Source organism: Papio anubis, chromosome 7 (genome assembly GCF_008728515.1).
Source record: "Papio anubis isolate 15944 chromosome 7, Panubis1.0, whole genome shotgun sequence".
NCBI lineage: Eukaryota > Metazoa > Chordata > Mammalia > Primates > Cercopithecidae > Papio > Papio anubis.
In genome coordinates, this window is record NC_044982.1 from 9,207,068 (window position 1) to 9,279,156 (window position 72,089).

The 72,089-nt window shown below is 42.0% G+C and overlaps 1 long non-coding RNA gene across 1 annotated transcript; it reads right to left on the bottom strand.

Annotated features, from left to right (window-relative positions):
- Positions 1-9,367: 9,367 nt before the first annotated feature.
- LOC110743831 lies at positions 9,368-28,673 on the bottom strand. Its single transcript, XR_004184784.1, has 3 exons — positions 28,589-28,673; positions 21,672-21,742; positions 9,368-20,417 (listed from the first exon to the last, which is right to left on the bottom strand). It is a non-coding gene; the product is annotated as an uncharacterized LOC110743831 (long non-coding RNA).
- Between the last annotated feature and the right edge of the window lie 43,416 nt (positions 28,674-72,089).

The window sequence follows — 72,089 nt, forward strand, 5'->3', positions numbered from 1 at the left end:
AACGAAGTTTCAATGGTGTACTGTGTTGAAATTGCAACAACACCAACAGCATCCTCACAATTACTACCATCTACAGAGGGTTTCCTATGCACTGGACACTGTGTCCTGTGCAGCCTTTGCAATTAAGTTTTTATAAGGCTCACAACAACTGTTAGCAACCTCATTTTTTCACATGGGGAAACCAAGACTCAGAGATGATAAATAACTTGCCCAAGATCACACACGTGCGCTATGGCTGAGTCAAGACCCAAGCCCCATGATTGTAACTCCTGCTGTGCCGTCATTGTGCCCTGTGCTTCTGAAGGAGGTGGAAGCAACCAGAAAGCAAGGGTGAACCACACCCAGGGCATCCAGGAGGCATCCCGGAGGCAGGTATATGTGTGTGCGTGAGTGTGCAGGTATGTGATATGAGAACTTCAATGAGATAGAAAACCATGATGATTCAGAGCACAGACTCTGCCTTACTCTGCTACTTACTATCTGTGCATTTTTCAGCAAATTTCCTGTACTGTAAAATGTGCATAGTAATAGTAACTCTCTATTGCAAGAATGAAACAAGCTAACACATCTAAAGAATTTAGAATAGTGCCTCGCCCATAGTAATCACTATTCATATTAATATTATTATCACTATTATTATCTTGGCTATTACCTTCTAGTGGTGGAAGAGAGGCATTAATAATATTTTGCCTTGGTGGGGCACAGTGGTTCATGCCTGTAAACCCAGTATTTTGGGAGGACGAGGCAGGAGGATCACTTAAGCCCAAGAGTTCTAGACCAGCCTTGGCAACATAGCAAGATTCTGTCTCTTCAAAATATATTTAAAAAATTATCTGAGTGCAGTGGCTCGTGTCTCTAGTCCTAGCTACTCAAGAGGCTAAGGCAGAAGAATTGCTTCAGCCCAAGAATTTGAGACTGTGGTGAGCTGTGACCACACCACTGCACTCCATCTTGGATGATTGAGTAAGGCACTGTCTTCAATAATAATAATAATAATGATAATGATAATGATACTTTGCCCAAATTAGGATTGTCTTGGCTATATGGGGACTTCTTTGACTCCATATGCAATTTAAAATGGTTTTTTCAAATTATGTGAAGAATGTCAATGGTAGTTTGATGGGAATAGCATTGAATCTATAATTTACTTTAGGCAGTGTGGCCTTTTTTACAATATTGGTTCAGAATAAAAAAATCAATGTGCAAAAATCACAAGCTTTCCTTTATACCAACAAAAGGCTAGCAGAGAGCCAAATCATGAATGAACTCCCATTCACAAATGCTACAAAGAGAATAAAATACTTGGGAATGCAGCTAACAAAGGATGTGAAGGACCTCTTCAAGGATAACTATAAACCACTGCTCAGGGAAATAAGAGAGGACACAAACAAATGGAAAGACATTCCATCCTCATAGATAGGAAGAATCACAAACCCTTTGATAAAGGAGAAAACTGAGGGTCTCAGGAATCCTCTTGCATGTCCTGCCATACACCTAGGAATAAGAGAGTTGAGACTTCAGTTGCCTCAGCTCTTGCATCTCCCCTTCCCACCACTGCCTCCCTTGACATGGAGAGAGCCTGGGTAATCCCTAAAGCTGCAAAGAAAGAAGACCAGGCCTCTGACCTAGAACTGGCATGGTGGGAGAGAAGCAGCACTGGGCCTGTTTTCAGAGGGCTGGAGTCCATGCCTGGCTCTGGCCCTCATTATGGGAAGGGAAGTAACATTCATGGAGCCCCCACTGAGCTGGGCACCCAGCGTAAGTTATCTCAAAATCATTAAAACATGCCGGTGACCCAGTTTTCATTATGCTCATCGGGGAGACAAAGGAGCCTGAGGGTCAGAGAGGTGACCGCCATTTCCGAAGGTGCTAGCAAACCTGGGGCACAGCAGCAGTTTCAAAGCAGGCTCCCTGATGCCACGCCAGGGCTTTCCCTGCTGGCCTCAGCTACTTGATTGGAGGAAGTCTATGAGCTTGTCTGGCCCCTGCTATTCCCCCAGGCTCTGGAGTCCATTTCAAAACCCCTAAAGTCACTTGGCCTTTAGCTTTCCTGCAAAGGGCAGTGTCCCCAGAGTCATATCAGCCCTGCGGTGCCTGTCCCAATTAGAAATAACAGCCTCCAGGCCAGGTTTGAGCCTGTGCCTTCAGGGTGGGAGGCAGGCCTCATAGCCACCCTTCCAATCCAAAGCAGCTGTCCCCTCTCAGGGCTGTGTCACAGCTTAATTGACTATGGTTTGAGAGCATCGCCTTTATTACCTCTAACAGCCCCATAGCCACTGATTGCCCGCACTGATGGCTAATTTAATTTCTGTCAATACAGCACTGAGTGGCTTTAAAAGAACCATTATCCACAAGGGCGGTGCTTCAGGGGGATGTTAGTGGGATCGCCAAACAGAGCAGGCTTTCATTTTTAGGTCGAGCATGCTTAATGCTGCAGGACCTCAGAAGTGATGAGTCCAGTCTCTCAATGTGCAGCTGGGACAGCTGAAGCCTGGAGAGGTCCAGGGCTTTGTCTCCAAGGTCTCACAAGAGGGGATGACCTCTCCTACTGTGATGGGCGGCTCTGTGACAATCTGATATCCTTCCCCATTTTTCTTTCACTTTGTATCCAGAAGGACCCGCATCACCCACTTCTGCCCTTGTGGTCCAGACAGAAGGAGTGGCTTGTACCTCGTTGAGTTCACTGTGGACTTTCCCCTCTGAATATTTGCGCCTCCCTCTCCTCCTGCTAGGAAAGTCCTTTCCAGCCCTGTCAACCTGAACAATGGATCTCTTGATCCTTCAAGAACACAGTTTATCTGCTCTGGGAAGCAGTTCATTTATTTTATTCATTCTATCAACCAATCGTTTTTTATTTGTTGAAACCTTGTCATCTGTCAGACACTGTGATAAGTGCTGGAAATTAAATAGTGAGCAAAACCAGACACAGTTCCTTTCCTCATGGAGCTTAAAATCCACAAGGAAAGATAGATGCTAACCAAAATAATAGCACACAACTGTAAAAAGACTTCTGAAGCAGAAAGAGTTACCTAGGTGTACCTACTGAACCCACATCAGGCAGACTGATCTGGCTGGGAGAGTCAGAGACTCCTGCTTCCCTTCTTGCATGACTACCTGTACCCACGGCATTTATCGCTTTGCACTATAATAATTCTGCCCATAGGCAAGTCCCTTGAGTATCTTAGCAACTAATCCAGAACTTGGGATTCAAAATATGGTTATGAAATGAATAGTACCTTTCTTTCCTTTCTTTATTAAAACATTGTCCAAATTAACAGGAATAATACTCAATACCTGCAGTGATTGAGACTTGTATACTATAACTACCAGAAAATCATTTTTCAAATAGCAACATCCTCCACTGAAAACTGTCAAGGCTAGTAATTGATTCATCATCCATATATCCGCCCGTCCTTTCATTCATCCATTCTCCCATCCATTCATTTCTTCACCCATCCTTCTGCCTACTGATTTATTTAGATACCCAACTATCTATCTATCTATCTATCTATCTATCTATCTATCTATCTATCTATCTATTCACCCATTCTCCCATTCTCCCATCTATTCTCTCACGCATTCATTTATCAAGTTATCCATCCATCCGTCTATCTGTTCACTCATCCACCCACCCATCCATCTGAATAGTAAGCGTTGTTGATCCTCTGCTATACACCAGGCATGTAATAGATGCTAGGGAATGTAAAGAGAAATCATAAATGGCTTGTCCCTGGCTAACTCTTTCTTGTCCTCAAGTCTGCCTTAGATCCCTCACTCAGGAGTCTTCCCTTATTCCCAAGGCAAGGTTAGATCTCATCTATCCCCATTTCTATTCCTCTAACCATCACTGGAAGGGCCCCGTTTCCTACACTCGGTTAATCATATTTAGCACAGTGTTATGTTTGCTAAAATATGTTCATCCTTCTATAAAGCTGTAAGCTTCTGCATCTTGTTGTCTTTATTTCATCATGGTAAGGGCTCCATCAGTATTCTGTAATCCCTGAACGAATAACCAAAGGATAAACATGAATACATTGCATGGCCTTTACCTCAAGGGAGTGAGATTAATAGGCAGAAGCAACACCTGTACAGGTAATGACAGGGTGAGGAAGCCATGTTAGAAGTGTATACAGACTTTGAGACTTGGAATCTGTACCGGAGAGAAAAATCCTGGTTCACACTGATAAGTAGTTGCAAATGGTAACAAGTTGTTTGGGGTTTCAGTAACTCACCTAATATACTTAAGATCCTTTTTTTTCCTTAGAAAACACCAGCGCAATTATTTATGATACTTTTTAATCAAATGGACTTCTTAAAAGAAGTGAGGCATTTTTGTTTCAAATTTGAGTCACTAAAGATATTTAACACCCCAAGTTTTGATAGTTGCTAAAACACTGTATATGATATTGTCATGATGGCCTCTTGATATCCCAAGGCTGACCTTTCAGTGAGTCATGCATTGCACCCTCGTGTCTCAGCCTCACCCCAGTCAGTGCAGGTGAGGAGGAAGGAGCAGCCCACGAGAGATTCAGATAGCAGAATTCTGAAGGATTTTGTGGCCGAATGAACATCAGGCAAGAAAAGGCCTTCCAGGGATACCAACAAAATGTTTTATAAAGTTTGATGACACACACCTCTTCTCTAAAAATTTCATTTCTTGGCAAATACAGTTTCAAGACTAGATATGAAAGCCAACTTATGTAAAAATTCTCTATTATAAGGTGGAGGTTGAGGCAATGGGGTGAGTGAAACAAAAAGAATTGGTTTCAGGAATGAAGTTCGGTTGGTTCAAGACTTTGTGAGTTTGGGATGCCCATGAGACCATCCAATAGTTTGCTGGAGTCAGTCATAAATGAAAGGTGGGTCTGGAGCTCACGTGAGAAGCGAGAGGTAGAGGCAGGGATTTGGCAGTCTCTGGCTTGAAGGTGAAAGCTGAGGTCATGGAAGTGGATAAGGTCAACAAGGGAAAGTTTGTTGTGAAACAAAATAGTCAAGGACAGAGTAGCAGGGGCGTGCCTCTGACATGCAACTATTCACTAATTGTCCACCAACCATTCCTCATCTACTCTGTCTTCCCTGTTCACAGAACTCCAATGTTTGGTTCAGTGAGTAGAACAGTCTGTTAGTTTCCCAGTCTGCTATAGCACAAAGTTGGTGGCTTAAAATAACAGGAATTTATTCTCACAGTTCTAGAGGCCTTAAGTCCAAAATCAAGGCATTGACTGGGCTACACTCCTTCCACAGGCTCTGGGTGAAGGTCCTTCCTTGCACCTCCTGGCTTCAGGGGCCTCCTGGAAATCCTTGGCTTGCTACTATGTTGCTACAATCTCTGCCACCATCTTCACATGGTCTCCAACCTGATGTCTCTTCTCTGTGTCTATTTGTGTCTCAAACATCCTTTTCTTTTTTCTTATAAAAACAACAGTCGGCCAGGGGTGGTGGCTCATGCCTGTAATCCCAGCACTTTGGGAGGCTGAGGCGGGAAGATCACGAGGTCAGGAGATCAAGACCACTCTGGCTAACACGGTGACACCCTGTCTCTACTAAAAATACAAAAAAAAAAAAAGTAGCCAGGCGTGGTGGTGGGCATCTGTAGTCCCAGCTACTCGGGAGGCTGAGGCAGGAGAACGGCATAAACCCAGGAGGCAGAAGTTGCAGTGAGCCGAGATCGCGCCACTGCACTCCAACCTGGGTGACAGAGTGAGACTCTGTCTATAAATAAATAAATAAATAAATAAATAAATAATCAGTCATTAGATTTAAAGTGTGTCTAAATTCGGGATAATTCATCTTGAGGTCCATAACTTAGTTACATCTACAAAGATCCTATCTCCTTTTAAGATCACATTGATACCTACCCCACAGGTAGAAGGTTAAGATGTGGACATAGCTCTTGGGGGGACAAAATTCAACCTATTACACATAGTGGCACTTTGATTTCTAAAAAGATGAACCCTTCTTCCAGCCCCAGGGAATGCATCTTGATTGATTCTTATCATGGCAATCCCATTTCCATTTGCTAGGCCTCTCTTACATGTGGAGGTGAGCAGATTGACCTGTGACACAGTTCTATCCAACAAGACACAAGAGAAGTTCTGCTGGGGCTTCTGGGAAAACCATAGAAAGGTATGGTTTTTGCACCTGTACTTCCTTCCTGCTTTGGATGCTGCTGTGAGGACATGAGGTTTAAGGTGGCAGCCATTTTATAGTCAAGAGGTAGATAGCATAAGAATAGAAGCCAGCCCACTAAGGAGTACAAAATGGCATCACTGAACTGCAAAGCAATGCCAGCCTCTGCTCACCTTCAGACATCTTCTTCCTCCTCTTTGTTTAAGTCATTGAGAGTTGGACATTCTGTTACTGAATGCATTCTTAGCTGATATGAAACACTGACTTAAGGGGCAGACAGAGAATAAGGAGCCAGTAAAATAAGCAAAGAGGCTGCCCCAGGAAAAAGGAGGAGAAGGTGGTGTTCCAGAAGCCAGAGAAAGAGAGCATATGAAGGAGGAGGATGTCAAATGCTCCTTTGGGAGGTAAATTAAGATGATGAGTGAAAGAGGTGAGTGAGTATATGTTGATTATTGAGATGGCAAGGTGAGCTAGTGGTGCCTTAGGCATGGCTAATTGGAGTTGCCAGTGAGAACCCTTCAATCAGCAATTCAGGGAAGCTGCATGTGTTGGAGAGAATGGGCTTACCCCAGTGAAGCAAGTTCCTAGAGAAAGATGAAGGGTCTGTATCAGCAGCACAAGGACAAAACTTCGGCATGGAAAGTAGGAATAGACCCCTTACTCAGAGACAAGGGAGAGAACATAAGGAGAGATGCAGAGTGAAAACGATACCTGACCAAGGAGAAAATTGGAGGAGGTAATAGATGAGAGGTAAAAGCATTGTTGGGGGAGAAGAGTCTGATAAATGATTAAGGAATATGATTTAGCTCAGTTGAGCTGCTATGTATGAAAATAAGGATACCATGAAAGGAAACCAAGTTTGATTGCTGCTTGAGGAGATAAGGCAGTTCTCCATGCTCTTTGTTTTCCAACAAACAGGTGGCAAGTGGAATCTTCTGCCCTCTTCCTACCAACTTCTTTTCTGCAATTGGCAGTATTCATATCTTCTCTATAGAGAAAGAGAAATTACCTAGAAGCTGATCTCTGTTATGACATATATCCTTATAGAAGAGGAAGGGAGGAAAACTCACCAGTGATAGAGAGACCAGAGAAATACTCTCTCTTTCCTTGTAAGTGAAGACGGATGACTTAACAGAGTATCAGCCATGGTCTTATGTCTGTGCATGCAAACCTGCCATTCAGCAAGGCAGAAACTTCTTTGGATAACTGTTATGGAAAATAAAACTGCTAGTAATGTGACTTCTGCCGTCATTGCAGTAATATATGGGTGAATGTTTGCAAGGAAGGAAATACCACCTGGAAAAATCTCTTGGCTGGTTATGTATTAGTAGTGTCTCTGGCTTAGGTGAACAATGAGTGCCTTTTATTTATGTCTGTGTACACGTGTGCATATATGTTTAATATTTTAGAGGGGGACTTGCCATTTTGAGATAGTAATCCAGTTTTTCATTTCAGAGTGAGGTAACCAGAGAAGCCACAGTGACCTGCAGTTTTATGACAACTTTCTACCTATTTCTCCTTCACCTAGAAGAGGCCCCACATCTAACAAATCAACCTGCAGGTAGGGGGTGGACACCAGTATGGCAGGAAGAAAATCTACAGCCAGTTCAGTCACCAGAAAAGTAATTTTCCATGTCATGCATCAGCCCTTCTTCATCCTTCATTGGGAAATATCTTGCAAAGGAAAGATGAGACAAGTGACCTTAACAGAGGAAGTATTAAAATGTGGCTGAGGAGGAAGAAAGGAGAAAAACGACAGTTCACGCAGATCTATGTCTCAGTTTGTTTTTGATGTCTTCAGACAACATCTCCTTTAGGTCCCTAAAAAGCCATTCAAACTGCAGGCCACCTTTCATGCCCACTGTGAGGTTTCTTGCGGCTTCTTGAACTGAATTTTGTCTAACGCAATAAATTCCCCTGTCCACCCTGAAAGTAGAATTCCTGCCACACGTTCAGCCAGTTTGAGCCTCGTTCATCCAATGTAAATTCCTAAATACTTGAAAAGTTTCTTAGAATCTTCTTGCTTGGACCTTGATGAGAAAACGAGTGGGAAGCAGAGCTAGCCTGTTTGTCTCTTGTGAATTCTGGACCAGGCACAGTACTGGCAGTTGGAGAGATGGAGTGGTGAACAGCAATAGAGCAGCCAGGAAAACCTGGGGGGTCAGAATGACAGATTCACAAGAGGTGAGGCAAGTGGGGCCCCAGGTGAGGGTCCAGCACTAAGGTATATGTTCCAAGGGAACTCTGATGGAAGGAGGGACTTGGGAGCAGTGCGTCCAGTCAAGCTATTTGGAGAATAACTTGATTAATTACAGAGATGGGGGAATGGGACAACAATGATTTTTGGCAAGAACACGCGTATACTTCCATTATGTAATTTTACAGAGATTTCACTTACATTTGTTGAACAATAAGACAGTCCAGTTCTAAAACTATCAGAATCATATGAGATCAAGTATTGACTCTCAGAAAATGATGCCATGATCTTTATTATATATAATAGTTATTAAAATTGTTATATATAATTTAACTGGCTCCAGAAATAATTTCAATCAGTTTATTTTAAAAGCCACAGATAGAAGAGGACCAGAAATAAAGTTGGTAATACAGAGAACAAAGAATTGAACTAAAAATCTAGAATAGGTGTATTAGTCTGTTCTCACTCTAGTTATTTTTTTTTTATGGAATCTCATTCTGTCACTCAGGCTGGAATGCAGTGGGGTGATCTCAGCTCACTGCAACCTCTGCCTCCCAGGTTCAAGCAATTCTTCCGCCTCAGCCTCCTGAGTAGCTGGGACTACAGGCTCACACCAACATGTCTGGCTAATTTTTGTATTTTTAATAGAGATGGGGTTTTACCATATTGGCCAGATTGGTCTTGAACTCCTGATCTCATGATCTACCCTCCTCAGCTTCCCAAACTGTTGAGATTACAGGCATAAGCCACTACGCCCAGCCTATTCTCACTTTGGCCATAAAAACATACTCAAGACTGGGTAATTTATAAAGGAAAGAGGTTTAATTGATTCACAGTTCCACATGGCTGGGGAGGTCTCTCAATCATGGCAGAAGGTGAAAGAGAAGCAAAGTCACATCTTCCATGGTGGCAGGCAAGAGAGTGTGTGCAGGGGAACTACTATTTATGAAACCATCAGATCTCACAAGACTTATTCACTATCATGAAAACAGCATGGGAAAGACTCACTTCTATGATTCAATTACCTCCTACTGGGCCCCTCCCATGACATGTGGGAATTACAGGAGCTACAATTCAAGATAAGATTTAAGTGGGGACACAGCCAAGCCATATCAACAAGTATGATTATGGTGGTGATGTTCTCAATTTAATTAAGTGGAAATTTCCTAGCAATTGAAGCAAAAAGAGAAGCAGAATAAGTCACAAAGTCTCATGATCTGACAAAAGTTTCAGCAAAGCATTTAACAGGACAGGAATTTTTTTTTCCTGGCACTAAACTCTTAGAAGAATTTATTGTAGGAACTTTTATGCACTAGGCAAGTCAATGAATACTATCTTCAACAGAAGTTTTACCAAAAAATGCAGAAATACATCTTCTCATCTTTGTTTTATATGATCCTGTAGTAAAAGCCTTGTTGAAAATGTGGCAAGAAAACATAGCTCTTTAAAGGCATTTCTGTGAGGACACGAACTCAGATGACAGTGGCTCCAGGTTGGCAGTACCACATGGTGTACACCTTTAACTATCCACCAGACTGAACTGCAGTTACTGGAATATTCACCCCTCTTTTCCTGACATGTCAAGGTCTGGAGGGTAGCATTTGTTTTTTGTTTTTCTTTTTACTTATATTCATATCCCAGTGTCCAGCACTGTGCCTGGTCCACAGTAAGCATTTGATATCAGCTGTTGCACAGAGGATTTAAGTGAATGTATTGATAGTGCTTAGCTTGGTGTGTCTCTCAAGCAGGCGCTGAGCAAATGAGGCCTCACACCAAGGTTCTCACCTGCCAGCTTGTGTCAGCACCACCTAGTGACTTTCTTACACAAAAAACATGATCAGCTTGGGGTTCTGAGTAGAAGAATATCACCTTCTACACAACCTTCCTTTTGCAAAGCCTCGTGGCTCCTGCTGCCTAGATCCCCAGCATCCCCAGTGTCCTGCCTAGGACTTCCTCCCTAGATACCTAGATCTGCAGCATCTTTCCAGAAAAGTGGTTATTCAGCCTTTGCATCATTCCTGTGACCTCTCCCACAGGCTTCCAGCACATGGCTCTTTTGTTGCATTCACCAGGGTCAATTCTGCAGCTGCTGACAGGTTGTCTGACCAGAAAGTGTCTGAAGGGCTAGTGCTCATGCCAGACAGGAAGCAAGTGACTTTCTGTGGCTCTATTGTACATGAGACTTCCCAGGATTGCTAGTGAATTACTGTGCCTCTCTATAGGGGATGCCAGGTAGGATGTGTTGGACTCAGCTCATACGGTCCTCCAGAGCAGGCTGTGCACTTCTCTTTTACCGACTCTGCCTTCAGTGACTTCACCTGGTAGTTTGAGATCAGCCATAGTGAAAGTATTTACACCACAGAAATTGGCAAACTCTGTACTTCAGGTTTGGTGGATTTTTCTTCCTCCACAAAGAGCCAGTTGTTAAACATTTACCAGCACACCACTGATAGGCAAAGAAGCAGAGAAGAAAGAGTAATGGGGAAATGGTCTCTGAGCCTTCCCCATCCAGTTCACCTTAGATAAGCCCAGATTATTCTTTTCACTCAAAAGTTTCCCCTGCCCTCCCAGTGACTAACAAAGGGGCCAGCAAACATTTTCTTAAAGGGCAGGGTGGCAAATATTTTAGGCTTTGCTGGACACAGTCTGTGTTACAACTGCTCAGTGCTGCTGTTGTATTGTGACAACAGCCATAGACAATATGTAAATTAATGGGCATGTCTGTGTTTCAATAAAACTTTATTTATAAAACCAGGTGGCAAGCCAGATTTGTGCCCCAAGCTATAGTCTGCAGACACCTGATCAAATACATGAATCCAAACACCAGCATTGCAATCCAGGACCACTGGTATTAATTCCTACGCTTGCCAGTGTCATTTTTTTTACATCTCCTCTACCTTCCCGAGGAGCAGAGTGGGTTCTTCCTAAACTCACCTCTCTAATTTGATAACTGTGTGCTTTTCACCTCTCAGGTCTTTCCACAGGAATATCTGCTCCTGAGACCCCCACCCTGTTCTTAGGTTCATCTTAAAACCTGCTGACCTGCATTGCCCTTGCATTTACCGTACTTCATTATCTCCAAATATACAGACTCTCCCTCATTTCATTGAACTCTGCCCCCCAACCAGAAGCACAATAGATGTATTTTTTTTCTGTTTTTTGGTTATATAAAGGGCCTCCTTGACCTCAGGGCTGCTGTTGCGCTGTTGACATCATCTCCACATCCTCTGGGCTCAGCCCAACACAGTCCGGCACACTGGTAGGTGCTTAGGAGTAACTAGAAACACAAATTAAGATTATTTTATTATTTATTATTTTATTATTGTCCATAAGTTTTCCTAAATGTGATATCACAGTGAGCTGTGCCACAAAACTATCCTTGACATCATTTCCCTGAACTGTCTGTGCAGCCCCTAGACATGACATCTGCCTGCTTTGAGCTTCATTTATTTTTAGCCACTAAAAAGAAGAGTTATGATCCTTGATCTTTCTGGTCTCTATAATCTAGAAAATATTTTTCTGGATCAATTCATGACATTACCTCTATACCTTGACTTCCTCATTAGTGCAAGCCCAGGGACAATAAATAGAAAACTGCCTCTCTCATGCTGGCCCCTCACGTTATGCTCCATAGATATTCTTAAGGGGCCAATATGTGGTCTTAAATGCACTTTATTACTGATAAATACTTGCACTATTCTCATGTCTCTGTAATATATGAATCCGAGCAATCTCTTAAATTGAAGATCAAACTGAGTTTGACCGATAATTGTATAAATGTCACTAACATTTTTATTTTGTTTGAGGTTTTAGTTGATTGTTCTTTCAAGAAGCTGAAATGATTTAATGTCAAGTCCACATGGCTTTTCAAAAGGAAGATAGAAGATTATATTCTTCCACTCACAACCCCAAGCTGATTCACATGTTAAATTTCCAGTCTGATATCAACTGTAAACTATATAGGTTCTGCTGGCTGTGGTATTTTTCTTAATGCTCATAAATCCAGAGGTTATAAATCCCTCAAATTCCCATTTCTAAATGAAATGTCCATGTTATGGTCATTTTTCAGATAGTGTTTTAACCTCCATAGAACAGCAATGCCTAGAATTGAAGTCATAACAATTTTTTAAGTCAAAGATTCTTTAGAAACTCAAATGAAATCGTAACGTGTAGTTAATTTCTGTAGTTACATAAATATATACAATAAACAAAGTAAAAGTGGTATTTGTTGAAATAGATTGAGTGTTGGGCTTATTTTGATATACTCCCTTTAGTAAATCCAGGCAGTATAAGAGATGGTAGGACCCTCCTAATAATATCACATTAGGTCAAGAAATGCCCAATTCCATTTGAAATCTGAATTCCATCAGCAGAGCCCTGGGCTCATCCTCAAAGAAGGGGAAGTTGGTTTGAAGAGTAAATCAGCTCCCATTCAAAGGCTATCTGCTTGATCCTCAAGGAATCAAGGATGCCGCCATCTTTCTTTTTTGCCCATCCTACGCTCTCGTGAAAAGGCAGTGCCAAGCCCTACCTCTCCCAAAGTGGAAAGAGCATTGGATTTGGAATGAATAAGTCCATGTTCTGATCAGAGTCCACAACCACCAAATTCAGAGACTTGAAGCAAATTCTCTGGGCCCCAGTTTGCTTGTCTATTAAAAGAAAATTTCTTTTATTTTCTCTTATTGAAGAGCCTTTCTCTCCCAGGTCAGTTGTGGGAATCAAAGTGGTTGATGATCTTTCTTGCCTGGTTTACCTTTTCTAAGTCTTTAGTCTGAGCTTCCTCTGAGAAATCTTCCATGACCTCCCCTGCCAGCCCTAGTACCAGGTTGGATCCCTTCCCTTCCTCTGGACTCCAAAGCCACCTTTGAGTTCTGCTGCCCAGAATGTGGCTATCCTGTTGTCATTGCTCGTTTATTGGCATTAATATTCCTTTAGATTACAATCCCCTTAAGGGCAGGGATGTATCTCTCTGCATTATACCTTCAGTGGATAGCAGACTGCGCTTTTGAAAAATATTTTCCAAGGACACGTTCTCTCTTTTCTGCCAGACCCAGCTCCATGATCTTAAGTGGTGGCAAAAGTGTGAATGAAATAGGTTTAATACTCCCAGAAACACAATTTATTTTGCAATTGAGTTTCTAAGAGGTAACCATTCTGCTTCCTGCAGGCTCCAAGGAGCCAAGGTCCTTGTTTCCTGTGTATTCATGGATCATTGCCTAAGAGCAGAATTTACTGGCTAAAGCACCATCAGGGATGCAGAGCTGGAGCAGAGGTATAGGAACATGGCGTATAAGGCAAGGACGCGAGCTGCGAGAGGAGCATGAATGTGAAGTGCGAACACCTGAGCTCTAGCCCTGGTGCTTCTAGAATCACTGCCCCTCTCCAGGTCTCACATTTTTCCTCTCTATAATGGTCACATGCTACATCAGTTTTCTTCAAGTCTAATTTTGCCTTGTTTTGCATGGTTATTGGCCAAAAGTCATTGTTCAAAATGTAGCCTAATACAGCAGAGCCACTGCTTAAAGCAGGAATATAGAGCCCAAAGCTATGTCCTTGCCACACACTCTGTCACACCTCCCCTGTTGTCCCTGAGAAAGGTGAGTGGACTTTCTAAGGTTCTTTGGGACACAGCTTGAGGACAGCAATGCCAGGTGATTGGTGGCCCTGACAGCCTCCCAGCTGTGGTTTTTATGACCTGTGGCTCGGATGAGTAACTCCTCCCTTGCCCTGGATGAAGAAAGCTATGGGACACAAGACTCGCAGCACTGAAATGGGAAAGTTCCAGGAAAACTGAGCCGAACTGGTTACCCTGCCTGTGTCCTACCCAAACCATTTCTCCACACTTTGGAGAAGGGCAAGGTCCTGCATTATGCACAGCCGGGAGGGTAGGCTGGGACATAGTGCCATCAGGACCCATCATGAATGGGTCCTGCCAGAACTGTCAGAACAACAATTTGAGAGGTTGATTGAATGTTCTTTTTCTTGTTCTCTTTGTTCTTTTGTCTTTGCTCTCCTTGTTCTCTTTGTCCTTTCTACTATCCTTCAGTGACTTCCACTGCCTCGGAAGAAGGATCACATGGCAGAAAAGCAGACAGAACACTAGCATGTTTCAAAAGCCAACACTGTGGACTTGCAAACACCTGAGTTTTGGGGTTTAAAAAATCTAACATACAAAGAACTCAGTCTACATAATATATTTTACAAGCAACAGGGTTTTTTAAAAGATAAAGAGCTGTGTTCATTTCCTACTGTGCCTGCAATAAATTACCACAAACTTAGTGGCTTAAAACAGTGCAAATGTAGTATCTTCCAATTTGGGAGGTCAGAAGTCTCATGTGGATTGCACTGTGCTGCAATCAAGATATCAGGAGGGCTGTGCTCCCTCTGGAGGCCAAATGGGAATCCCCACTTCCTGGTCTTTTTCAGCTTCTAGAGACCACTTTCATTCCTTGGCTCATGGCCCCTCCCTTCGTCTCCAAAGTTAGCAGTGTAGCATCTTCAGATCTCTCTCTGACTCTGACCATCGCCCTATCTCCTTTGCACCCTCTGCTTCCATTGCGATGTCACTTTCTTCTCTCTGAACCTCCTCCCTCTCTTTTCTAAAGGCCATTGTGATTACATTGGGCTTACCTAGGTAATCCAGGATATTTTCCCTCATCTCAAGATCTTTAATCACATCTGTAGAGTGTCATTGCCATGTAAGATAACATATTCACAGGTTCTGAGTATTAGGGTGTGGACTTCTTTTTGTGGGAAGAGGAGGTCAATATTTTGGCTACCATGAAAGTCAAGCGTCTTAGCCAAGCTCAAATAGTCTCCAAACTGGAGAGCGGGGAGAGACAGCAGGTGACAGGGAAGGAAAGGTCCAAGGGGACCTAGAATAATAGGACTCAGGGAGGCGATGTAGACAGAGTTGGCATTTAGACCCTACCCAGCCCCAACTCGAAATGCCATCTGTTCCTATACCAGAGAGTTTCATGGGAGTCATGACCAGGTCCACAGATGGTCCAGTCTTTAAGAGTATTATGTCCAATGCCAGTGTCCAGAAGACTTATTGATCACCCTTGTGACCAATGTCCAGCAAGAGCCTCCTCCCATCAACTACAGTCAATGTGGTGCCTATCAACCATTCAGTATGAGTAAGCCCATCTGGGCTCCATGGCTAAATCAGGACCCCTATATAAATAACCCTATATGGAAAACTTCCAGACTAAAAGACTGAGGTTGATTAAAATCTCCCCCAAGAAAGTGGGTGGCATGGTAGACACAAAAGGAAGAAGAAAGAAGTAAAAAAGGAGAGAACAATATAAGAAAGAAGGAAAGAAGTCCTACTACCTCATGCCTCTATTTTGTCTTGGACTGAATTAAACCAGCTCAGAATCTCCCCCAGATAATGGTGAAATGCTCTTTTATCACAGCATCATTGGGTTTGTTAAATCTGAGTCTTTGTAACCTCAAAAATGTTAGGTTTCGTCTTCTTTTCTTATTCCCCTGCTTACCCTACCCCTTAAAACTCAGTCCTCATAATGTGCTTATGTCAATGCCACAGTGCTGGGATGAAAAAGTAGGGAACTGTGTGTGTTAGGGGCACTGAAAGGCAAAGTAGATCAGAGAAATGCCTTAAAATTTTACAAACTATAACTCCCGGCCACTGAATTTTATTTTATCTTTTAACAAACAGATGACAATCAGTGGAGAACACCAATGGGAATGCATCTCATGCTCAACACACCTTGGAGAAGAAGCTCTTGGTAAGTTCAAGGTGCTATTCTTCTGTCTTATTTTCACTGAAATAAAAATCTCAAATGAAAAGCATCTGTCCTTTTCCTTGTATATGTCAAAATGTAATTGGCAATGGTTGGGGTTTGTTGCCTTTATTGCTTTTAATAGCTGTATAGCCACTGATTGCCCAAGCTGATGGTTAATTTAATTTCTGTCAATACAATATTGGGGCTGTCTGCATATTCAGACCATGATTAACTGCTGCAGAGTCCATAACACTGGTGTTATTATTACTGCATTTAACTACCTCTCGGGAGAAGACAAATTAAATTATGTTGAAAATGCTGTTGATTATCATTACGAACTTATTTGTAGAGCACAATTACTGATCTGTTGTAAAATAAATCAAATTTTTTATCATCTTGGTATAAATTAACTTTACTGTAGGAGAATGGAGAGTAGAGGCTAAAAGAATGTGGGCCACCTTGTATAAGTCAACAGAGCACTGAATTAAAATAATAATCACACGTGAACATAATATTATATTTTAATAACGAGCTACTTCATGACCATGAGTGCCTCATAGATTATGGGATTTCAACAATAAAGCAGCCAGCACCATGTGTGTCGTGTGCTGTTGACTCAAATGCAGGGTGAGGCCTGGGGATGAATTATTCCTGGGCTGTGACTCCAATTCAATCTGAAATCACCACTCGAGTAAATTAAGGAAGGCGGCTTTAAGAACACAATTACATTAATAGCTTACATGTGATCATCATTTAGCTTTTGCCATTCCTTTACAATTTACTAGGTGCTATTATACCATAATGCAAGTTAGGCCAAATCTATGGCCTAGGATCAATAAGCCACAGCCTGTCACCTTTGCATCTGCCAGGAGAGCCAAAGACACCAGGCCTGTGGGCTGAGGCCTCCTAGACTCACCGTCACATAATTAACTAACAAGAAAACTTAGTCTCAAGTTACCCGTTAAGTGCCAACAAAGGTAATAATATGGCATGCTCCTTTCTCTATTATTTTGAGCAATTTCCGCACCTTTAAATAACTAACTGGATCAAATGGTTGAATAATTTGAATAAGAAATATATACCACAGAGCTCTTCTATTTAAATACACATGGCTGTGTGGCACAGCACAGTGATACACTGGGAGTTTAGCAGAATACAGTTCAAGTCCACACCCTGCCATAGACAGCATGATGCTGGGCAAGATGACCAATCCTGCTGGGCCTCAGTTTCCTCATTTGTAAAATGGGAATGTTTTGGCTTGTGGTTTATCTGAGTGTGTTAATTTTCTGTGCTGTGTAACAAATTAGCACAGACGAAGTAGCTTAAAACAATAACCATTTATTAGCTCACAGTTCTGCAGGTCAGGAGCCTAGGTGGGCTCCATTGGGTTCTCCTCTTAAAGACTCAAAAGACTGACACCAAGGTGTCAGCCTTGGCCAGGCTCTTATCGAAGGTTCTAGGGAAAAATATGCTTTCAAGCTCTGTCAGCATTTAGTTCCTTGCAGTTGCAGGATTGAAGTCCCCGCTCCCTTACTGACTGTCAGACTGGAACAGCTCTCAGCAGCTGGAAGTTGGTTTCAGTGGCTCACCTGTGGACTTCTGCCACATCTCAGAGCCAGCAACCAAGGGTGGGATCCTTCTTGCTTGGAATCACTCTGACTTCCCCTTCTACCACCAGCTGGAGAAAACTCAGAGCTTTAATGAACACTTATGAAAACAAAATCAATGTACAAAGATCAACAGCATTTCTATACACCAATAACATTCCAACTGACAGCCAAATCAAGAACACAATCCCATTAACAGTGGCCACACAAAAATTAAATACCTAGGAATACGTCTAATCAAGGAGGTGAAAGATCTCTACAAGGAGCAGCTACTATTTGCAGAACAGTGATTATTCCAGACAGTTCAGTGGACAATGTGATAAAGTAAGTTTTACACAAACAATAATCTATGACCCAGATTCTAAGTATTCCCATTGTTCACAGGTAAACACTGAGCCCCACAGTAGACAGGTCACCTATCCTAGGGGTTGCACTGCCTGTGTCAAGGCTGACGTTCAAACTTCAATTTCTTGAACCACTAGCTGAGTCACTGCTCATTCCCCAGGACACATTTACATCAAAATCCTTCATGAGGTCATCCACCCGAGGCACAGAGTCTAATTCCCTCCAACTATGTCTTGGGAATCCTGTTCGGATTTCTGTTCTTTCCTTAGGTAGATGTGCCCACCGCTTATTTTTCTCTTACATCAACTAAGTTGTACTGAATCCTTTCATTAATTATCAAGCACTCCATGAATATTCAGCCACTTTTTGCAAAGGCTTTTATCCTCACAAGATTGGGCCAACAGCCCAGATGCTGCCCATATGATGGTGGAGAACCAGGGCCATTGAAGTCCTCCTCACCAGGATGAGGTCTTGCCTTCAGGTGACGGTCCTCCATGTAACTCAAGGAGTCATCTGGATCTCTGCACTCCCATTCCCGGTCTTTGAGGTGGAAAGTACTGTAACACCTTTCAGTGCCAATTCCAGCAATATCAAAACTAACCAAAGTTCACAAAAAGCAAATGTTAAATAAACCACACACTGGATAGTAATGTCAAGTAGAGAAGACTGGAGTATCTTTTAATGGAGTTCTATCAAGATTTTCCAAGCACCTACTCTGTATATGACACTCTTATTATCTTGTCCTTAACCCAAGCTGAGATGTAGCCAAACCATTTGCTGGAGCTGAAACTTGGCATGCATTTCCACCCTCCACGCATTTGCCCATGGTGTTCCCACCACCTAAAGCACCACTTCCAGTATTCTTATCAGGTGAATTCCTGCTCATTCTTAGAGCTCCTCTCCTGGCCCTCCCCACAGAGTGAGGGTTTCCTCCTCTGTGCTTCTGTGGTGGGCTCTCAGACCTGTAGGATAACTCCTGCCATACAGTGTTGTCATTGTTGGCTTTCTCATACTGAGTTTCCTAAAGGCAGGCACCATATCTCCTTGTCTTAATAGAGAACCTGGCTCAGAGAAGCATTCAGTAAGTGTGTGCAGAAGGAAAGAATGGAAGGCGATTGGGTACCTGAGAAGTGGTCCATGCACCATAGGTTGGCAATTGGCAGTATTGCTATGCCGCTGATAAAGGCCAGAACCTAACCGTGTTCAGTCATTCATTCCTCCCTCCCTTCATTCATTCAACTGTGTTTACTGAGCACACTCTTTGAACCAAATATGGTAGAGTGCATGGAGAACTGATACAGTGAGGAGTGGAACTGGACCCAGGCCCTCACTTCACAGTCCGGTGGGGAAGATGGACAATAAATAAATGAAATCATCACACAAATGATTATAAAATCACCACTGGAACAAGGGCTACGAAGGAAGGGAGCAGAAGTTATGCAATGGGGATGTGAGAATTTGACACATTAAGGAGGTATAGGTCGCTTTTCCTGAGGAAATGGCAGTGGAGCTCAGAGTTTAGGCAGGTGTGAGCATAAATTAGTGTGGGTGCTCTGGAGGAAGAGTTCAAGGTTAACATGGATGGGTAAGATTCAGGAAGCAAAATGAGAAAGGCTCAAGAGGAGGTTGGTCGGTGTGGGTGGATGGGCAACTTGTAGGATATGGAAGGCTTTTCTGGAGAGCTGATGAAGAGTTTTTAGCAGATAAAGTGACTCCTGCTGCAACACAGCAATTGAAATGAGTAGTAGAGGAGGCAAGGGAGCAGCTGGGAGGCAATGCAATAGCCCAGGGTGAGAAATAGTTGCTTGGACTAGGGAGTTGGTGATACAAATGAAAAGATACAATATTTTGAGAAAACATTAAGAGGTGATGGTGCAAAACTAATCAATGGTGAGAAAAATTAGAATTGGTAAACTGAGGGCTGAGGTAATCAAGAAGGGGAGCAGGAGACTTTCTAGGGCCATGAAAACATTAAGAGGTGATGGTGCAAAACTAATCAATGTTGAGAAAAATTAGAATCAGTAAACTGAGGGCTGAGGTAATCAAGAAGGGGAGCAGGGAACTTTCTAGAGACATAGAAACATTTGATATTTTGATCTGGGTGGTGTTTACGCAGTGTGTACAAGAGCAGAAATTCTTCATCCTTTACACTCATAATTTCTGCATGTTATTGCATTTGTTAAACCGAACTGAAAACCCAAGAAAGGATATGGTAGTCCAACTTTGAGGGGCAGGAGAGACAGGGTCATTTGGATATTCTGGTTTGCATAACTTACCTGGCAGGAAAGGAGCAAGTTTGGAGCAAAATGCTTCTCCCAGATCCTCCACACAGGTGTCCAACAGCCCTGGTGACCAACAACCCAGCAGCTGCATCACCTCCCTGGACTGCTTCTGAGGGGAGAGGTGGACATCAAATTACACAGTTCTTTCATCCTTGACCCTTCTCTTTCCACATTCTTCTCCCTCGTCTTTCCTCCACTGACTCATTTCACCAAAACAACTGTTTTCAGTGAGGTTTGATTAGTTGCTGGCTCTAGTTTCACCCTCTCTTTTCTATACTCTCATCTTCATTTAAATATCACCTCCTTGGAGAGGTCCCCTGACCCCTAGCTAATATAGTTCCTCCCTTTTCATCTCAGCCCATTTGTTTTCTTTGTAATTTGAAATTAATCTCTGTCACTGACTGTCAAGATTGTGTGGGCTGTATAATTCATAGGCTCATTCATTCATTCTTCCATTAATTTATTCCTCCACTCTTAAACATTTATTTGGAATCCAGATGTCATCTAGGATAAACCAACTTTCTTGCAATCTAGGCAATATCTATGCACCCTGTTCTGAGTCCTTGATGTCTTCCTTCTCAAGAATTTCTGTAAATTCCTAGAGGGATTACATTTTAAAGCTCTGACTTTCTGCCACTTCCATATTCCTGTTCCTTTCCCTGACACACTGCAGATACCCTTCCGGATCTGAATGCATAGCCCCTTAATTCCCCATCCCCAAGCCACTCAACTAGTCAGAGTTTATAGTTGTTAATTATCATTCACATCACCTCTTAATGTTTTCTCAAACTTGCTCAAACTTGAGCAAGTTAAGAACTTATTAGAAGAGGAGAGAGAGGCTCATGGAATTAACAAGAAACCAGAAGAACCAGGCTCAGGCAAGAGCTTTAGAAGGAGGACATAGCCAATGACCTTTCACCATAATTGTCTTCTTGGAATACCTGAGCCACTGCTCCCTCACTTCTATGCCACTGGGCTCACAGTTGCTATATTAGCCCATTTTCACACAGCTGATAAAGACATACTTGAGACTGGGAAGAAAAATAGCTTTAACTAGACTTACAGTTCCACATGGCTGGGAAGGCCTCACAATCATGGTGGAAGGCAAGGAGGAGCAAGTCACATCTTACATGGATGGCAGCAGGCAAAGAGAGAGCTTGTGCAGGGAATCTCTGACTTATAAAGCCATCAGATCTTATGTGACTTATTCACTGTCATGCGAACAGCATGGGAAAGACCTGCCCCCATGATTCAACTACCTCCTACCAGGTCCTTCCCACAACTTGTGGGAATTCAAGGTGAGATTTGGGTGGGAACAAAGCTAAATCACATCAATTGCTAAGGATAAATGAGCTCACCTTACCTTTGAGCATGAATTTCTGCTTAGCTCCCATGAATCAAGCGAAAGGAGAAGGGATATATTTTCCACTCTAGCTGTAAAAAGGGAAACACGGCTCTGACTCCACTCTTCCTTCCTTGTGATTCCCCTAAACCAAAACAATGTTTCTACCCTGAGCACCCAAAATAACAAATGTTCTCAACAATGACCCAAAATACATCAAACCTTCTCTAGGAGAGGGATCATGGGGAAAGGAGCTATGGCATGTTACAGAGTGCAATACTAATGTTCGTTGGTGATTTGTCATTCAGGTCACCGGAAGGAGTCTTTTCAACAGCAAATCCGCCTCTTGAAGCCCCTAGTCTCTATGTTGCTGGCTCAAGTTTCACCCTCCCTTCTTTACATTCTCATCTCCATTTAAATATCACCTACTTGGAGAGGTCCCCTGACCCCTAGCTACTATAGCTGCTCCCTTTCCATCTCAGCCCAGCATTTGTTTACTTTGTAATTTGAAATTAATGTATTTGTGCATTTATATCTTGCAGGTCTGTATCTTCCACAAGAACATAGAGCTATAGGTCCTAGCCTGAAGGCTGACCCACGCATGCATTCAAAAAATGTTTTGGGCATGCCTAGCAGGTGCCTGGGAGTGAGAGTCAAGGCAGGAAGACTTGTCAGAAGGCTCTGAAAATAGGTCAGGTAAGAGATGAGGACTTAAATCAAGGCAGTAGGGATGCAGGAGAATGAGAAGGGTCAATATGAGTCAGTGTGGGTTGATGTGGAGTCTAAAATAAATGTAGGGTATGCACAGAGGAGTCGAGAACAGTCCAACTCCCATAGTAGGAGCAGGTAAATACTCCTTAAGTAAATGAATGGGTGAACAGTGGCAGGGTCATCTTAGGGCAGTGATGGGTCACAGTGACCATCTCAGAAGGAGTGGGAAGCCCTGGAGAAGAGTCCATGACTGTCTCTGACTTTTTCACATTTCAGGATTTTTATTTCTCCCTTACTTTGGTTTTGTGATCTTGGCTTGACCACTGTGGAACACCCTGAGGCCACAAAGAATGGTCTGAGACCATAACCTTGGCTGGACTACTAGGAAACATCCTGAGATCATGAAGAACCATCTGAGGCCATGACCTTGGGTTGACCACTGAGGAACATCTTGAGACCATGGAGCTGAAGGCCCCCAACCTGAATGGTTCTTGAAGGACACATCTACCTCCAAGAAAAAATTATAACCACCACACAAAGCTGTCCCACTGCCCAGCACATTTTGCGTAACACAGACCTTGGACAGTTTTGCCACATGGGGGCACAAGTCACAGACAGCCTACCTCCCAGCCCTGCTGCAGTGACACCTGAACAATTGCATTATTATTTTCCGGGATGTGTTCTCAGTGGCCTTGCAAGGGCTGGAGCCAGATTAACTTAGCTCTCTGTCACAAATTGGAACTGACGTGTCATTCATGTGAGAGCTGTACGTGATAAAGAAATATTTCATTTGGATAAAACAAGTGCAATCTGCAATATTATTTTTTTGTCAAAGGAGACTCCTCAGTCTTCACTCGAGCTGTAAATGGTGCTGGTGGGTTCTGGGGGTTGGGAGGGAGAAGTGCTATATTACATAAGCTACTGGCTGTTTTGAAAACACATAGTGCTTGGTTCATAGAACTCAGGTACAGAAAGGAACCAAAAGAATCAACTTACTCTTGCTTTTTCTTGGAAGCCTGGGATTGTCACACAGCTCCTCATGTCACTGTAGGAGCTGATACAAGAGTGTTGGCATCTGCACTCTGGCCTATTAGTGTACCCATATCCCAGCCTTTCTTCTTGGTTCCAGGAAAATCTCTCACTCAGAGAGAATGGAAGATGCTCCCTTCTATACTTGGTTCTACATGCCCTGTTCACCTGCTTACTCCAGTGCACCTTGGGATCCCAGGAGAGAATTTTCTTCTCCTGCAACATCTCCCCAGTGCACAAAGACAGGGCTAGATGCATCCTCTGGCCCACTTCCTCCCTACACACATGCCCTGCATGCCTGGCCTCCTTTCTCACAGCATTTCTGACACCACGGCAATGACCAGCTCACCCACCTGTCTGGACAGCTACACTGGGAACTGTGCCACTTCCTTAGCTGATGGATACACCTTTCCACTGAGACACTGATTGAATCCATACGTGGAGAGCCTACTCCTTGGAATTTAGGAATTAACTCCCAGATATCTCTATCCCTCGGCAAACTGTGCTCTGTGAGAATAACTATTAAAGGAAGAATTATTTTTATCCACCATGCAGAGACCTCACAATTCATTCACAAGATCTCTAGCCCTAACTGTAAAACCATGAGGTGTCAACCCTGGACCCCCTCCCACCTCTTCCAGGGTCTCCTCTGAACCTGCGGGAGAACATCCTTCTGTCCTGGTCCCGGGTCCAAGTCAGCCATTAAGAAGGCAGGACAGCAAAACTGCTCCCCACGAGCAGTTGCAGAAACAGAGGTGGCCTGGAGGTCAAGGTAGGTCCAGGTTGATTTCTTGAGAAGTCACTTACTTCAGCGCAGCCAAATGAGGACATTAGTAGGAGCTTTGCTGAGACTCTTGAGGTTTTTAACAGTCTCTGGACAAGTCCTGCATAAACCTCATCTTCAGCAGTTCTGTGAGACATCCAAGATGGCACTGCTGCCCTCACACCCCCAGTCCTCCTCATGGTTTTGTGACCTTCTCATTTCTCACATAAAAACACCTCATATAGATTTTTTTAGACATAGACAAGCTAATTCCCAATTTATGTAGAAAGGCACAGGCCCAAGAATACCTAAAACAACCTTGAAAAAGAAGAACTAAGAGGGAGGAATCACTCCACTCCATATTAAACCTAACCATGTAGCTGGAGTGATCCAGACAGTGTGATATAGTCTGAGGAATGGCTACATTGACCAGACTAGAGACCCAGAAATCAGGCCATACAAATATGCCCAGTGGTTTTTGTCAAAGGTGCAAACGCAATTCAGTGGAGGGCAGAATCTTGACAGACAGTGCTGCAGCAATTGGATGGCCAGAGGCAGAAGAAAACTTCACAGCTTATACAAAGATCAACTCAAAATGTGTTATGGACATAAATGTGAACATGAGAAACTGTAAAGCTTTTAGGGAAAAAAAAGAAAGAGAATATCTTCAGGACCCAGGACTAGGCAAAGAGTTCTTAGATTTAATGCAAAAGTGTAACATATAAAAGGAAAAATTGATAAATTGTACCTCATCAAAATTATAAACTTTTGCTTCATGAAAGACCCCATTAAGAGGATGAAAAGAAAAGCTATAGACTGGGAGAAAATATTTGCAAACCACATATCCAATGAAAAACTAGACATATCTTGAAATTTTTAATTTTTAATTTCCAAAATTCAACAGTAAAAAAGAAAAAAAATCCAGCTAGAAAACAGATAAAAGACATGAACAGACATATCACCCAAGAGCATGTTTTATATTGAACATCAAAAGATGTCCAACATCATTAGTCATTAGGGAAATGCAAATCAAAGCCACAGTGAGCTATCACTACACACCTACAAGAATGACTAAAATAAAAAATAGTGACAACATCAAATGCTGGCAAGGATGTGGAGAAACAGAATCATTCATGTATTGCTGATGAGAATGTAAAATGGAACAAACATTCTGGGCAATAGTTTGGCAGATTCTTATAAAACCAAATATGCAATTACTGTACAATTATACGCTTGGGCATTTATCCCACAAAAGTAAAAACACTTTTTTTTTTTGAGACAGAGTCTCACTCTGTTGCCCAGGCTGGAGTGTAGTGGCGTGATTTTGGCTCACTGCGAGCTCCACCTCCCAGGTTCACGCCATTCTCCTGCCTCAGCCTCCCAAGTAGCTGGGACTACAGGCGCCCACCACCATGCCCGGCTAATTTTATTTTTTTGTATTTTTAGTAGAGACGGGGTGTCACTGTGTTAGCCAGGATGGTCTTGATTTCCTGACCTCGTGATCTACCCCCCTTAGCCTCCCAAAGTGCTGGGATTACAGGCGTGAGCCACCGCACCCAGTCGAAAACATATGTTGACACAAAAATGGACACAAACATATTTACAGCAATTTTATTCCTAATAGCCAAAAAAGTACCCCATTGCCCTTCAATAAGTGAATGTTTAAATAAACTGTGATACATCAATATCATCATGGAATACTATTAAACAATAAAATGGAACAAACTATTGATACATGCAACAGCTTGGATGACTCTCCAAGGAATTACGCTAAGTGAAAAAAGCCCATTTTCAAAGGTTACATACAGTAGAAATTCATTTACACAATGTTCTTGAAATAAACAAATTATAGAAATGGGGAAGAGATTAGTAGTTACCAAGTGTTAGGGACAGCAGAAATGGCAGAGGGTCGTGGGAATGGATGTAGCTACAAAATGGCAATACAGAATTTTTGTGATGATGGATTGTTCTAGGTCTTGACTGTCATGGTAGATGCACACACCCACACGTGTTGCCAAAATAGAACAAAGCATACACATATGTACACAAAAATGAGTACAAATGAAATGGGAAATCTGAATACGATCTGTAGGTCACATGAAAGCCAAAAACCCAGTTGGTGATATTGTACCGTAGTTTGCAAGATGTTACCGTGTCAGGAAACTGGCTAAAGTGTACATGAAGTTTCTCTATGTAATTAGATATGTGGTTTGCAAATATTTTTTCCCAGTCTATAGCTCTTCTTTTCATCCTCTTAATGGAGTCTTTCATGAAACAAAATTTTATAATTTTGAAGAGTAATAATTTATCAATTTTTCCTTTTATATATTACATTTTATAATTAAATCAAAGAACTCTTTGCCTAGCTGTGTCAGGAAACTGGCTAAAGGATACATTGAGTTTCTGTATATAATATATACATAATATATGTTATATATAACATATAGTTTATATTACATAATTTATACACTACATAAATATATATAACATACATAATATATATTTATTTTTATTTATTTATTTATTTTTGAGACAGAGTTTCACTCTTGTTGCCCAGTCTGGAGTGGAATGGCATGATCTCAGATCATTGCAACCTCCGCCTCCTGGGTTCAAGCAATTATCCAGCCTCAGTCTCCCGAGTAGCTGAGATTACAGGTGCCCGCCACTATGCCCGGCTAATTTTTTATATTTTCAGTAGAAACGGAGTTTCATCATGTTGATCAGGCAGGTCTTGAGCTCCTGACCTCAGGTGATCCACCCGCCTTGGCCTCCCAAATTGCTGGGATTACAGGCATGAGCCACCATGCCCGGCCATGATATATATTTATATATTATATATAATTGTATGTAATGTGCTGTATATGTGACATATAATTATCTATAATATGCTATGTGTGTAATATATATTATATATAATAATATATGTATATGTTATATATTGTATTTATATATTGTATCATATGTAATACAAAGAGACTCCGTGTGTGTATGTGTATTCGCATCTATATTTGTGAATCTGCAATTATCTCAACATAAGAATTTAACTACTAAAAAAGCCGAACACTTCATACATGGAATTTATGAATGACTGCTCTTTTCTTTACTAAATTCTAAGTGCTGGAAACTGTTCCCTACTCCAATCCCTCACAAAAAAAGAAACTTTAATAGACACAGTTAAAACAGAAGGGTTTCTGTTGAAATGAACATATGCCAATAGAAAGGCACTGAATTCTTTGTTCCCTCCTAGGAGTCTTCTAGATCCATACCATCAGTGGAAATGAATGAAAGATAGCAGTTGGTTTCTTCTCTTGGGCTGATGTGCTATTTATTGCTGCTGGATATTAAACATACACACAGAGAGAGAAAGAGGAAAATGAAAAAGAGGTCTTTCTCTATGAAAAGCAACAAAAAGTATTAGTCAATATCTGCTTGATGCAAAACCCCAACATTTTGCTTCTCATTTCTCTGTGCAAAACCTACTGAGATGCACAATAGATTTGAGCAAAGTATAGATTAAATGCAGACTTTGAACTGTGTGTAGAAACTTAAATTGGATTTCTTTATGATTTAAGACATGTTAGGTCATTCATAATTCATCACAAGCACATCTTCAGTTAATGTAGTAAAACCAGCCCCTCCCAGCCTTTTCTATAATGTGCCAGAAAGATGTGTTTCATGTTTGCTAAGTGGAGGAGGAACAGCATTAAAGAGGAACTGTGTATGGATTTGTGTATGTGCATTTACACACACATGCCTATGTGGACAGATAAGCAAATAAGCACAGGGCCATGACCTCCAAACCCTCTCCAAATCAGGATGAGCTGAAATGAATCAGGATCAAGGGAAAGCACAATCTCAGATTAATCTCAGTAAATATTCAAATCTAGAGATGCATGCAATACTTTGCCTTCTTAGGACAAGGAATGGGGTGTTTTTGGGTGGTTCATGGCTCTGAGCCCGGAAGTAATGAGGCTTTCTCTGCAGACAGGAAATCCGAATGTCAGAAAGGGAAATGGGTTTACCCTGATACACCTTGACATGAACAGACATATCACCACAAAGGACTCTCAAAGGACCCAGTCCACATTTCCTAACGTTTTTTAATTTTTAATTTTCTAATTTTTTGAGACAGAGTCTCGCTCTGTCACTCAGGCTGGAGTGCAGTGGTACAATCTCAGCTGAGACCTCCACCTCCCAGGTTCAAGCGATTCTCTTGCCTCAGTCTCCTGAGAAGCTGCTATTACAGGCACATACCACCACACTCAGCTCATTTTTGTATTGTTAGTATGGACAGGGTTTCACCATGTTGGCCAGGCTGATCTTGAACTCCTGACCTCAAGTGATCTGCCTGCCTTAGCCTCCCAGAATGTTGGGATTACAAATGTGAGCCACCGTGGCTGGCCCCTGTCCACATTTCTAAGACAGAACCCACTACCTGTGTTTTAGTTGTTGGTTACATGTCTCTCTTCTTCAGGGAGCCTGTGACTCCTCAAAAGCCCAGGCCATGTCTGATAGCATCTCTGCATTCCTGAAGCTGAGCGTAGGGTTAGCTCAGAATCGTGGCTGTACAAATGAGTTCACTGATGCTGCTTGGTTTCTAGTCTGCTAAGGTTTATTTTTATATAAATAACACCTCATTTTCTGATTACAACTAATAACAGCTTGTACTGTTTATCTTTTGTCCCTCCAGATCCACTCTACTTTTTCTGCCCTGTCAGGTGTCCAAGAAAGCTGATCATATTGATTATGTTACCTAGGTTTCCATGTCCCCTGGATTCCGATCGGGTTCTCTTAAAGGGACGCATTGTCGGAAGATCAGATTGCAGAAGGAAAGAGAAGTAGGTGACTCCCCTCTTCCCTGACAGCCTTGGCTAGGCAGTCACTGTGCTTCACTACCACATGCCATGGAGATCATTCCCCTGCTAGGCTCCAGGAACGTGTTCAGACTCAAAGGTACCAACAGCTTCCCACTATTGCTAGTCACAAAATGTGTCATTGTCTCTTGCTATTTTCTTGCTGGTTATTTGGGCTGTTTTGCCCAACATTCGGGTTCTTTCTGCTTGATACTAGGAAGGAGTGTGCTTCCTGATTTCTTCATCATCCGGCAGGACCATATGAATATGCTTGGAGCATCTTTGCCAATGCAGGAATACATGTATATTGTGCTCCTACCAGAGCTCTCTTTCTCTTTTTTTCAACGACCAGCAACATTCCAGAGAGAGGGTGTTCCATTAGTCAATACCACAGAGAGAAGGCAAAAAATAAAAATAATAATAATAAAAAAAGAATGTGAAGAAGAACATAGACTATTTACTAAACATGTACAATGAGCAAGAACTCAACTGAGATTTGGGTGTTTTTTGTTTTGTTTTGGTTTTGGTTTTTTGAGAGGGAGTCTCACTCTGTCGCCCAGGCTGGAGTGCAGTGGCACGATCTCGGCTCACTGCAACCTCCACCCCCAGGGTTCAAGCATTTCTTCTGCCTCAGCCTCCCGAGTAGCTGGGATTACAGGCGTGTGCCACCATGCCCTGCTAATTTTTGTATTTTTAGTGGAGATGGGGGTCTCACCATGTTGGCCAGGCTGGTTTCAGACTCCTGACCTCAGGTGATCTGCCCTCCTCAGGCTCCCAAAGTGCTGGGATTACAGGCATGAGACACCACACCCGGCCCGAGATTTGCGTGTTTTGTTGTTGTTGTTTCTGTCATATTATTTCACCTCTCAGGACGAATACAGCAGCCTTAACCCCGAGCCCTATCAACAGCTGCTTCACGGAACGCTCTTCAGTTAATCTTTGAGAATGACAAGTATTTTCTGCTGAGACTTTAAATAATAATAGCCCACTTTGGAAAATGTGCAAAGTATAGAAAAATATAGATAAGCAAATAAAATAATCAAAACCCCCACTACTGAGAGATAACAGCTATAAATTTTTTGGCATGTTTTCTTCCAGTTTATTTTCTTTGTGTGTGTATGTACGGGTGGAAGGGCGACATGTTTATATTTTTATGTATTTGTATGTTATTGAGATTTGAAATCAAATTATAATTCATGCCCTTACCACTTCTTACAATAAGGTGAAAAATTTTTAAAGTGGTGATAATACGTTTAGCCAACACAGCTTTGACCTTGTTTAATTGAATTGACAGGTGCCCCAGAGACAAATAGCCAAGCAGGGCCAAGGCACACAGTGATCTGATGGCCATTTTACCGAAGCCTGTTTTTTGCCAGGCTCTTACAGTGGGGAAAAGAATGGAGGAAGCTTTGCCAAAGGAAAATAAAATGTCCGACCCCGGGGGAGCCAGCCACAATGGCTGCACTGGTAGAAAACAAGCCATACAATGTCAACAAACAGAAAAAGAATGGGGCCTGTCATCAAGTTGGAATTTGGGGAAGGTCTGGTTTCCAGGCATTTTATGGTAGCAGCAAAGAAGCAAAGATAATTCATGTGCATTGTCGGATGAGCTCCTCTCAACACAGCCGGTTTAAAATGGCACAATGGGAGCATGTTGTGTAGGCCAGCATTCCCATTAAGCCCTGTGCAGCCGGCCTAGCTGAGAGCAGGAAAAGGCACTTGCACCCATGCGAATGTTTGTGTCCCTCCAGAACTCATATGTTGAAATGGCCTCCAAGTTGATGATATTGGGAGGTGGCATTGTTGGGAGGTGAATAGATCATCAGGGCTCTGCCCTTATGGATGGTATTAGTGCCCTTCTAAAAGGGGACCCGGAGAGACCCTTGATCCCTCCACCCTGTAAGAACACAGCAAGAAGTCACCTCCTAAGAACCAGGGAAGCAGCCCAGACACCAAATCTGCCAATGCCTGAATCTTGGACTTTCCTGCCTCCAGAACTGTGAGAAATAAATTATTTTATTTTATAAGCCACCTAGCCCAAACTAAGATCCCTGTGGATGGGTATAAACAAGACCCAAACTGAGTCCTATTTAGCCTGCCCTGGGTAGTGCTTGTAAGGGTGAAAAGATTTACGAAGTTCACAAAATCATCTGCAGTAGGGAGTGGGGAAGTAAAATTCAAACTCCTTTCTCTCTGATCCCAAAGCCCTCAATTTCTTCACGGGGTCACGGTACTCAGGGGGAAAGGGAGTTGCAGAGGCAAAGGTTCTGCTTTTTCTAAACAGATTTTAGTTTGTTGGCACAGTCTGGCTGGACACTCCCTGATCCTTTCTCTGTTTTCTGGTACAAGAAGACTACAACTCCCAGCTTCCCTTGCACTTATATTGTGGTCATGTGACTAGTTCCAGCTAATAGACAGTTGCCCCAGGAGACATATGCAAGGCTATGTCTGGGTTTTAGAATCTCGCACTGGAGCTTTAGCTTACCTTCTCTCTTCTGTACAACAGGGCCGTGCATTGGAGAAGATCCAGATCCCTAAGTCACCAGTTAGGAAGACAACCAAGAAAGCCACCTGGCCTACACAGAACTGTGAAATGAATGGGAAATTGTGTGTGTATGCACATACTAAACCATTTCTATTGAATTAAGCCACAATTTGGGCTTGTCTGTTACAGCATCTATCACACATTATCCTGATTAATATGGCCTGGTACCTAAGACATACACACACTGAAAAAGTGTTATTTGCTGTTACAATATGTTCTAATATAACTGTGAGTCAGGAGAGGCCATATTCACTTAAGAAAGACTGGGGGGACACATATATATATTGTGCTCCTACTACAATCTGAGCTTTGTAGGATATTATATAGTCATACATTCATTCATTTAAAAACTATTCTGGAGTGCCCTAGTATATCAGATATACTAAAAATGAGATTTGCTTATTCATTGATACTCATTGAGTCTCTATGAGGACAAGGCACCAGCACCGTGTTGTGTGATGGTGATAAACATTACTATACATACGCTATGTCTGTGTTCTTGAGGTATAAGAGACATATGCAGGTTGAGCATTCCAAATCTAAAAATCCAGAATCCAAAATACTCCAAAATCAAGCTTTTTGAGCACTGACATAATGTTCAACAGAAATGCTCACTGGAACATTCCGGATTTCAGATTTTGGGATTTGGGATGCTCCACTAGTAAATATAATGCATCTAAAATCTGAAAAAATCTGAAATTTGAAAAACTTCTGATTCCAAGCATTTTAGATAAGCGATACTCCATCTGTATTTATTCACCTAAGAAATATTTATGCTTACCAGGTGCAGACACCATTCTAAATAACAGAAACCCAGTCAAATCTACAATTATTAACTGAGACAGGGCTCTGAAATCATGGTTCCAAGAGAGCAGGTAACTAAGGAACCTGACCTAGACTCTTGGGTGGAGAATACGGAGGCATGGAGGGCTTCCCTCTGGAAACAACGTTTAAGCTGAGATCTGGCAAATAGGTAAGGTTCAACCAGGCCAAGCAAGGATGAAGGAAGGCATTCTGGGCAGAAGGAGCCATGTGTGTGAAAGCTGGTGGCAGAAAGGAGCACACCAGGCTGCAAAGGCCAAGGATGCCCTGCAGGGCCGGAGTGTACAGCACGGATTGAGGTGGTGGAGGGGCTCTCTATTGAAGAGAAAGGCATCCTGGGCAAAACACAAAAGATAAAGCACAATTCAGAAGATCCTTGCAAACACATAACCAAATAAGTATCAATATCTGTAATGCCAAAACAAAAGAAAACAAATCTTCAAATTAACATGGAAAAGCAATTAAGCTAACTTTTTTTAAAGGGACAGCTGTCATGAACAGGCAAATCCCACGAGAAGACACATGAATTGTAAATAATGTCCAAATTACCAATCTCTGTGGTAATAATGGAACTATAAGTTGACATTTCAATAAACGATAAAAAATGACATCTACCAGAGAGAAAATTTTTTAAAGATGATGGTGCCAATCTGTGGTGAGAGTGGGATATGGTTTGGCTGTGTCCCCACCCAAATCTCATCTTGAATTCCCATGTGTTGTGGGAGGGACGCAGTGGGAGGTAATTGAATCATGGGGGCAGGTCTTTCCTATGTTGTTCTTGTGACAGAGAATAAGTCTATGGCCAGGTGCGGTGGCTCATGCCAACTGGGTTATCCCAGCATTGTGGGAGGCCGAGGAGGGCGGATCACAAGGTCAAGAGATGAAGACCACCCTGGCTAACATGGTGAAACCCTGTCTCTACTAAAAATACAAAAATTATCTGGGAGTGGTGGTGCACACCTGTAGTCCCAGCTACTCGGGAGGCTGAGGCAGGAGAGTTGCTTAAACCCGGGAGGCGGAGGTTGCAGTGGGCCGAGATTGTGTCATAGCACTCCAGCCTGGAGACAGAGCAAGACACCATCTCAAAAAAAAAAAAAAAAGAAAAGAAAAGAAAAAGAGAATAAGTCTCACAAGATCAGATGATTATATAAGGGGGAATTTCCCTGCACAAGCACTCTTATCTGCTGAGATGTGAGACGTGCCTTTCACCTTCCACCATGATTGCGAGGCACCCCCAGTCAGGTGGGTTTGTAAGTTCATTAAGCCTTTGTTTCTTCCCAGTCTGATATGTCTTTATCAGCCGCATAAAAACAGAGTGCTAGTTGTTTGCCAAAACCCATCTCTTCTTCTTCCTAGCCATGGAGTGAAATGACATTTGTCAACTACTGTTGTAAGTAGTGATGTCCACCTGCATAAGTTCCAACCAGCATGCAAGTGAAGCAATGGGTACGACTTTCAGGCTTGGTGGGTGAAGACTTCCTTGTCTTCTACATGCACATAGGGATGGTGGCTCCCGGGGTGGCACAGGAGTCTAGGGAGGGCTGCTGGGAGCAAGATGAAGACAGCAGGGCTAACAGGCAGAGAGCTAGGTCTATGTGTATTGGGGAGACGTAATAGTGGTCATGATTTTGAGTCTTTACCTGGATCAAGTGGAGCCAGCCAAGAAGCTTCCGTGTCAGTATCCCATGTCAGTATCCCATGGGCTGGGAAGTTTTCCCTGGAAACCAGCATCAGTGTGATGTGCAGGTGATCCCCAGGGCTGTGAACTCTTCACAGAATGGGCATAGGCATGAAAAGAGAACAAAAATAAGGCAGTCCCTGCCCTCGTGGAGCTTGTCTTTTATTTTTGTTTTTTGAAACTATTAAGGAATTTAACTTATTCCCATCTTTCAATTTTAGAGCTGGGGAAACTGAGACTCAGGGAAGTCAGGAGGCTTGTCCAGGGCCATTCAATTAGAAGGCAGCAAAGATAATTACCAATCTGCTTGACCCTACACCACACCATCCAGCCTCACAGGAAGTTTCTAAATAACAGAATACTTTGGCTGAGCAAATGAGGCCAGCACGACTGCCTGTACTCTGGGAACATTCAGGAGGCATCTGGAATTCTATTTCGGAGCACCATCCTAGAATGCCCTTCTGTCATCCATTGCCACCTTCACTACGCCGGAGACGCTGACATTTATATTTTTAAACCCTTTTTGTCAAAATTAATGCTATCGTTCTCAGGTGCAGGATCCTACCCCATGGAGCACCTGCAGAAACAGGAATAAATTGTAAACAAAAAAATCCCGGTATTACATAAGACATTAAAATGGGAACAAGAGCTTAAATTTAAACCAGTTTAATTTCATCCCTAATAGCAAATGCTAAACAATGGAGAAACCCTTTCTCTATTCAAAGTCTTCCAAGAGCAAGGAAATTGTCCCCGAATAAAACAATAACCTAATACCATATTAATAATAACCTTGCATCCGTATAACCTTCTTCACTTTTGCAAAGCTCTTTTACATTTGCTGTTTCATAGGGAGGTGACTTCAGGCACAATTGTAGTTATTAAACAAAACCAAGAATTTATTATTATTATTATAAGCTTATATTTGAGCAGCCACCAATCTATCTTCCTCATTGCAGTCAGTTAAACTTTTTCAAAAACAGTTCTATTAAGATCACTTCTGGGTCACAAGAAATGTTGGGATCTTTCTCATTGGCACCAGAAGGAAGGTCCTAATATGGTCTAGACGACTTTGCAATCTGCCTCTAATCTTTACTCAGCCTCCTTTGTCTTCACTTTCAGAGAGGCAGTGTAACCAAGAGATTAGAAACCCTGATATGGTTCGAGAACACAGCTGGGTTCCCCTTCTGTTCCGGGCCCTTTGCAGCCCACCCAGTGGAGACTGGACCTTCCCTTGGCACCACTTTTACATCAGACATTCACCCCAGCAGCCTTTTCAGGAGACAGTCAAATGAAACGCAACACTTTAGGAAACAGCATTGTCTTTCCTTGGCCTGCCATGGGTGGACCCAGCCGAGAGTAAAATCAGAGGGTGGAGATCACTTCTTATTAATCTCCCCCGCAGTGCTGTGCCAGAAGTCCCACTGCAGACAGAATCTATCAAGAGATCAGCCTAATGGCCCAGCAGTCTTAGAACATAGCAGTCACCATTGTACACAAGAGGAAATGGGAGTTGAGGAAGGGCAAGGACCTGCTCAAGGTCCCACGACCAATGCACATGGGCAGTAAGGCCTGAGCCCACATTCTCTCCAGTGTTCAATGCTACTGCTCCACAGATGTCTGCTTTCGGGCACGTTTTTTTTAAGATAGCGTGTATGTGTATACACACACACATACACTCACACACGTAGGCCACTGCTACATGTAACATACATGCACACATTCTCTGGGGTGAAATTTGATCCAGGGATACTGTTGAAGAGTTTTGAAATTCCTTAGGTATCAATCACAGGATAAAGTTTGGAGAAATTCCTTTTGGAGGACAGGGCATGTCTGAATCAACAGAAGTAGGAAGGCAATGGGATTTGAAGGTGAGCAAGAATGATCCTCCTGACCTCAAGAGCTCCCACCTGGAGGGCTCTCTGTGCCTGAGGGCATTTCTTGTGGAAAGTAACACTCTTTCCAGGAGTAATCTGAGAAAAGGGACACTGATGACAGCCTCATCGACAGGATAGGAGATGGGAAGGTCAGTGAAATTGGGCCCGAGGGCACATGACACAACTCACAGATGGAGGACATTGGACACAAACACTGGCTCCAACCTCCATGCTCCTCCCTCAAGAGAACGTGTCCCCTCCCACTCTCCAGGAACAGAATTGGACAAAGGTGTCATGAGAAGCTGGTCATAAGGGTGGCCATGAAGGGAGCGGGGTGAGGTGTCAAGGGGCAAACTAGGAAAGAGGGTGGAGCCACTTCTCTTTTGGAGCTGCAGAGCCTCCTAGGCCAACAGGAACAGCACCTACCACATGGAGTCTGGAGGGTTCTTATGAGATCACACAGGAAAGAGGATCTGACCCAGTGTGTGGCACAAGGGAGGTGCTCAATGAGCTCAACTGCTTTCCTCCTGTGCCTCTTGTAGCTTCAAAGTCCCTACTAAATGCGTGGGAAGCTCCCCAAGGGCAAGAATCAAGCCATATAACCTCACAGAGCTCAACACACTCTTAGCATCAGAGTAAAACCATGGCATCACCTATCATGTTAACAATACTCATACCCTTCGCCCACTTTTTGATGGGGTTGTTTGACTTTTTTCTTGTAAATTTGTTTAAGTTCTTTGTAGATTCTGGATGTTAGCCCTTTGTCAGATGGGTAGGTTGTAAAAATTTTCTCCCATTCTGTAGGTTGCCTGTTCACTCTGATGGTAGTTTATTTTGCTGTGCAGAAGCTCTTTAGTTTAATTAGATTCCATTTGTCAATTTTGGCTTTTGTTGCCATTGCTTTTTGCAAATCAAAACCACCATGAGATATCATCTCACACCAATTAGAATGGCGATCATTAAAAAGTCAGGAAACAACAGGTGCTGGAGAGGATGTGGAGAAATAGGAACACTTTTACACTGTTGGTGGGACTGTAGACTAGTTCAACCATTGTGGAAGACAGTGTGGCAATTCCTCAAGGATCTAGAACTAGAAATACCATTTGACCCAGCCATCCCATTACTGGGTATATACCCAAAGGATTATAAATCATGCTGCTATAAAGACACATGTACATGTATGTTTATTGTGTCACTATTTACAATAGCAAAGACTTGGAACCAACCCAAATGTCCATCAATGACAGACTGGATTAAGAAAATGTGGCACATATATACCTTGGAATACTATGCAGCCGTAAAAAAGGATGAGTTCATGTCCTTTCTTGGGACATGGATGAAGCTGGAAACCATCCTTCTGAGCAAACTATCGCAAGGACAGAAAACCAAACACTGCATGTTCTCACTCATAGGTGGGAATTGAACAATGAGAACACTTGGACACAGGATGGGGAACATCACACACCAGGGCCTGTCGTGGGGTGGGGGAATGGGGGAGGGATAGCATTAGGAGATATACCTAATGTAAATGATGAGTTAATGGGTGCAGCACACCAACATGGCACACATATACATGTGTAACAAACCTGCACGTTGTGCACCTGTACCCTAGAACTTAAAGTATAATAATAATAAAAAAATCAATACTCAAACGTCTATGTTGCCTCCAAGTTTTCAAAGTGCTTTTATCAGTTCATGCGGTGTTATGAAGCAGATGCTATTCTTCATATTTTACTGATGAAAAGAAGAGAAGCAGAAGGGTGAAAAGAGACTTGCTTAGGGCACCACCATTGGTAACTGACAGAGTCAGAAATTAAAATCCACTATTTAAAAAAAAAACTTGATTTTTTTTGGAATAATTTTAGATATATTGGAAAGTTGCAAAAATAGTACAGAGTGCTGCTTCACCCAGTTTCCCCTACTGTTAACATCTTGTATTACATGGTACATTTGTCAAAACGTAGAAACCACTGTTGCTGCCCTGCTATTAACTAAATCTCACATTTTACTTGGACTTGGCCATTTTTTCCCCAAATGTCCTTTTTCTGTTCCAGGACCCATGCAGGGTACCACATTACACTTATTCGTCACGTCTTCTTCCTCTCCTCTGGTCTGTGATAGTTTCCAGTCTTCCCTTGTTTTCTCATGACTTTGACGATTTTGAGAAGTACTGGTCGAGTGCTTTGTAGAATGCTCCTCAATTTTGAACAGGCAAGACTTTGGAATAACTAGGCAGGTTCTCATTTTACTAACCCACAACTGCCCCTACTTAATGGAAAAATTCATGAAACCAAAACTCCATGCACAATAATTCTGGAATCACTCATCAACTCTTAGCCATCAAGGGAACACAAGAGCATCCTGTGATCACCACATCCATCCTCTAACACCAGCAGGACCATTTCAGTGGACTGGCCAGCTCTGCCCAGTGGCACTTTCTTCAGTGATGGTCTATGTCTGCACTGCTGATATGGAGCCACTAGCCATATCCATCTAGGAGCACTTGCAGTGTGGCTAGCGGGGTTGAGAAAAAGAATTTCTAGTTATGTTTAATGTTAGTTAATTTTTATTTAAATAGTGACGTGCGGCTAATGGCCACTCCAGGCTTAAGTGTAGGGCTGGACAAACCCAAAGTTAAGTTAGTCCTTGAGGATAAAGATTGAGAAGTGTGCATTACCTTATTCAGACTGCTCGGCAAAGAAGAATTCATGGTTATGAACATAAACCACAGAGATGGGTGGGGATGGGACTTTAGAGGCCAGTGTTTCCCACACTGGGCTCTTTGGGGACCTAGGAGTTCCCCAGGGATTTATAATGGGACGAATGGAGGAAGGCGTCTCAGATAAGAAAGAAATCTGTGTGTGGGGTTATACGTGTGCTTCCCACCCTCTTCGCAGTCCGTTCCTCTCAGCCCCTTCACCCATAACAGCTCTGCTTATTCCTATGAAACAGGGCAAGCTACTAGGAAAATAAACAAACAAAAAACACTACCTGGCATGTTCATTTTATTTACATATGTATTTAGCTGATTGTAGACTTGACAACAAAGACTAAAGCACATCCTCCTGCCCCTCCCCTGCCCACATTCACTCGACCCCAGGAACAAAAAACCAGAAGTTGTGTTTTCACCTGCATCTCAGAGGGGTGGAAGTGGCCTTTGTGTTTCAGGCCACTGAGGCCAGCTAAGTGTTTGAGATGATTTGGATTTGTGTCCCTACCCAAATCTCATGCTGAATTGCAATCCCCAGTGTTGGAGCTAGGGCCCGTCTAGTCTTGCCACGTTCCTCTGCCTGCTTTTATTCTGGCTGTGCTGGCAGCTGATTAGATTGTGCCCACCCCAATTGAGGGTGGTCTGCCTCTCCCAGTCCACTGACTCAAATGTTAATCTCCTTTGGCAACACCCTCATAGACACACCCGGGATCAATACGTTGGATCCTTCAACCCAATCAAGTTGACACTCAATATTAACCATCACAGCTACCTTGGAAGCCGTTTATGGGAAATGTGAAGCCACGCACCTCTTGGACATTCACATTGGACTGTTGTGTGAACAAGAAATAAACTCTGTGTTAAACCACTGATATTCTGAGGTTCATTTGTTACAGCAGCAGGCATTACTTGACTAATCGTCCTGCCCTAATTCCAGTTACTGAACTTCTAAGTGATATTTTATTTCTCTATGAAACAGAGTTAAGGATGTGTATACCATAGGGCCACAGTCAGATTAGAATATATATACAATAGAACCATGATCAGATTAGATTATGCATTCCATAGGATCATGATTGGATTAGAGTATGTGTCTCATAGGGTCATGGCCACATTAGAAGACGTTACATATGCAGTGCTCCTACATATATTATTATAGGAGACACTCAAAATTCATAGTCACTACTGCATTTACTTTTTTGCGACAAGTACAGTCAACTTGGTTTCAGTTCACTTTTGGTTTGAAGCAACCTCAAAGTCAGCTTTATTTATCTAATGAAACATATAAACACAATTTTTATTACATTCAGGGTCTGTTACATCCAAAGCAATGACTGGGTTGGTTTTCTGTTCCCATTCTGCACTGAGATCCAACGTGCTAGCAGATGGCAATCCACTCCCTTCTGGCTCTACACTTAGAATCAGAGAAGGACTTTTTTTTTTTTTGGCAAGGTCTCACTGTATTGCCCAGGCTGGAGTGGAGTGGCATGATCATGACTCGCTGCAACCTTGTCATCCCAGGCTCAAGCAATCCTCCAATCTCAGTCTCCCAAGTATCTGAGAATACAGGTGTGAGCCACCACTCTCTACCTTAGGGAATGATTTTTTAAGCCTATAAGAATGCTTCTGTGACACCCATTGTAACCATAGTCTGGCATCACCATGGACAAAATGTCTGTTCTCAAAGGTGATATAGTTGGCACCTACAAAATTGTGTCCGTGATTCTTCCAGAGAGAGTCTTGTTCCCAAGCCAAAAGCTCATGATTAGACAAGAGTAGTGTCAACCACGTCTATAGCATGATGGAATTCACTTATGAATAAAGAAGTAGGAATGTCAAGAATGCATTCCTCCATCCATTCATGTATTGAATTAACATTTGAGCAGCTGCTGTTTGATCCCTCTCAGATTAGTTCGATAAATAAAAAGTGTTTTTTAACTTTTATTTATAAGTATACACTTACAAGAAGTTGCAAAAACAATACAGAGAAGCCCAGTGTACCCATCTCCTGCTTCCCCCAGTGGTAACATCCCACTTAATTGTCATATATATCAAACAAGGAAATCGATATTGGTACAATCTGTAGGTCTTATTGGGATTTCACCTGTGTGTGTGTGTGTGTGTGTGCGCGCGCGTGTGCACGCACGTGTGTGTGTTTCTATGCAATTTTGTTACATCTATAGATTTGTGCAGCCATCAACACAGTGCTTTTGATTTCTATTTCTTTCTAAAATGTATACATATTCATTAGAGAAAATGTTGGAAAGTCAAAGTAAAATAGCAATAATAACTATAGTGCTACCCCTGAATAAAAACTTAGTTTATCATCTGGGTGCATTTCTGTTCACAGTTCTTTGTTTGCATATTTTTGTACTTTCTTAAGTTTGTAATTTTTAGCTAATTCTTCAGCACCTACTATGTGACAGTGATCACAATCGTTCACATTATTGTCTTTTTGCTTCACTTAAATCTCTGAACAGATTTGCAAGTCAGATGCGTTGACTGTAATACAAGTATGTCATTATCCCTATTTTATACAAGAAAAGATTGAGGCTTCAGGAGAATGAATGACTTGCCCAAAGCCACAATGTAAATGAGTGAGACACTTGGTCTGACTTTGTAACCCATGCGTCTCCACTCTATTGCCTGTATGTTTTCTGCTATTTAACTGGCTTCTTCAAATACTCTGCAGTTGTGGAAATACTCTGCACAGGCATGATTTTATCAGCACATCACCTCAAAGCCCTGTAGGTACAGCAAGACCAGCATTCATACACCCATTTTAGAGAAAGAGAAACAGAGGTCCTGTAAGGTTATTGAGTGACGTCACATACCTTGTAAGAAGAAAAATGAAACTGAACCCAGATCTTCTGCATCTTAGCTCAATGTTTACTGCTATACTAAGGACAGCAACAAGGAAACCTTCAGAGTTCATACCCCCCAGTTCCCACACCCATGTCCATGGCTACATGGCCAGGGCTCTTGCTCTTGCCAGTCCTGGATGTGGCTCAGAACCCTTCTTAGCCCAGAGTACCAGACAGCACTCTCAATCCTTCACTTTGGTATTCTAGCTGCAATCCTCCCCTGCACAGCACCAACCTTGATCCTGCACCTACTGTGCAGTCCTAGGTATGGTCAGGGTGTTTGGTCTGGGCTCCACTTAAATGTGCCTTTGTGCATTCCCACGTGGAAGGGAAAGAGCCTTTATTCTAATTGTTATTTGTATGATTAAAAAACCTATAAAGGCACCTATAATATCTGAGTGGATCCTTAGCAATATCGAAGAGCAGAATTTCAATAAGGGCGTTGCATTAAATCTGAGCTGGCAAGAGCTTATAATAAAAGTACAGTAATGAGCAAGCTTTATGATAAAATTAATGTAATTAATTAGTGTTTGTAAAGGACTTCAAGATCACAGGGTGAAAGGTGCCAGCCAGAGGAAAAGTCATCTTAGAAATTACCACTATTATCATTCTTAAGACACGGCATATATTATACACTATGTGAGCATTTCCAAGCATATATTCACGTCCCAGCTATAACTACATTAATTTATAGTAATTTGCAAATCAGGTCTCTGATCAGCTGTGGGAACCCTTTCTGGAGCTCTAAGTGGATGAGGTTATGACTCAAGTGGTATTTTAAACTCTGTCCTGTGATAACCTATTAGAGAGAGCAGCCCTATACCCCAAGTTTAAGATTCAAATTGTAGCTGACACACATGAGCCATACGGTGCAGTTTTGCACTCCGTGGCAAGTCTTTTGGGGTTTGATTGGGTTTTATGAAAAGCAGGTCTGTGAACATTTCTTTAGTTCTTACTTTTCCAACTTTCCAGGATTCATGCATTACTGTTTCTCTCTGATCCAATAATATTTCCTGAGGTTGGGACCACTTCTTTGCTGTCACTCTGTTCCCCAGAGTGCATGGAACTGAGTCTGGCGTGCATTTAATCTCCGAGGATTTTGGCTGATGGGGAATGCTCAGCTCAAAGTTTCCGTGTCCAACACAAGCCTTTTATTTCTAATCATCCCAAATCTGGATTATCCTATTTGAAACCAGAATACTATATTTCTTAACTGGACCACACAATTTCTGTTGAATTTTAGAGCCGTGTTATAAACAATTTAAGCTAATTTTTTTTATAGTAAAATGTCATACCAGTGGGGAATTTGGAAAATAAAGAGAAAATAGGACATTTTTAGTTGTTGCTTTCCCTAAGCATTTTTGCCTTCTAGGCCACCACAGGTGTCATCTTATCAGTTACCAATGTTCTTGTTCAAATCTCCTGACAAGTTGTGTTTTTGCCCAGTTCATCATCAGAAAGTGAGAAGGTAATGAACTAAATCAGTTTCTTATCCACAAACATGCACAGGAGACCATACAAAAGGGGTATCGTGGAACAAGACCCTCCTTCAGCCATACAAAAGATATGGAAGGGAGTTTCACAAGCACTCAACCTAGTGACAGATCTCCTGGCTTTAAGTTCTGACACCGTCTCATTTCACCAGTGTGATCCTGAGCAAGTCACTTTCTCTTTTCATCGATGTGCTTCTCCACATGTCAAAAGGAGGATGGGAGAAGGAAGTGAGTAGATATTGTACCAGATCAGGTATGGCCAATATTGGCTGACATGATGGTAACCCTCCCCTCAACACACACACACACACACACACACACACACCCCTCTCCAGGGTGTGCTGTGGCAGACATTCCGAATCCATCACTGAGCCCTTTCCCACTGAGCCCAAACATAGCCTCAGAATCCTCAAGACAGCCCCCAGGTTGCTTCTACTTCCTAACCTGATTTGCCAATTGAGAAAGAACCATGGTTCCCTTCGGCTCCAAAGATGCAAATTTGGCTGCAGTTTTGCAAAATGCTGTTTCCAATAGCATTGCAAGAAAACATCAATGTCTAAGTAAATACATTTATTTTTTCCCATGAAAGCTTTTCTGGCTGCTACATTGTATGAAACTTTATAGAAATTATAATAACCTTTAAAAACCAACTAAAATACAAACATCATTATTAGAATGTTCAATTAGAAATGCAAACACACTCTGCTAAACAATCTCCAAATGTAATTGTTTAATAACAAACCATAAATTAAAAAGAAAAGTACAAAACAAAATGCCCAGGGAACAAACTGTGCTCTTGAGTTGTCGGTAAAAGCCAAGAGCTTGTTTGGGTGCCATGAACATGCTCTCAAATGGTTTGCTCACTGCAATTAAGTCTTGTATTACACGTGGACTGTTTCTGCACTGAGCAAAACTCTGAATATTTTCTCAGCTGTTGACATTCACATATTGGTATGGTTTGGCTCTGCATCCCCACCCAAATCTCATGTTAAATTGTAATCTCCACGTGTCAGAGGAGGGGCCTGGTGGGAGGTGATTGGGTCACGGGGGCGGAATTCCCCCTTGCTGTTCTTGTGAGTAAGTTCTCACGAGGTCTGATGGTTTAAAGGTGTGTGGCACTCCACCCTTCACCTTCTCTCTCATGATCCAACATGTGAAGACATGCTTGCTTCCCCTTCATCTTATGGCATGATTGTAAGTTTCCTAAGGCTTCCCAATCTTGCTTCCTGTCAAGCCTGTGGAACTGTGAGTCAATTAAACCTCTTTTCTTCATAAATTGCCCAGTCTCAGGTAGTTCTTTATGGCAGTGTGAGAACGGACTAATACACATATCATTTTGGAAAACTCCAAGAAATCTCAAAATAGTAGCTCTAGTAAATATATTAATATGCTTTTAAAATCTCACTTTTCCATAGTGTTTGCTCTATAAAGAGTTTTTGCATACACACACCAATCCTCACATCTTTACAACAATCTCATGAGGTCTGTGTTATTATTCTCCCCATGTACAGATGGGGAGATTGGGTCTGGGTGAAAGTAAGTCTCAAGCCCAAGGTGGGCCATTATTGATCATTTCTCTCTGTTACCCTCAGCATAAAATGCCAGATTTGTTCTCCATGAAAGTGATCAACGAGAGATTTGTAAAAATAACTTTTTAAATTGTGCTATTCTGCTTTTCTGTGCCATTGAAATTGGAGGGAGACCCAAAATGCAGAAAAATAGAGAAGTCCTCCAAACGCCCATAGTTCATGCATGCATTTTGCCAACATGCAAGTTGCACCCTGCTCAGGGTTAGCATTGGGCAAAGTGGGGAGGCGGAGGCAGAAACACAGCTGCCCTCAAGGAGTTCACTATCTAACAGAAGAGATAGAGAAGACAACTAAGTGGCCTGCACTCCACTACAGGGCCAAAGTTGGTCAATAAGATGGGTCTTATCCTAGCTTGGAAGCAAGACCTGGGTTTTGGACCATGGAGTTCTGGCAGGTAAAAGTAATATTCCCCCTCGATGGTAATATTAGACCATAATCAATACTGTTTACTGTCACCACCTCCAACTGCAGTGGCTATAAAGTAAATTATAGCTGCACTTGGCATAAACACTATATCCATAGCTATATCTATATCTATCTATTCAGTGAGGATTAACTTAGAAGTATAAGATACTTTTAGTAGTATTAGTATCATCATCATCATGATCATAATCATTTAAATTTATATAAGGGAAGCAGTGATTATTCTCATTCTCTATTGTTCCACCACAAAACTTAATGACTTAAAACAATAACCATTTTATTTACCTCACTATTTTGTGGGTCAGGAATTCAGACAGAGCTTGGCTGATGACTTTTTTGCTCTATGGGCTGTTAACTGGGTCACTTGGTGATATTTAGTGGGAGGCTGCTCTGGTCTGGGGGGTTCAATATAGCTATACTCACATGCTTGGCACTTCGATAGGGACAGCTGGAAGGCTGAACTTGACTGGACCTTCTCCACGCAGTCTTAGAGCCTCTCTGTGTGTCTTTCCAGCAGAATAATCAGACTTCCTACATGGAAGTTCAGGGCTCCAAGAATCCCAGATGGATGCTTTCAGTCCCATAAAGGGTAGGCCTGAAACTGGCATAGCATCATGTCTGCCATATTGTAATGGTCAAAGCATTCACAGTCCATCCCAGATCTAAGGCAAGGGAAAAAGATCCCTCCTCTGGATGGAAGAATTGTCAAACAATTTACACCCATCTTTAGTCCATCTCAGTTTACCATCTGGTCACGGATTGTTTACATACCTCACACACACAAAAATACATTCTCCCCTTCCCAAGATCCCTGAAGTCTCATCACAATTTTGCAGTGCCTTAGAGCCTGACATTTTATTGTCTGTATTAAGTACAGGTGTGCATGATGCTGCTTGGGTGCATTTCCCCAAACATAGTTCTTTTCAGTCTGATGATCTGTGGACTAAAGGGAAAAGCTATCTGCCCTCCACACATCCAATCTATTGTGTGGAGACAAAAATAGAATAATTGCAAATGGTATGCTTGCTCTAACAGGGGAAAGCAGGAGTGCCTTGAAATTCCTGGTCTACAGTAATTCCAAAACCCATCCCGGCACATGTTGCCAGTTCCTTGAGTAGGGGACAGTAATGCTCCTTGTAAATAATTCTTTTTTTTTTTTTTTTTTTTTGAGATGGAGTCTTGCTGTGTCGCCCGGGCTGGAGTGCAGTGGCCGGATCTCAGCTCACTGCAAGCTCCGCCTCCCGGGTTCACGCCATTCTCCTGCCTCAGCCTCCCAAGTAGCTGGGACTACAGGCGCCCGCCACCTCGCCCGGCTAGTTTTTTGTATTTTTAGTAGAGACGGGGTTTCACCGTGTTAGCCAGGATGGTCTCGATCTCCTGACCTCGTGATCCGCCCATCTCGGCCTCCCAAAGTGCTGGGATTACAGGCTTGAGCCACCGCGCCCGGCCTGTAAATAATTCTTAATGGCTCTTGGCTTTCCCTTCAGGGTCATTCTTTATTTTCCATAGGAAATGGTTCCCATTTGCAATCAAGTAGCTTTATTAGCCTGCTTCTGCCCTGTGTGAGTAGAAGATGAGGTATCCTAAGACTACTTTTCATTTTATGGTGTCTCTGTTGCTGTTTGCCCACGCTGGCAGTGCTTCCAACAATACAATTATCATAAAACTTGGTGGGTTTCCCATGATCCTACTGAGGTTTTGTGTTAGTCTGTTTTGCCTTTGCTATAAAGGAATTCTCAAGGCTGTGTAATTTATAAGGAAAAGAGATTTATCTGACTCACAGTTCTGCAGGCTATACAAGCATGGCACCAGCATCGGCTTGGCTTCTGGTGAGACCTCAGGAAGCTTTTAGGCATGGTAGAAGGGAAGGGGAGCAGGCATGGCAAGGGAGGAAGAAAGAGAAAAGAAGTCGCAGACTTCTTTTAACAACCAGATCTCATGTGAATTCATTACTGTGGGGAGGGTGCCAAGCCATTTATGAAGGATCTGCTCCCGTGACCCAAACACCTCTTCCTAGATCCCACCTCCAAGACTGGGGATCACATTTCACCATGAGATTTGAAGGGGAAAAGCATCCAAAGCATATCAGGTTTGCACCATTAGATTAAAATCATACTCACCTTTCTTTCCCAGAGAGACACTAAGAGGGACTCTACCTTCATAGAAGCCTTTTTGTCCAGCTGAAAGAGTCTACTAGGCTATGCTTTTAGAAATCTTACCAGGTACATTCTTAAATTGTACTGACTTAAAAAAAAAAAAAAGTCTGGAAAGGATTGATGTATCTTAGAGCCACATCTTTAATATCTTTACCCTGAAGCCATATGTTACAGAAAGGCCCCTGGATTTGGACTTTGCCCTGAGCCCACCTCTTACATTGAGGACTTTTTGCTGACTAGAAAGATTGTCCTAGCTGTAGATATTTCCTCTAATTCTGCTCAAAAATGGAACAATTTTTCTTTAGTTCATCCCTCTCTTCTTGGGCCTTATCCTAGGCCATTAGAAGAAGCCAGTTGGTGCTTTTAGCTTTCTGCCTGGAGATGCCTTTAGCCAGATGCACAGCATCCTTCAGTGTCTTTCCCATGATCCACATTTCCACCAATAATAGTTTTGCTCATCTGTCTGCCAATACTTAACTTGGGGGCGCTTTCCTCCAGCCTCCAGTAATGCTTTCCTCATCACCCAGGAAGCTCTCACCAAGTTTCCTCAAGGCACTTGCAGTCCAGGCTGAAAGAGCAGAATTAGAGTCTACCTCTTGAAAGAAGAACTAACAAAGAATTTATGTCCATCTTGTTAAAGTGGACTAAATATGGCCCAAGAAGGACTCCATACTTCTACAATTGAGTCCTTGTGGGCGAACTGCAACCTAGCTTAATAGGTAGACAAGATTGAAAACCTAACTTCGGAGTATGCGCCTGTAACAATAGCTAAGTCTTGGTCATTCCCAGTGGTCATACTTCAACCATTCATACACTGCTGAGTGTTCAGACTGTGTTCCACTAAGGCAAACACTGAGTTGTAACCAATCCAGCCATTGCGTACCTCACTTCGGATTTCTACACTTCATTTCCCTTTTTATTTTTTTATTTTTTATTTTTTGCCTATAAATCTTCTTCCACCACGTGGCTGCGCTGGAATCTCTGAATCTGCTGAGATTCTGGGGGCTGCCCGAATTGCGAATCATTCATTGCCCAACTAAACTCAAATTTAATTCGGTTGAAGATTTTCTTTTACCAACCTTTCACACATCACAAGGGTTAGATCCTGATGTCTGGCTGCCTGAGTTCAAATCCTGTTTCTTCGACTTACTAGTTGGTGTAATCTTTGCCAACTTATTTGTGCTTCTATTTCACCTTCTGTAAAGGGGGTATAATCATAGTTCTTATTTTACAAGTTGCTGTGAAAACTGAATAAGTGGCATTTCCACCTTTGAACCTTCAATTTAGTTAAACAAATACTCTTTGAGTGTGGATACATGCCGGGCACTACGTCGGGTGGTGAGACAATGGAATGCCGAAGAAATGGCTCATTCTTTAAGATAGCCTTGGTCTAATGGAGAGATCTTTGATTAGGAAATAAACATTTGTTTGATTTTACAGCAGGTAAAGCTGAGTCTCAGAATGTCAGTGAATTTCTCAAAAACAGGAAGTTGATTCGCAGGTAGGGACAAAGGTGGTGCCAAGGCTTATAGCCCACACCACCTCCACAGCCCCACACTACCTCTCAGGCTAGGAGGGCCTCAGTCTCACTTCCACTTCCTCCACTGAGTCACTGGCAACTATTTCAGGAAGTATTGCAAGGTTAAATGAAGACATATATTTAAAGAGTTTTTGTATATTTTATTCATAAAATGTATGAATAATATACATATATTTAATTCAATGCATATTATAATTGATCCACACGTATACATTTAGGATTCATAATTATTTAAATCACATCTTGAGATGACCATTTACTGCATTTAAAAATTTTGCAGGTTACCCAAAATAGATGTCATTTTGACATAAACTTCCCGATTTCTAAATCTTGCTTCCATAATGCTCAAGGCGAAAAATTTCATCTAAATATTATTGAATTCCAGCACGACATTAGCATGCAGAGATATTTACAATAACAGAGCCATTACAACTCAATCAAAAGCTGATTTCAGCCAGAATTATGCAGAATTAAATCTTGCAGGATTCAAATTATTAAAAATCAGAGACTCAATAAAGTGTGGTCTGGAAGTCCCATTTATCAAGGGAGTCGAAGTGCCTCTACAGTTATAGTGACTTTTTCATATATATTCTGCAAGAATTTGCATGCATTTTAAAAGATCAGAGTTTAATTCTTATGGAATTCAAGTAACTATGCTATATTTATAAGGCAATGGAAGCCAGCTCGGAAACTGTTCTCTGTTTCCTTTCTATATCTCACATTTTAAATGCATTGGTTTTTATATCTGGTTCCCACTGAGTAGAAAGATCTGCAATGAGGCCACAAGAATAGAGAGAATACCTTACTCCAATAAAGGCCAAATCAGGGTGCCATAGAGGTAGTTACAGGAAATCCAAAACCATTTATAAAGCTTGTCATGCAACCAACACATCAGAAAACTCCCTTTTCCTGTGTTTCATCAAACCAAGACAATTTATTTACTTACTTGTTATATTCCCTCTTTCAGAACATTTCATCAAAATAGACAAAGAGTAAATTTCTAAGAAAATAGGAAGAGAGACAGAAAGATACAGGAGAGGGGAGGAGAAGGGAGGGGAGGGGAGGGGAGGGGACAGGACGGGAGGGGTACATTACCATGAACCTTGATGTCCAGGAATCCAGTTCTCTTGACAAACAGCATTTATTTAACATCGTTCTGTGCCAAAGACAGAGATGAATAAGGCAAGTTTTGTGCCTGCCAGCCCCTCACAACCTAGTTGGGGTGACTGAAACATGAATACATATTGGCAGTCTGAAATCAACGGTGACTAGACAGATACAAATGAACATTCGTATCAGTCAAGAATACAATCAACTGAAAATTATTAAAAATGAAGTCTGCCAACAGGCCACCCAGGCATAGGACAGTGACTTGGTACTACCCTAAAGAATCCAGCTGTCTTTCTACCCTCTACTAAGCCATTCTTCGTGTGTGAGTTTCCATTCTCATGCATTTTGCCTCTTGGTTGCAAGAAGGCTGCCTCACCTACAGATATTCCACCTGCATTCTAGGCAGAAAGAAAGGGGAATGAAAAAGGTGAAATGAGGGACACCTTGCCAGAAACTCTGTCTGCACTGACAAGAACTCTTGTCACATGATCACCCTTAACTACAAGAGGGTATGAAGAACTAAATTTTCAATAAAGATGAACAAAAAATGGATACTAGATAGACAACCATCAATATCTTCCACTGGTCTGTAGAAGCAAGAGAGAAAGGGTCTATTAAGCTGAAATGTAAAGAAGATAATATCAAGGAAGGTTTCTGAGAATAGATATTATTGGAGAAGAAGCCATTTCCAGCAGATAAAGAGAAAGGGTTTCAAGAGAGCAGTGGCCGACTAGCATGTTACTTTAAAGGCATGTGGACCGCTGGTGTGTTGAGTTCTTGTCATGCGCCAGGCACTGTGCATGCCTCACTACGTTTACTGACTACAGCAGTCCCATGGCCTCTATATTTTACTGATGGAGAAACTAAGGTCTAAAACTGTTATGTGATTTGTCCAAGGTCTCATGACTAATGCACAAGTTCTTTAAAGGTGGCCTAACTTCCTAGTCATCCTGGCTAGAATGTGGGAGATAAATTAAAGGGAGATAAACCTGTGCAGGGAGGCAAGATGTGGCTCTTCCCCTGCTGGGTGTTTCATTCCATACTTAAGAAAAAGTCATGAATGCCTGGGCAGCACCAGGGACCATGCTGGGTGTGGTGGTACAAAAACAAATGAAATGCAATCCTGGCCTTAGTGTGGAGAAAAACACATTGAAACGTAGTTCACAAATAAGGTAACGGGTGATGAAGGGCCTGGGGAGTTCCCCAGAGCAGCCCTTGCCCAAGGACAGTCATTCGGCTAGGGCTTGCTGCCACGCCCATTCCAGGCACCCACGTCCTGACCCTATGTGACAGTGGGTCCACTGAGTCTTGCTCCTCTTCTCATCTTTAAAGGATGATCTCGGCCAAGCTTTCATGAAAGTGGCAGAGGGAATCAGTGAAACATCCTCAGAAAACTGACCGCAAAGCCTTCAGCAGAACTCCCTATTCAACAATTACAATCCCTTGCTCTCTAGGTTCTAGTCTTTGCTCACCACTCTTCCCAGATGATATTAATGAAACCCTTTCTCTGCTGGGCCTGGGAGCACCTTCCTCTCGGCAATTTTGGTTTTCTAAAGAAACCTTTGATTAAGGCTTTACCCCTGTGCCAGGTAACGCACCCAACCCTTTACGCACGCAAAGTCACTCAAGCACACCCTGTGCGTGTTATTTTGCACAGGGGTGTAGGACCAATACTTTTAGGTTATTCTCAGTCATTCTGACCACAGTTCCTTTAAGTTCAGATTTCTGCTGCTGAGTGTGCACATGGTATTTCTCTAACCCTGAATCTCTTGGTCCCCGTTTCCACTTTTCTAGTAATCCTGAAGATGCTGCCATCAGGGAAACAGGCCTCTTTGCTCCTGGTCTCTAGAAAGCCCCAGAGCCTCTGCCACTCTGCAGAGGCTGCTGCTACGTCTGACTTGGCAGATTCTTGGAAGAGAAGCTGCCACTTGCAAACCCACTAGAGAGAAAGCACTGGAAGAACAGGCCCTGCCTGCCTTCTCCATGCTTCTTCCTCGGCACCTGGGACAGTGCCGGGTGCTGTTCTACCTTGGACCTGAGTAAAAGAGCTTTCCAGTGGGGCAGAAGCTATGGACTCAAAGATGCTCCTTATGGATCTGTCAGACAGCTCTCCTGGACAGTGTCACAGCTTCACTGCTTGAGGCAACTGCAGGCGGGGCTGTGAGGGGTCAGGGGAATGGAGGGGTCGACATGCCACCAGCATCCAGCCTAAAGGTATGCACACTGGGACCTCAGAAAATGCTGCCAATGATGAGACAAAACTATGGCTGATTGCTTATTTCTCTAGAATCTTCAGAATACATGGCAGTTCCAGCTTATGTGTGTGAGGTCATTTGGGAATACAATACCTCAACATGTTTCCTCCTTCCCTTTGACCAACCAGAAAGCTGGAAACCTGTTTTGAGATCGTTTTCTACCAACTTTAGAGAAATACGTGTTGAAAAACATGCAATTTGTGGTAGCATTATTGCTCTGCCGATATCCTCTCTTCTTCCCCCAGCCCCCACCGTGACGCTTCTCCAACCCATTGATTCGGGGCTTGGCCATATGATTTGCTTTGGCTAATGGAATTTTAGAAGACATGCCTCAAATAGAGGCCTCTAGGATGTGGGTTAGTTTGGCATTTGAACTCATGGCAAGTGCCAGGAGAACACGTCCTCCACCACTGGTCCAAGGAGAATGACAGACATGTGACACAGTTTTGGACACACCTGAAGCTCAAAGCCAGGCCCAGTCAACCCAAAGCCTGATAACAAGGTAACAAGATCCCTCTTCCCATGCCAGCTGATCTACAAACCAAGGAACAAAATAAATAAATGCTCGATGAGTGTCACCCACTGAGTTATGAGGTGACTTGCTATGCAGCTTTATTGTGGCAACACCTAATCCAGAAACTGTTATCTACTGCACACTCCCATAGTTAGAGCTTTTTGAAGAATCACTGTTTCATTGTTTGTTTGTTCATTCATTCACTTACTAATTTAATAAATGCTCATTGAATGTTTATGGCACCCGGCACTGTCCCAGGTGCTGAGGATGAAGCATGAAGAAGGCAGGCAGGGCCTGTTCTTCCAGTGCTTTCTCTCTAGTGAGTTTGCAAGTGGCATTAGCTTCTCTTCCAAGTGCTGCTGACACCTGTCCTCATGAATGTCTTCACTTTCTCATCTCAAATGATTCATCAGAGGAGAAAAACAAGCTTTTATCTCACGTGGGTATGAGGAAGGGAGCAGTTCCTCCAGAAAGTCGTGAGAGACTCAGCAAGTCACAATTAAGAAGCGTTGGAAGCTCATTCATTTTGCAAAATAAAAAATCAGTACTGAACTCTGTTGACTTCTCTAAACCTCAGAGAATGAGCCATGGTTACATTCTAGATTCAAAACAATTTCAAGCTCTTTTGTATGAACAGATGACTCATCTAACACCAGAAAGGAAAGGCTAGGTTTACTTCACAGAATAAAGCATGCAATCTACATTAAGGGCCAGGATTTCATTTGCTGTTGTTTCAAATATAGTGATTAAACATTACTTATAACTTATTCAAGTAGTTCTGTCTACTGCATCAGAACCCACACTATAGCTGTTCCAGGCCTTGGGCTTCAGGGCTGCCCACGTTACCCACGTAATGAATGATCTGAACTCTCCAAGATGCAGACCAGGTGCTCAGAGCATGCATGTTGAATAATGAAAGAAAGAATGGTTGACAGTTTCTGAACCCCCTCAGCTGGAAGACAGCAAGCCAGATATCCTCACAACAGATGGGCTTGGGCCAGCAACTCAAAACATATTTGTCAGAATACTTACTCTGCAAGGTGATAAAACAGAATTCTTGAGAAACTCTGAGCTAAGGGAAGTAAAATAGGATTCTCTGCTACAGGACTTACCAGAGGCTTTACTAGACTAACATGCACTGGAGTCTCCCAAAGGGGATCTCTGTGATGTGGTGCCCTAATTCACCTGGCCTGGGAAGCTTATTGCTCATGAAACCTAAACTGGGCACTGCTGACTCAGAGCATCCATCCACACCAGCCTGTGTGCTTCTCAGACATCCCAGCATCCCCAGGTCTTCAAGAGTTTAGGCAACACCAGAACCCCTTAACCAGCACGTCTATTAAGTCCAACTACAATTAAAGGCAATTTGCAATAAAACCTAAAAAACAAAGACTTTCTCTGAAAACAAAACAAAACCAAAAAAACCTTCTGGATTGCCAAATGTCCTTCAATAACCTCCCCCATGGAACATACATTCTCTAAGCATGCCCCTAAATACACATATAAGGACTCTGGTTATTTGAAAATAATGTTAAGATATATTTGTGCTTGCAATTCTGAGGTATATTTTTCCCTCCCTTTTTATATGGCAGATTTGGTTAAGCTATATCTATTTTTGTTTTTTAGTGGGTTTGAGCTTTCTATTTTCAAAAACAGCAGCTTAGTAAGAGCCAAGAACTGTTAATTTTGCACTGGCTTGCCTTATGCAGGTGTGACATTCCAAAGTTGATGGCTCTTAAACACAGCCCTTCAGGTGACTTCTGTCACATCGAAAGCAGATTAAATTATGAGCTGTATGGTTCCAGTATATTTTGTTGTATTATAATTCTTTGAAAACTGGTAATTCATGCATGGCATATATGAGAACTCTCTATTAACCAGAGTATTTGATTAATGAGCCTGGTGTGTGCTTTCATCATGCTGAGTTACTGACTTTACTCCACCTGGGTGAATGCAATACCAAAACCCATTCAGATTCCTTGTTGTGTTTTAAAGGATTGTAACAGCACTGTACAACAGCGAGAACAAATGCCATGGGATCTGGTGACAGAAAACGTGGGCTTCAGCCCAAGTTCTGCGACTGTATTTCCAGGATAATACCTAGTATCTGTATTTCCAGGATAATACCTGTTCAATCAATGATTATTGGATGGAAGAGTAGATATATTGATAAATTTATAAATGAAAAAATTAGAAATGGAAGACAGAAGACTTTCTGAGTCCCCCTGTTTGTCTTCAATGCCCCTGTTCTCTATTTTCTTAGGATCCTGTGCAGACCTTTAATAGCATTTGTGATATTCTACTGTAAATGTCTTTATTTTTGGCTTCCTCATTGATTGGAGCTCCTTGAGGGAAGGGGCTTTGTCTTAGCCCTCTCTCTTTTTCTACGATTTAGTGGCTTCCAGCCCTTCAGTTAGCATCCAGTAAGTGGTAAGTATTTCTGTTTTCACAATGAACATGCATTGTTTTAATACAACAAAAAAGAAGTAAAGTTTACATTAACAGTGATAAGAGAGAGTCCTGATGTTGGGATCTGGGGTGAGATGATTGGGCAGAGGAGAGTATCAGAACAAGAGGTCACGGAGATGGCAATCAAGACCACGTGGTAGAAAGAATGGTGTTTCAGTGGTCACAACCAGGGCCAAGGCAAGGGGGAAAGGCCTCAATGCCTACTCTTGACATTTTGACATCTTAGCTCTCCCGACTGCCCTGAGGAAGTAGGAGAAGAACAGAATTCACATGTGAATTTGTGCCTAGCACAGTGACAGGAATGTGATCGACACTCTATCAATATTTGTTTTATGAAAGAAGGTCTTGGTCCTTTTATAGAAAGAGACATAGGATTGACAGCAAAGTGAGCTATTATAGGAACAAAAGGTATGGTCTTGGAAAGAACCTCAAGTAGGAAGCAAAGCACTTCAGTGTCAGAATTCATGTGTGACTTTGGGCAAGTCCCTTGCTCACCCTGCACCTTAGCTTCCACACCTGTAATGAGCGGGCGAAACTAGATGACCTGGAAGATTTCTTTCAAATTATGTTTTGTGATTCTATGCTTCCAGCTATTTCAACGTTGGGATCATGATAAACAATATACAGACTGTTTACTTCATAATTTTATTCCTCCAGATCTTTCCCAAGGAAATAATTTGACATTCAGACAATGATACCTATGTACAAAGGTGATCATTGTGGATAATAGTGATGCAATGGAAATACCCTGTATGTCCAACCACAAGAAATGGCCAGGAGAAGTATGGCACAGATTTGTGGTAGACTATGAAGATGATCTTAAGATTTAGGTTAAAAAAAAAAGAGAGATGCAACATGTAGTATTGAAGAATTCATATAGCTTAGTCCTCAGAAGTGTGGATTCCAGAGCCCAGTCCCTGCATGTGGCATGTGATTCTCGACTCTGTTGTTTATTTGCTATTGTGAACTCGAGCAAATTACTCTCCCTCTCTTCACCTAAGTTTTCTCATCTGAAAGTAGAGGAGATAATAGAATCTATCTCCTAGAGTTATTGTGAGAACTGTGTGAAGTAATTTTCATAAAGCATATAGAATAGTATCTGACAGATAGTAATTTATAACTGCTAGCTATTATTATATAAAATATGATTGCAATAGTAACTACTTGGGAAGGAATATTTACTATCTGATTCACAGGTTATGTATACTGGAAGAAAAAAAGTAATATGTTAACAGTGATGTATAGATGGTGGGATATCATAAGATGATTTTAATTTGTTTTCTTTATATTATTATATATTTTTCTAAAATTTCTGCAATAAACATGTAAAAATCATAACCAGGAACAAAATAGAAACCAGTGTGATTTTCTTTTAAGTCACTCCAGGTGTATGTAGGCAATGGTGTGGTGCTTGGACTTCAATAAGCCTGGAATAGGATCCCACTTTGCCACTTAGAAGCTATGTGGCTTTGGCCATATCGTAAGTCTCTCTAAGTCTCAGTTTTCTCAATTAGATACTGGGGACAGTGGGATAGTATGAGGTAACATATAAGCATATTCCAAGTGCTCAATACGTTTTCTTTCATCATAGAGAAATTATTTGGTTCTCACATTCTTAAATACTATGGGTGATAAAATGAGTTTTAAGACAGGGCTTCTGTCCCTGAAGATCTCGATATTTCAGTGAGGGCCCAAGAATAAGAAACCTAGGCAATGAGAGAAGAGTAAAGTCATAGACCATATTCCAGTATTGTGAGAATTCAGAGACGTAGATCACAGCAATTCTAGAGTCACCTGGGAGGACTTCATGAAAAAGAAAGGACTTGAAACAGGCTTTAAAGAATTTGGATATGTAAGAAATACTAATTAAGATTGTGTTCAGTGGCCAGGCCCAGTGGCTCATGCCTGTAATCCCAGCACTTCGGGAGACTGAGGTGGGCAGATCATGAGGTCAAAATATAGAGACCATCCTGGTCAACATGGTGAAAACCCATCTCTACTAAAAATACAAAAATCAGCTGGGCATGGTGGTGTGCACCTGTAGTCCCAGCTACTCAGGAGGCTGAGGCAGGAGAATCACTTGAACCTGGGAGGTGGAGGTTGCAGTGAGCTGAGATCGCACCACTGCACTCCAGCCTGGTGACAGAGTGAGACTCCTCCGTCTCAAGAACACAACAAAACAAAAAAGGTTGTGTTCAGCTACCAGAAACAAATTCTCTGCCATAGTGACTTAAACATGTAAAGGTGTGTTCTTTCATATACGAGAATTCCAGCTGTAAGCCAACCACTAGATCATTGGTTCCTAGCTGTTTCCACTACCATCTTGATATAACATCACCCTGTGGTCCACATGGATTCTGGAACTCCAGCCATCATAGAAGAGTTCCAGGTCCGCAGAGAAGAAAATCAGGAGAGCTCATTCCCTCCGAGCTTGAGCCAGTGGCCTTTACATGGCTTTTCTCTGTGTCTCCTCAAATATCATTGGCCATATCTATTGCAAGAAAGGCTGTAACACGTTGCTTTGTACTCTGGAGGGCAATGTGCCCTGGTAAAAATTGACAGCCTGTTACTAAGAAAGGAGAGGTGAAAAGTGGCCTCTGCCACTTGGGAGAAATGCCAGTTCAGGAGAACAACGGAGGTAAAAGCTCTGACACAGGAGGGAGACAACATGTGGAAGACAACTAGGTATCACGCATGCGCCCTGAGGGTCTGTTGGGAAGTTCCAGGAGGTACTGCTGGGCTCAGACTCTGCCCATAACATGTGCTGTCATCAATGTTGTCAATCCTGCATACCATAGGCTCTTCTTTCTACATATTTTCTCTATCCCCTCTCAGCCCTTCTAGGGAGAGTCACCTCTCCCATTTTAAAGATAAGAAAATTGAGGTTCAGAGAGGCTTTGACTTGCTGTACAAGCTCAACGTGGTCTCTGCTGGCTTCGTGTGCTAATAGTGCCTGTCCCCAATGTGCTGCTCCCCCCTGCCTTTCACTCCAAATCCGAGGCTGTGTCTCCATCACTGTAAGTTCCTTCCACATCTCCAATGACAGTCTATCAATCTCCAGCAATTTTGTCACCCAGTTAACAGGCTCAAACATGACTGATCGGAAAAGGAGAGCTTTGTAAAGAGGAAAAATAATAATATTTTGGATTTGTATGTGAGAAAGAACCTATTTGATAGAGGGGCACAGGTATTAGCAATACATTCATATTCAAACACTGACACCTTTATTCAGCTTTTTATATTCGGAGCATTTGCAGGGCCTGAACTACTGGCAGACACTTCAAATTACTTAACCAGACATAAAATTGAAAGAGGGAAAAAAATGAATTGAGGCCACGAGTCCCACAGGCATCCTGGGTCTTTCTGTGGATGCAAATGGACTTATGATTGAGTTATCACAGCAAATTCAAGCCAACTCATTGGTACTTCCCAGTGCTGGAAGTTTCTAATGCACTTTCCCAAGGATGAAATTGTTCCTTTTCCCCATCCTGCATGCATGTTTTTAAGAAAACAAGCACTTGGAAGATAATTTTGCGGAAAAATATAAAATAGGCATAATATTCAGTTGCTTTTTCTTAAAGAAAGATGAACGATGCAAGGGAGGGATAAATTGCATTTGCTATGAAAATTTGAATTTCAAGAAGTATATTATGTCCTCCAGTGTTCTCAACGAAAAGAAAATTATTTCTTTCTTGGGGAACACACTCTTATGGCATTTTAACTTTTATGACATTTCTGATTTGGGATGATGAGCTTTCTGCACAGAAATGATTCAAACTTCCATTTTTTGTGGTGTGCATGTCCTTGTAAATTGCTCTACCAGCGAAGGAGGAGGAAACAGCTTCCTAAAGTGGAGATTGTTTTTCTGCTGAGAAAAAGTTTCTTTACCCATTTCTGAATGGTGGTTGCTGATAGAGACATATATCAGGGAAACAAATTGCACTTAATCACTAATCACCTGAACATAAGCTAAAAGTGGTATCAATCTTTCCTATGGACAAAAATAATTTCCTTCCATAAATAATGAACATAGACACATTTTACCAGGTGCAATTAAATACAATTGTGAGGATATACTGAGATATGATTCAGACTTCGCCCTGTCGTGACAAGCCCCAAGACACTGGCATGCCCAAATACATCTTTTAAACATTAGGAGGAAATTCTGAGCCATTGTCTTTCCTGAGCAAGAAACAATGCTATCCAAGGGAAACTTGAAGCAATGATGTTTATTTAGAATTAGAATCGATTTTCATTTTACATAACACCTTTCATTTTCAAAGCTCCCGAAGTACTTTACAAAGCAATAAGCTAGACAGCAATATTGCTATAGACAAGTGTAACCGTCATTATGCTTTCTGTAATAGCTCGCAGGCTTGGAAATTAGAAATCAAGGGAGAGAGATGGAGAGAGAGATAAAGAGGAAGCGAGGGGCGAGAAGAGGGGCTGGGGAGAAGTCAAGAGACTAAGGTGGGAGACCTGGAGGATCCCACAGAGGCAGGAAAAGAGACAAAGACAGCATAGAATAGGGGCCATGCGTCTCACTGGTGCTCTGCTTTGAAATGGCTCCCAGGAATGTTTTCTTTCCATCTCTGAGGACAGGCAGTGACACCTCAGCCCCTCACCCAAAGGACAGGGACAGGATGACATCCCACCGAGGCTCCCTCAGCAGCTTCACATCGCAGAGAGTGCTGGTTTTGCTATCAGGCAGCCTAGGACCCACATCCCAGCCCCACTGACTGACTGGGTGGCCCTGAGTGACTTGCTCAACCTCTCTGAGCCTTAGTTTGCACACACCTGTAAATGGAGCTCAGGAGACCTACACCAAGGAGTGAGAAAAATGAGAACGAAAGGCAGGAGAGGTACTCAGTCAAAGTTAATTAGGTTTTCTCTCCTTGTTTCCTTCCCTCACATTAAGAACATGGGATAAGCAAGTCCTATTGGATTTCCAGGACACAGAGGAATTTAATAATTCCTGCATAATGCTTCACAGTCTGCAAAGCCCATGAGCTCATCTGATGAAATGAAGCCAACTCGGTCATAATAAAGCACTTGTGATCTGTTTTCAGACTCTTGACAACCTTGAGAGTTTAGTGTTATCAGCCCCATTTCATGGAAAAATATATTGAGGTTCAGGGAAGTTGAGGTCTGCAGAGACTCACCCCGGAGCCTCTGAATTTAAGCCCAGAGTTCTTTCCAGCAGGCCAGGCTGCCTCCTTCTGGTGGGAGGAGGTCAACAGGCTTCACCACATCTTTGTGCTGCTCCCACCAAATGGCTAAACAGCACAGGTATCAGACAATCCTTTGGAAAACTGATTTTGTTCCCTCTTTCACTGCCACTAAAACACAGTTGATGTAAGCAAAGAACATGTTGTGATTTTACAATTCAATGTTAGCATAAAGGGGCACAAACTTCATTATCATGGTACCCGGCAATGGAGAGACGCCTCAGTCTATGCTGGTGATGCATTTTGCACTGGTTCTGTCACTTACTCGCACGAACACATTTCCTGAGGGCTTCGTATGTGGCTGGCGCGGTGCTAGGTGTTAGGGCCCAGAGAATAATTCAGTGGTATGAGAAGGTTCTGGCGCTGTCTGGAGAAGGGGCTCCCACCCATCGTTAGAGAGGAGGATCGGAGTGAAGAAAGGCTCCTCGGTGGCAGGAAAACCAGGAGAAGGAGGCTGTGGAATACTCTAGAAGAAAAGATGAGGCTCAGGCAATGGGGATGGAGAGAGAGGAGAGAACTCAGAGAATATTTAGGAGATGGAAGAGACAGGCTTTGTACTGCTTGAATGTGAAGACTAAGGGAGAGAACGAAGAGAATCCATCCCTCCTCTTCAAAAGGCTCAAGATCAGCTAAGAAAATAATAATCATTAAAAAAGACAGAAATGCCAGTTCCAGCACAACCTCCTCATTTCTGAAATTTGGTGGGACTCGGGTCTACTTTTGGCAGGTGGAACCTGGGCCAGTCTTCCTCTCTCTTAGGGGGAAGAAATTGCATTGTATGATATATTACTTATTTTAATCAAATACCATTTTTTTCTAATTGTCACCGCGCCGGCAGCCTCACGGGGGCTGGTCTGACTTGTGTACATCCATGACAGGGAAGCGGTAGCGGCAGCTGCTTTGTGCCAGCCCGCCCGTGTTCCGTACCTCTCCCGCCTTGTCATTCACATCTCCCCTAATTACAGAACATCTGCTTGCGGTGGCCATTAACACTCCGCTACCAGCTTGTCTAGTTTAATACCAATGACTCCTGACCTCCCCCAAGGAAGGCGCTTTCTGTCAAAATTTCCCCCCAAAGAAGCCAATTCTCCACGCAAAATTTACACTTTTTATTTTTTTTTTAATGCTACCTTACTAAAGACTTTTGAAAGGAAATGGGTTTGATGAGGTGCCATTTGGAGGGGGTGGGGAGAGTCGTTGCAACTGGAAACCTTTTCCCTGCCTTATTTTGTTTTGTTTTGAGTCTTTAAAAATTAAAGATGAAAATCATCTCCAGGGCGGGGAACACAAGTCGGAGCGTCCCTGTTCTCCCCCTTGCCCCTGCCCCGAGTCCTGCAGCCAGGGGGCGGTAGAGACACCCACCCCAGCTCTGCTACCCGGACTGACATCTGCCTACTTAAATACAGACCATCATGGAAGATTCCAACGGCCTTTATTATTATTATTATTAATTATTTTAATTATAGGTTCCCATGGTGGTGCTCCTGTTCCCTGGCACACCCAGAATCCTAAAACTTGGGAAAAGAGATTCCCTTCTTCTGGGGGTGCTCTGGAAGCAGCATATTTCTCTCTGTGAACATCAGATGGTATTTAAAATACTCCACAGCTTTCCTGGCTTTCCCAATGACAAACATGCTCAAAAAGTAAAATAGAAATGAGAGGAGGAAATACAGAAACAATATTTCGTTCAAAGCATAATGGATCACACAGCAAACAGTCCCCAACTCAGGGCTGACCCCCACCAGACTGCCCTTTCTGACTTTCATCTTATGTGGAGCCTCCCATCACAGGGTACTTTGTAGCCCAGTGTGGTAACAGCAACTCTACTGCGGAAAGAGACATGCAGGATTATTCTAATAAAAAGGGGGAATGGGAGAGCAGTACATTTCAAAATCAACCCAAACATGATTTGTGAATTAATGTATTTTTAAAATTGTTTTGCACGTTAGAATGGCTTCTGCTTCCTGTTTTGATAAATGGCAATTCCTCTTTCTTGTAGGAAAAAAAAAAAAAAAGAGTCTGGGATGGCTTCTACAAATACCTGACTCAGGAAAGTGATGAGGGAGCCCACAGTATTTTATAATGCCGTTGGACTTTGCTTCCAAAGTGGAAAAGCATTTCCTTAAAGGAAGACCCTGTGCAGAGCAGGTAGTTTAAATAGGATGCAAGCTCGACCAGCTCAAGGAGAAAGTGGGGCAACCGAAGAGCTGATTTTAATTTTATTTTTCTCTAAAAGAGTCAAAAGTGATCACTGACCCAAGCACAAGTAAATTCCAACAAGAGCAAAGTAAGTAATTAAAAGAGAATAATCTAGAGCGTTGCTATTTTGTCCCGCTACATCTGAAAAGCATTCACGGTACTTTGCTGCGGGGAATTTGCTCAGACTTTGCCCTGGTGCCGACGATCGCTTCTCTGGAAACTGAAACAGCCGAGGAGGAATAAAAAAGAGAGAAAGGTGAAGGGATAAATGGGTTTTAAAAAAATACTGCAAAGGAATACCTGTAAATACATTTTTTAAATGTGCATTTCCAGAATACAACATCATCTTAATTGTCGACCTCACCAAAACACCTACTGGAGAAAACGTTTTAACAAGGGGGAGAAATGATCTTGTAATCTCAACAATAAAAGCGTTTCCATCCTTTGTATATGCTGACTTACAAAAAGTGCTTTCAAACAACAAAAGATGGAGCAGTAATTACATAAATCTCTTCATTCTTGATGAAGACACAATGGAGTATGAGCAAATCAATAGTGTTGCTGCTGTAATTCTTGTTTTTATTATGAGCCGAACACAAACTTGTTAAAATTGAATTCTGCTCCTTGTGTATAAAAAAATTAGGATTTGCACAAATTCAGAGGAAAAGAACACATGTTCTGTAAATGTTTAATTTTTTTCTATGCTACTTAGGAGATTTATGATGGCGTAGGATCAGATTTAGAAATGAATGTGACACCAATAATATAACGCTGCCGCCTATGTCCCAAAAAATGAGATATGCCACCTTTAGACACCACATTTTAGCTGCTGCATTGAAGCTATTCATTCAGAATGCCCAGAAATTACCTCCTCAATTTTTAAGCCCACTATTAAATAAACTAAATGTACCCTAAAGTCAAATATCTCCAACTTATTGCCAATAAATTGACCGTAATGATTTTCTCCCACAACTTACATTTCTAATATTTCCCATTCAGGAATAAGTAATATTGTTGATTTTCCAAAGAAAAGGTGAAAATTATTGCATTTAAAAATAATTAATAGATGGGCCTGCATACCTTTGAATTAAATTAAAGGAAAAATATTTCTTTTTTGTAGAGATGATTGCATTCATATCCTGTTTGGTGTGAAAAGTAGATTCCAAAAAGCTTTTAACTAATTTGTTCAATTTGTTTCAAAGCCAACATGAATAGGCTTGGTGCAAATTCAGATTCATTAAAACTTAATTAATATGCATCATTATGCAAATGAGGTTGCAGTTAATGAGTTCTTAAAAGAAGCTTTCTTTAATTAGTTCAGTTTTAATGGCATCATCATTTATCTGACTTGTTTTTAAAGCCACATGACATGCAAAAAGTGACCATCCTCTACAATGTGCTGCCTAATTGCGTTTCATCCTAATTGTTTAATGTTAAAAACTTTGAAAAAGTTAAAATGTTTTGATATTTAGTTCCATTAAATGGCTTTCGTAAACTTTTCCATTCTGGTGAATGAGATGTTTCTTCCATTCCTCAGTTTTTTTTTCTAGTGTTGCTCTTAATTATTATTATTCTTATTATTTCTGACATATAACCACTTTGATCACCTATTTTGATCATGTGAATATTGTGTCCACGCATGTCTATTTGTACATTGATGAGCCCATCCTTACAGGTATACATGTGAAACTGTGAATATAATTGCTCAACAAGCACACTTTATTGTTATGTGCATACATTAGTGTGGATTATTATACTTATGTACTTGAAAAATTAAAACGAGCCTTTCTTGAGGCCATCTGCTGACTTCAGGAAGCTTAGTAACATGTTTTAACACAAGATTTTTAAACGTAGTAATTCACAAGAATTACAGCCACTGCTACTATCACCAGCGTCTACATCAGAGATGCCTGCCTGAGCGATAAGAATGCTTAATAATTATTGAGGAATATGGAAATCAGAAAGAAAGGGGGAAAAAAAAGCAGGCTTAGTACAGAAAAAACGCTAACCCAGAAAATCACTTTGGAAGCTTCGGAAATACAATGGGTTTTTAAAACATTTTCAGGTTTATGAAATATTGTGCTACACAATTACAATTGTGTTTTGACATGTGGTGCCGAATGTAATTCTTTGGGGGGAGAAAAGGAAGTTCTTTTACACAGAGTCCTAGAGAGGAATGCAGTGTGCCGTGTTACACGTTTTTACACCACTGTCAGGAGTTTTATAACTGAGAGAAACTACTTGCGTTTGGAGCTCAAAAATAAATATATGTGCTTTGCATTGGTTTAAGCAAAGTTTTATGTTTTGTTTCCACAGAGACTGAGCTGTGCACACACCACCCTAATTAACAACAACAACAAAAAATACCGTACAAGTCTTGCATTTATCAAGGCTCAGGCCAACACTGCAAACATTGTGCATTTCACATAGGAAAAAGGAAAAGAAATATTCCAACCTCTTTTTAACACTTAGTCTTTTGAGTACCACCAAGAATATCCTGATTAAATAATGGGGAAAAATAAATCGCACGGAGGAGGCAGTTGAGAAACCATTATTTGGGGGATCTTTATAATGAGGGTGCAGTCTTTGGCTGGGAAGATGGCCTCCTTTCTCCTAAGTCGGCTGGTTACAACAATATAATTGCTATTACACCGCCATATGGTGATGGAGATCATATTAATAGAATTACATGAATAACTATTGGGGGAGGTTCTGTTCGCAAATACGGCATCACGTAAAAGTGTGGAACGAAGCCATGCTATGATGGGATGTTTCTGAACAAGAGGGATACGACAGACTTTGTTATTCACAGCCAAGGTAAGGAAGTAACCCAGGTGGTCACCTTATCTTAATAAAAACAAAAAGTGGTGCAATCTAATGTGTCGAAACTGAAACCAACAAAAGGCATTTTTTCTAGCTTAGCAAATGAAACGTTGTCATTCTTAAGGGTGGGGAAACTTGTCTTGTTTATATCTGTGTCATCAGCACTGAACAGGGTACCCTGAATATACAGAAGCTCTCTCAATGTTTACTGAATAGATGAATGAATTCATTAGATCAGGTCAGAATTTACTAATAAATCATTCCTCTAGTATGCTACAACAAAAATGTGCATTTACAAAAACAATCATATGGAAAAGGTGTAAAAATATTCATGGCCCCTAATCCCACCCCAACACTTATAAAGTGAAATAGTTCTGTCTCTATACAGAATAAAAACAAGCATCTCTTTGGCACAGTGCTTTAGAGTTTATAAAGCAATTTTCTGTGCTAATCTGTTTGTAATTTTCATAACATCCTTTCCAAAGGATTAAAAAAAAAAAAGGAAGGGTAAATATCCCATCCCAGAGAGAGGATGTTATTTGCTCAAGGTCACAGGGATAGAAAGGCTGGGTGCCATGCAGGACTTGGGACCCCATTGCCCTGAACTTGAAGAGGCAGATTAATTTGACAGACGTTTGGAAAGAACATGGATACCCCCAAAGCCCCCATACAGAAAGGACATGGGGACAACCTCCCTGTCTCTGCTCCCAGCTAGGAGTTTTAATAGAAAGGATAAATTATCAGAATCTGCAGTGCCAAGAAGCGTTTGAGTTTAGGGCTTTCAGGGATAATATTCAAAATGATGATACTAGTGGCCATCAATCATAATTATTTTAAAATTCAATAAACATTTAGTGAGTCCTTTCTTTGTGTTGGGGCATCGTGCCAGGTGCTGAAGAAGCCTGAGTTTATTTAATCCTCTCAGTGCTGCTATTTGAGGGAGGCTTCTTCACATTTTGAAGCAACTGGAATTTGGAGAATGTAAATGATGTGCTCAGTCCAAGGACCAGGCAGTGCGATCCAGAAAGCCCACTTGGGTTTGCAAAGGCTGTGCTCTTTTCAGTGTAATCTGGACAAGGACTTCAAGTGCATTAATTAAAAATTGATTAAGAGTGGACGACAAATCCAAATAGGTGGGATTTATTAAGTGTGATAACCGTTCAGCATGAAGAAAGGTATCTGTGAATTAGAGTGTTTAGAGAAGGCTTTGGAGATGAAGGCAAAAATTAGGCTGGGAAAAATGATAATGGTTATGACAGCAAACACAGCAAGAACTAGCACTTGTTGGGTGCTTACTATGTGTAGGTAAGTTTTGTGCCTTTTACAAGTGGTGGCTGTTTTAATCCTCACAACCATTCAAAGGGGAGACACTCCTGTTGTCTTATCCTATAGGTCACAAAAAACAAGCCCCAGAATAGTGAAGCAGCTAACCCAAGACTGTACGTTAGGGACAGGGCAGAGGGCTCTCCTTTTAAAGCTGGGAGAGTTGTGGTTTTCTTGAGCCTCTGCTGTCAAGGGTGAAGCATTTCTACATTTTTATAACTGAGTGAAGTTTGCTTCGTTGTTTGCTAAAAACAGTCATCTGAGAAGAAAGTCATTTTTTTCCCCTCCTTTCCAAATTCCCAAACACAAAATTGTGATCACCCTCCTTTGGGTGAAAACGTGACTGCTGTTCCATATCCCAAAGCTGAGAATAATACTGAGCTGTCCGTATGGACTAAACACTCATAGCAGATTTCAAGACGTGGTATTAATGGAAGAACTTTTGAAGAGTCTACAGTGGGCATCCATGGAAAACCAAACTGGAACTTGGAATATATAAAGTCTAAGATGATTTGTGAAGTCTCTGTGGGCAGCAGACAAAAAAGAGGAAAAAGATATCAAAACCCTCCATCAGTTGCATGCCTTCCTCTCCCTCTTGAAGCTTCTTCATCTGCCCCCATTCCACCCTGCATCTGTGTGAACCCCTTAGAGGATCCTGGCCTCCTGCTTGCTTTTTTCTTTTCTTCTTCTTCTTCTTTTTTTTTTAAACCAGCCGCGCTGAGAATCATTCCCGTGTGGTTGGAGACGCACTGACTGCGTAACGAGAAGACTGCTCTCTGAATTCCCTCATTGAACTAGCTGCCAGATCCTGTGGATGCCGTTTCCTCATACCACGTGCACCGCCAGGACCCCCTACTCTCCCTACTATTGCTAAACTTCAGGCCTCTGTCCCTTTGTCAGGCCCTCTTGACTCATATTTTCGATTTGACTGCATTCTCAATGCTGTCAGCTTTAGGATCTTTTAAATCTGCCTTTGTCATTACCTCTCTCACAAACATTCAATGGCTCCCTATTGCTTTTCAAATAAAATAGAATGTTCTCTGATATTCTGGACCCTCCATGTTTTAGTTCCAAGCCATGGATTCAATTTTATTTCTCTCTTCTTCTTTTCAGTTACCCCAAAACAAATCAAGTAACTCTTCATCCTACTTCCATGTCAACAATGCTTAGCTTTCTAATAATCATAAAAATAATATACTTTATATACATGACAGATAATTTGTAAAATAGAGAATAAAATAAAGAAAAAATCAAAATATCCTGCAATCTAACCATCCAGATATAATCTCCCTAATATAATAAATATGTTGGTTTATTTTTTCTGTATACATATATAATAGATACAAGAAATATATATGACAAACCTGAAATCTTGTATAAAAACAATTCTGTTGTTTTTCTTTTCCACTAAGCAATACAGTGTAAGCCTTTTGTCACATCCTTATGTATTCTTTTTTTTTTTTTTTTTTTTTTTTTGAGACGGAGTCTTGCTCTGTAGCCCGGGCTGGAGTGCAGTGGCCGGATCTCAGCTCACTGCAAGCTCCGCCTCCCGGGTTTACGCCATTCTCCTGCCTCAGCCTCCCGAGTAGCTGGGACTACAGGCGCCCGCCACCTCGCCCGGCTAGTTTTTTTTTTTTGTATTTTTAGTAGAGACGGGGTTTCACCGTGTTAGCCAGGATGGTCTCGATCTCCTGACCTCGTGATCCGCCCGTCTCGGCCTTATGTATTCTTAAAAATACTAAGCTGAAGGAGTTATTTTGAGCAAAGTACTTAGAACAGTGCTTGGCATATAACAGGTATTCAACAAATGTTAGAATATTAGCCCTCATCATTATTATTAACTATCATCACCCTTTGAAAACTTGATGTTTAATAGCTATTACATTTGATGATAAAGATATTCAGTAATTAATTGGAAATATCCCTTGCTGTTGGATATTTAAGCTGTTCATACCATAAACAATCTTGCAATGAATATCCACATTTACATGTATGTGTGTATGGCTGCATATGTATGTATCTGTGTTTTTGCGTATGTGTGTAATCTGTGTGTGCATATGTGTGTATATATATGTGTGTGTGTGTGTCTGATGGCTAGTTGACATCTTGGGAGGTTTTCTATTGCCAATACATTTTCTCTTTTTTGCCTCCTTAAACTATTTTGAGTTTATTTTCTGTCAGTTGCGACTGAAAGAGTCCCAACCTCATACATTTGTGCAAAGCTTCAAATCTCAAAGGTGATGGAGATAGTCTCCTATTGTAAATGACACGCTTGATTTTGAGGTCTTAAGTATGTCAGGGCCCCAGAATCTTGGCTCAGAGTTAGGGTCTCAAGTTATTAGGCTGGTTGGGGGAGGGAGTAAAGCTATAGGTTGTATGCAGGAAAGGAGTCAGGGGTATAGCGTTTGTGGGAAGAATAGTCCAGAAACATGAGGATGTGGGTAGAAAATGAAAGGGCTTTTCCAGTGGTCAGAGAATATAAGGATGTGGTTTTAGAAGGTGCAGCCCAGTGGTATAGGAAGCCTTCAACTAAGCCCATGGGCAAGTAGAGAGTGGATCAGGATGCTGAGAGAACTTAGAATCCACCAGGAATTTCTAACTTGGGTGTGTCTCATTGATGCCCTTGTCTGCAGTGGCATCGTTTAACCAATTTGATATACATAAATTAGCAGTTTAAATTCAATTATTATCCCCTTGCTTAACACTGAAGTTGAGATTCCTTGATATATACACATTGTCTCTCTGTGTGTCTTCACTGCAGACAGAACTAGCTACATTACATGCAGGGCTCAAACCAAATGAAAGTGTGGACACCCCTTATTCAAAAATCATTAAGAATTTCAAGATGGTCACAGCAAAGTGTTAAACCCAGCCCAGAACCTTTCTAAGCACAGAGTCCTGCATGGCCGTTAGGTCACATGCCTGGAAAAAGTGGCCCTGGCTGCATATTGTATTTACATGTTTCTGATTATTGTTACAGAATATTAGTGGTCCTTTTTTCTTCTTGATTTCTCCAAGCTCTTTATATATAAAGTAAATTGATATTTTGTCACACATTGCAAAAGTCACTTTTCCCATTAGTATGTGATTTGCAAGGCATCTCCTCCTTGCATGGGGTGGTGCATAAAAACTGTATATTGCTTTTTTTTCTCAGAGAGACAGGGTCTCACTCTGTGACCTCCAGGCTGGAGTGCAATAGCTCCATCATAGTTCGCTGCAGCCTCAGATTCCTGGGTTCAAGCAATCCTCCCACCTCAGCCTCCCAACGTACTGGGATTACAGGCATGAGCCACCACACCCAACTTATATTGCTTTGATTCTAGTACACAGTCAAGGTCGGCACCATGTGTGAACTTCTCGGTCACCTCACCTTGAATCCTGATGTTTCCTCTGCCCACACTGTCCTTTCCTCCCACTCTGTTCTGTAGAATTTCACCTTCCTTCAAGGACTAACTCTAACCTCATGCCATCTAGGAAGCTTCTCTGATACCATGACCTGAAAGTCACCCCCATCCCAACTCCAGAGGATCCTCTTCCAGATTTCTCTCTTAAGACACTGCCTGCTTTCAACTGTACGTTTTCTTACAAGGGCATGTGGTTCAGCTCCCTCACAGTCTGAGTTCTTTGTTATCAGGGACCCCATATTATTCATCATTAATCCTGTACCTTGCTCTTATTGATAGTAATTAACATTTATTGAGCACCTACTATGAGCCTGACATGTCTCAAAAGATGTGTCTGTCTGGGCATGCTGGCAGTACCTGTAGTCCCAGCTACGCAGGAGCCTGAGGCAAGAGTATTGCCTAAGCCCCAGAGTTCAAGGCTGTAGTGCCCTATTATAATGCCTGTGAATAGCCACTGTACTTTAGCCTGGGCAATACAGCAAGATTCCATCTCTAAAAAAAAAAAAAAATGATATGTCGGCATGATAATGGTTATTTCCAAATGCTTCCAGGACAGCAGGCAAACCTGGGTGCCCATCAAAGTTAGGGCTTTATTCTATTAGGACCTACACTGGAGATATATTTTATCCCAGCTTATTCTAAGACTTGAGTCTCAAAGTGCTCACTAAATATTAACTCTAAGTATCATTGTCATCATCATCATCATCATTACTTTTGGTATTCATTGAGTATTTAGCATGAGGCAAGTAAGCACAGGCTTATTTAGTCCAATGAACAGACATATGAAGTGGGGGCTTTTATTAGCCCCCTTGCGCAGACGAGACACTGAGGCTCCAGGATCTGGAGCCTAAAAGTGACAACACTGGAATATAAACTCAACCATCTGATTCCAGGGTCTCAAAAACAACCTTATTGTGACTTCCTCATCTCTGGCAAGAAGGAACGTTGCCAATCGCTTGGTGTGAAGGTGCTGGATTTTATTCTGAAGAACAATGGTGGTACAGTGAAGTACTTCTCTCCTGTTTGTTTTGCTGCCTTGATTTCACTTAGACTATTCATGAGATCAGGGATGCTGCCATGCAGACTGCTTGCCAAAAGAAAGGAGTACAGAAGGAATCACAATGCTGCTTCCTGAAACATAAAGTTCAGACAGGAAGACTTCAAGGACATTTACTCCCAGACCACAGCCATCACTGTAAAAATACATGGCATTTATTTAAACAACTAGATCACATTTATTGAGCTTTCTGTGTGGTAGGCACAAAGTGTTTTAAGTAGATGAATCTCCAGGACATTAGATAAATCAAGTGATTCACCCAAAGTGAGAGAGCTGGTGAATGAGGAAGCCAGGACGGGGACTCTCCATTGTCTGACTCTACCTGAGGCTTTGCAGGACTATCTTTTGAGCCACGCCTGCATGCCAGGCACTGGACAAGGCAAAGGGAATACACAGTGGTTAAAGTAGAAGGGTCTGGCTCTCCAGGAACTCAGAGCCTGGAGGAGGAAAAAGTCACAACAGAGAGTTACCATTTAGCCAGTCAGAGGCAATGGCAGAGTTCAGGCCTCTGGGCAGCCTGAAGCACAAAGAAGGGATCCAAAGGAGAGGAGTGGGGTGAAGGAGAGGGTGGATCAGGAAAAACTTTCGGAGCTTTACTTTCTGCATACCACATTGTTTTGTTCAAACCCAAATATGACAACCATTCTCCAAGGTGGAGAAGCCTTGTGCAAAATTACTTATTCTATCTCTGGAATTGGGAACTTCACCATTCATCTACCATCAAACCCTACATTAATTCATCCATTAATCAGTCAACCCACCTACTCATGTATCCACCCATCCATCTATCCACCCATCTATCCATCCATCCATTCCTCTACTCATCCATCCATCTATCCATCCACACATCTATCCATCTATCCATTCATCCACACATCCATCCATCTATTTGTTCGTTCATCCATCCATTCATCCACACTTTCATCCATCCATCTGTCCATCCACACATCCATCCATCCACCCATCCATATACCTGTCCATCCACCTATCCAACATCCATCTATCCA